Source organism: Tupaia chinensis, unplaced genomic scaffold, assembly GCF_000334495.1.
Source record: "Tupaia chinensis unplaced genomic scaffold, TupChi_1.0 Scaffold000459_1, whole genome shotgun sequence".
In the NCBI taxonomy this organism is placed as follows: domain Eukaryota; kingdom Metazoa; phylum Chordata; class Mammalia; order Scandentia; family Tupaiidae; genus Tupaia; species Tupaia belangeri.
In genome coordinates, this window is record NW_006159968.1 from 168062 (window position 1) to 220783 (window position 52722).

At 38.3% G+C, this 52722-nt stretch overlaps 1 non-coding gene across 1 annotated transcript; it reads left to right on the forward strand.

Moving 5' to 3' along the window:
- The first annotated feature begins 34401 nt into the window (after positions 1–34401).
- MIR30B (microRNA mir-30b) lies at positions 34402–34460 on the forward strand. The gene has a single exon (NR_129392.1). It is a non-coding gene; the product is annotated as a microRNA mir-30b (primary transcript).
- Positions 34461–52722: the final 18262 nt, after the last annotated feature.

The following is a 52722-nucleotide window of genomic DNA, read 5'->3' on the forward strand; positions in this document are numbered from 1 at the left end:
TGGGCCCCTATTTGGCGCTGGGTAAAAAGTGCGGGGACCCGGCCGGGGGCCCGCGGGGAGGCGTCAGGAAATGTTTGCCGGGCAGTTGGAAGAAACTCTGCCCTTGGGACGGGGCGCCTTGTCTTTGCCGGGGCCAGCGAAAGTGGCGGATCTCAGGGCCAAACTCGGGTGAAGCCAGGCTGGACCGGACGGAAAGGAGAGGGGCCGGTGGACTGTCTGGATGAGCGCGGGGAGGAGCAGATCCGCTGCGGTAGCCCCGGGCATGGTGGTGCGCGTTACCATGCCAGTGTTAATGTTTGTTGCTTCTGGTTATTTTAGGACTAAATGATAAAAAAAAAAAAGTTACTCGGGAGCGAGGGAACTGCTTCATTTGTCCTGAGTTCTTCCCTTGTGCATGCAGGAAATAGGTTAATCTTTCCCAACTGAATTTATGCTCGGTGGACTTTAAAAACAGTAAATACAAAACTCTAAAACCCCGAAACAAGATAATGTTTGTCCAACGCGTTTCAGGTGTCGTGCTTTCTGTTCTGTGGGAGAGAAATAGGAGGACACCGGAGTACTTTCAGTGCTCGGCAGTCATCTTTTCGTAATAAGATTTGAAGCCCATCAAAGTGGAGTTTAGTTATAACTGCCATGGTCAAGTAATCGCATTGACCCAGTGCCATCCACCAGTCTGCAGTTTCCCTGAAAGTTACTTAGACTATTAACAGCCCAGTGCTTTTGCCGATTTTTTCTTTTTCTTTTCCACTGTCGTAATGTATGCGTGTGTGCTACCTATTTACCAAACGTTACAATGAATTATCCCTCCTTAAACTACTCTCCAATAAATCACGTTGAAATTATCAGGGGCTAGTCGAGACATATTATCTTTTTTGTTTTCGGTTTGAAAGTTGGAAATTTGCAATATATGATTTCAAATTGATAGGTTTTTTTTTTTTGCGCGTATGTCTAGCATAAACAGGTTATGCGAAGTGGATAATGTGTTTTAAACTTTAAATCTCATCCACGAACACTTCCTGGTTGAGAAAGGTGCAGGATTGCGCTAGCTGAGGGGATAGAGGACTCTCTCTCTGGTCAAGGATAGGGAACGGTCTCTGAATTTGACGTTAACTGCTAGGCTCAGCATATCACAGAGTTGCTCCTTCCCTAATCGTTTCTGATGTGTGGGTGTTTTTTCTGTTGATTAGGGATCTTTGGTTATTTGTCATTTTTAAAAAGTTCTCTCAACCGAGAACCCTCACTTTGAAATTGAGTCCTTGTGGCATGTGGCCAGGGCACCTAAGGTTTTCAGTACAAGATGTAAGGGAAGATTAGTCAGTTTGGGGATCTCGTTTGCTCTTTCTGTGCAGGCGCTTTTGTATCTGCTTTGGTGCTTTTACATGTCCCTCTTACTGGCCATTGCTGGCAGTACCCTGCACTGTCCTGTACTGGGAAACTTAATTGTTACAACCTAAAAACATTATTTCCTGTAATATAGTAATGGACTTTAATGTTTTTTTTTTTTCCTTCAAACTCTTTTTTAAAGGTAACTGTAGAACTAGGCAAATCAGCGCTTACTCAGCATATACCCCCTCCTGTAAGTCCTGTTGACTGACCTTCATGGCATCTTGGAGGTCGTGTGTTTAGGCAGATAAACCATTCCTGAACAGTTAACTCCAAGTGATAAAGACACATGGGAAAGTGATTTCAGATACACATACCTTGATTTTTATTTTTATTTTTTTGTAGTCATTGCCTAAATCAAACGAATTTATTGACTTTCTTTTTGGAAATATATACATTTCTATTTTATATTAACAATCACTTAACTTGTTTTTCAGTTTTTCCAGTATGGCTTATATATTGTACCATAGACGAACAGCTGGGCAGCATTTTTAGAGCTTGCTTGAGGCGAAGCAGGGAGAGGGCCAGTAATGCTGGGATGAATATTTGGCTTATGAAAGCAGCTGTAGTCCACTTTAAGAAATATGATATTTAAAAGTTAAAGAAACAAAAGAAAGTTGTTGTTAGCCATGCAAGTAGTATATGAAACTTTACAAAGGAATTCACTAAAGGATGCCCAATCATTAATCCTTTTATATAATGTTTATCAAATGTGATTTGATTTGTGAAAGATCATTTGGCATCCAGTGGTTTAGGAACACATTTTTATTAGTCTGTTCCTTGCATTGTCCCTTTCCCAAAAGTATTTGGGGACGGAGTTAAATTCAGTATTGTCCCACTTATAAGCCACCTATTAATGTTGTAATTGAATGGAAGAATTGTCATCTGATTTATCCTATACCATTTAAGAAGTACATCAAAACCTAATTAAAATGCTTTTCACCATAGAGTAAAATTTTATGGCCAGGTTTGTTGGGAATCTCATCCAAGGTAGTTTCATTACTGAGATATCAAAAATACCTTGTTGTCAGACACTTACTAGGATGGTGGTTCTGCACCAGAGGCCAACAAGTGGTTATACCCAGACCTCAGCAAAATCAAAATAAATAGATTTACAATTTTCATATTAGTCTCAAGTTCACAAGTGGTAAAAACTGTTACCTTTAAGTTTTCTGTAGGTGCAAATTATTTTTTCAGAATTAAGGCTTAATTTTCCTAAGCTGTGATTTTATTTGGGTCACTTATGAAAAATATTATTTTGATAAAGATTACATACTCTTTAAACTGTCAAGGGAACCCCCCCCTTTTTGTGATTTGTGTTATTTTGTATGCAGTGCATTTATTTGTAATTGCAGGGTATACTTCAATATAGTATTTAGAAATTTAGTTCTGAAAACATTTTGCTTTGATTATGCTTTAAAAAAAAAAAGAATGAGTTAATATGAGTGGAACTTATAGTTTAGCTCAGACTTTATGTTAGGATAAAAACGAAGGGGAGGAAGTGGCCACAACCTTTATTAGGGAGAATTAATCGAGTTTAGTTTGCTTTATACTGTTCATGCCTGACTTTGGTTAAGAGTGGCAACCTCACTGCCCCCTAATTTTAGAGACGTTTTCTTTTTTTTTTTTTAAATTTTGCTATGGAACATGTGCACTAACTGGGAAGAGAGAGAGAATAGAAAGTCAGAAAGCAGCCCCTTGAGAGATGGCCACTCCATAGTTCCTTCTCCATTCTCCTCTCGAGATTTTGGGCACACATGCACATGTACCCTGCGTGTTTTTCAAGCTGATGGCTCTGAGAATCAGGTTGAGCAGTTGGCCATGTGGGATCCAGCTGCCTTAACTACCATGCCACCTAGCCCACAGAGCAATTTTATTCTTAGGGGATTTGAAGAATAGGAGATAAGCATTCAGACGTTTAAATGTTAAAAATATCTTCAGAGTGCTTTACAATATTTTATTTTGTTTTTTAACATTAGACAGAAAGCAATAAATTATTTTAATACTAAGTATGAGTGGAGAGCCCAACTTTGGTATACTGGGCAAAGTTTTATTTCTCAGCGCAATTGAATATTACAGAAATTGAGAGAACAGTTTGAATGATGCCATTGAAGTTTTTAGAATGGTGTTTAGTTTTTCAGCTGAACAAATAAGTAAAAATAAAGATTGTGGAAGAAGCGATTTTAATATAAATATTTTTAGTTTTTTAAAAATCCAAATGGATTGTCTCAAAGGATTGCTAACTTCAGAATGTGGTGAGGTAAAAAAGTACATCACATTGGGTTTATGATTAATGACGCAAAATTAAATTTTTGTTAATGCAAAAAAAGTACCTTCACTACTGCATTTAAAATATTTGTGCCAAGATATATGAGAATAGAGGTCATGATTAGAAATTTTAATTGGAAGTTAAGGATGATTTATGTTTTGAATTTCATTATTTAATTCAGTGTCACTTTTGAAATGTCACTTAATTTTTCTATTCCCAGTGTTCTTTTTTATAAAATAAAATCAATAGTGCAAAATACTTTATATAAGCTAGGAGTTTTAAATAATACCCACTGGAATTCTTAAGCATAAAATATTATGCTAGTATGTAGGTGTAAGTATTTCAGGATTTTAGGGAGTTTAAACCTTGTGTTTTTAAAAATAAACACTTGAGTTCAAGGTTTGAGTCCAGGTGATACTGTGAATTTTATTTTCCTCTTCCTCCTTATAAAGGTGTTTCTTTCTCTGTTACATGTTTATATTTTCAGACCCCACTCATGTTGGTATTAAGTGTTGGATCATCTTCTCTATAGCATCAATATAAAGTTCATTTGTAAAAACTGTCCTCTTTATTTTCTCTCAGCTGTTGCATCTGGGAGGCTGAATTTCAGTTAATGAATGTAGTTGAATCAGAAGTTATTCTAAATAGAAAAATTATTGCAATTTTCATAAACTTGGGAAATATAAATTTCTCTTAAGATAATTGATAAACATTTTTGTATCCCTGTGAGGACAATGAAGCACAATCTGTGTAATTTGATATTTCTCACTATTATTAGCATGTATTCTGAGTTAACTTTATTTGATACATTTTAAAAATGACTATAGTAGCTGTATAGTCTCCTTTTTTAAAACAAGACTAATTTGTGGAATATTTTTCAATGAGATCTAAAAACTTAACCCTTAAGTAGACAGATGAAAATTCTAACTCTGAAACCTTCCAGTGGAAGATATAGTTAAATGTATGGCATCAGTATTGTTTTGTTTTCATTTTACATACAGAATTTGTGTGGAACTATTCATACTGTTAAATATGTTTTTATTTTGATTTGTAAACAGAAGCTTCTATAAAAGGAAAAAGTCATTTTGTTCTTAATGGTTATGTGGTAGTCCTCAGAATTTTCATATTTGAAAGAAGTTAATAAAAAGTAATTTATTAAGCTGTTTGCCTAAAATGACTAATTTAGTTGGGACCTGTAATACAATTTAAGTTTTCTATAGTGAGGAGTTATTTTTATCCCAGACAAATATATAGGGGAATCGTTTGCTATTTTTGCAAATTTAGAGAATCTTGAGTATGCCCAGAAGTGATCTGCTGGGTGCTAAGTGTTAGAGTGAGTAAATAATATGGAAATAGTATTTTTCTTGTAATGACATTTATGTTGTTTCTGATGAAGGGATATTTCCTAAACATGCCTGTAAGTAAATATATTGTACTATTGGTCAAAGGATGTATTGAAGGATTTAAGTCCTGTGTTAATAATTGTCAGTAGTTGGGGGCTAGCAGGTGGTGTAGTGGTTAAGGTGCTGCACTCCCACATGGCCGACTGCAGTTCAAGTCCGGAACACTCAGTGGCTTGAAACTCAATTTGGGCACGTGTACATGTTTGCCCCAAATCCGGAGAGAATGGAGGAGAAAGCATTGTGGTTGGCCATCGCCTCTGAGGGATGGTTTCTCATTTTCTGTCCCTCTGTCTCTTTCTGCCCCTCCAGCAAGTGCATGTGCACTATAGCAAAAACAAACTCTCAAAAAAATAAATAAAATAATTGTGAATAGTTGGCCTTTAGCCACAGTACTATGAGTTAACTTTTAATGCATTATAGAATGGTCCAGGGTTTTTGTTATTTTCTAATGCTTTATATGATAGAGCAAAGAAATGATAACCATTTGAAATTGTTCATAATTCTTACCATGTGTTAAACGTTGTTTTGAGCAGTTGTTTCAAGTCCACTACTTACAAAGCAGGTGACATTAAAAACCTTGAGAGTGTTGAAGTGATTATGTTCCCCACAAATGTGAGTACTGGAGAGAGGGAGGTTAAGGAGGGAGGAATTAGAGTACATTTTATAAAGTGAATATAATTGTTTTGATCTAAAGCATGTTAAATTAATAATTGTGAACCTTTTCCCTGGGATTCTAACCTTGCTTTTTAATTACCCCTTCTTCCTGTAAAGAGTCTGGAAGTAATGAATTGCCAAGAGAGGTATATGTGTATCTTTAATTGGTTTTACCTGTTATTGCTGGGAACATACTAGATGCTATAGAAATGATAAGCAGTTTTCACAGTGATGATCATTTTTGTGATCACATTTAGGGTTTTTTTTTTTTTAAATTAAGTTTGCTTTGGGGCACATGCTCTACCTGGGAGAGACATAGAGAGAGATGGGAAGTGAATAATTACCCCCACCCCTCCTTCTCACCCTGGAAGGAATGGCCGTGCCACAATTCCCTCTCTCCATTCTCCTTTTGAGATTCTGGGCATGCACACACCACTGACATGCTTCTCAAGCTCCTGGGTCCGGGACTCAAACCATGCAGTAGACCACATGAGTAGAGTTCCAAATTTTAGAAAGTGGGGAAAGAGGTATTTAAGCCTGAGGTAGGGAAGGATTTTTAGATACGAAGTCATTTTTAAGAGAATGTTTACCATCCTTGAAAAAAGTTAATTTATACCAAATACAATCATATTCTATATCTTCAGCACTGTGCCAGTTTTGAATATTCTGTGACCATAAATATGCTAGTATGTGTTTCACCATGAATCTTGACTTTGAGATTAGAAAATGTGGTCACTTAAACTATAGTTTTAACTAAAGAATGAAAAAAACTGATAATCTTTTGTCTTTTTCTGCATTATAAATTTTAGTTTTGTATGTGACTTCTATAATTAATATAAAACTACTAGAATGAATTCTTAAACCTGAGAAGTTACAATCATGTCAGGAGAGACAGGAAGCAAATAGAAGATATCGTTTAGATGTATTAATTTTTCTTTCAAAACCAGTAATTTGAAACTGTTCCGCAAAGTTTAATGAAGGAAGTCAAGCAGGTTCATCCCAGTTTCAACCAGTGCCATTTTACTTTGATGAATTTTAAGTGTGGAAGTTGGCGTAAGATTTCATTTGGGAACCAGGGGTCTGTTGTAAGAATGTGATAGCCTCTGTCGTTGGTATATTTGATCTGACCACTCTTCTGTGTAAATCCTTGGAGTGGTTATTTTGTTTTTGTTTCGAGTGACTAATACAATTTTTCTTTAGTTCTACCTTCATTCCTTCTTTCTTATCCTTTCCCTCCCTTTTCATGTAAACCCTACATTCTAGTCCTAAATAAATTGCTCGATATGCCAGAGGAAAAATGTTCTTTTCACTTAGCCATGTGTTTGCCCATGGACCTGCCATTTTTCTCATTTGTGTTAGGTGAAACTCTGTTCCCATGGAACCTTGGCTATATTTCTATAAAAAGCACTTATATTGTTTTGTAACTATGGCCTCCCTTGAGAGCAGACACATCTAATAGGCCTTATATCCATACTGTTGGTTCATCTGAAAAGTCATAATGCATTTTTGCATTAAAAAAACAGAAAAATATGTCATGACTTTTCTGACAACCTACTACTTGGTATTCATTAAGTATTCAAATGTCTGTTGAATGATTGCGTTTAAATTTGAGAAGTAGTAGAATTACTTTAATGCACACTCGTGAATAAAACATCCCACTTCTAGTCTGTGCAAAGGAGTTTTAGAGCATCAGGCATTATGCTCAATATATCAAAGGCACCCGGTTGCACTTATCATAAAGTATAATAAAGCCAAAGATACATCATGTAGAAAAATCAGACTAGGTACCTAGAGGCTTACGTAATGGCTTAGGTTCAGTCATCTGATCCCAAAAGTTGATTGTGAAAGCATTTTAATAATAATACTGTATGGTTTTGGCTCCTGTGAAAATATTTCTTCAAATGTGATTGAAGCTGATAAATTGAAAAGAGCCTTCAATTGTCAGCCTTCAAATGGTTACAGCAGTAACCATCCACGAGGGTTGAGGAATGGACTCTGGAGCTGTCCTGCCCAAATTTGTGTATACTCCACTGCCCCAGTAGCTGTGTGATCTGCGGGCAAGTTAATTCTGTACCTCTTTTTTCTCGTCTGTAATATAAAGATAGTGTTTATATGACTGTGGTAAAGAGGATACATGAATTAATGTACATGCTTGTTCAGGGCGTAGAAGAGAGTCAGTGTACAAAAAATAATTAATACAGACTAGCTGTAAGTAATGAAAAGTGGTTTCTTATGAAATAAATATTTTCCATCTTTTAATTTGTATAATGCATGAGTATGTAATTTAAAAGTAATATGATACTTTTAGCTGGTTACTGTGTCTTACTGGCACCTGTTCTAGCACATCCAAAGTGCTATCTCTTTACTGACTCATTCTTTCAGACCCCAGAGGAATAGAAGCTGTTTCTGTTGAATGGATTGACAGGGGCTATTTGAAACTGAGGTTCTCCTGATTTCTGCAGCATAGCGTTGTGTTCCCACGACCTGTGCAATTCTTGATAGTACCCTCCAGAGAGGATGGAGACAAATAGGATGGAATCCAGTGACAAGTTCTTAAACAGGCCTTAACCTGTACCAATTACATCCTAAACTTTCATATTCCATAGTAGAAGATAAATGTTTGCCTTTTTTTCTTTCCTTTTTTTACATTTCCTTTCTTTTGGCTTGGAAGAATAGATTTTTTTTTTAAATCGGAATTTATATTTATTCCAGAAAGCCATATGCAAATTTCTTTTTGTAAATCAATGAACATATTTTTTAAGCTCATTTTTTTGCTGTCTGTCAAGTGAGAAAAGTAGATAAGGCTTTAGTAATTTGTGTCAGAAACTATGTACTATGAAGTCCAGTTAAATATGTACATTTAGGATACAAAGAAAAAGTTAAGGAAACAAGAAATTTGTGTTTTAAGGTATTCTATAAAGAGTGATTATTCATGTTTGGTTTTTTTATTCTTACAACAAACAATATTCAGTCTATCCTTAACTACTTTGACTTTTTTCATTCCAGTGCTTGTAATGTAACAATAAATAATGAAATGCTAGTTGGGTGACTTTCTAAAAAAATATTTCATTAAAGAACAAATACATTTTAGTATTTACTATGCTAGCTGTGAGTGGATTGAAGATGAGGGGCTGGATATAAATGCACACCAGGCATTTATTTTTGTTTACTACTTACTGAGGTGTTCAGAATATGCTGAGAATACTTGAGGATTGGGAAGCTCAGAATGGAACAGGAAAAGTGCTGGATTTTGAATAGTGTAAAGAAACAAAATAAGATATTAGTGAGGTATCTTTTTTTTTAAACTTTTATTTATTTATTTTAATTTTTTTGGGGGGGTGGGGGAGGAAGAAGTGCCCCTCCAGAAGGAGTGGTTGTACCACAGTCCCGTCTCCGTATCTCCATCCTGTTGGGATTTGGGACACACTGACATAGTTGCCCAGTGTGGTTTTCATGCCCCTGAAGCCAGGATTTGAACCACAAGGTCGATCTTGTGCCCTTGGGCTGCCTTAACCACCAGGCCACTGAGCCAGCCCAGTGAGGGATCATTTTGAAATGCCGGTGGCATGCTGTGTTAATAGTCTCCCATGGGAAATTTGAATGCTAATGTAAGTCTTGATCGATAGACTAGTTTTGTCTTGTAATTAGTACACTAATTCTTAATATCAGCACATTTTCCCCTCAACTGCCATTGTAGGACCTTTGAAAATATTTGTTTTACCTTCTCTGAAAATGATAGGAGTTATGTTGTATTACAAAAAACAGCTTCTAGAATAAATACTGTTTTGACCAAGTCTGTTTCTTCAGAACAAGCCAAGATGCTGTGTCTGTGTTCACTGCTGTCTAGCCTTAGAATTTCATTTCCCTTTGATGGTACACTTTTCTGTGTGTTAAACCAGACATCTTGTTTTATGTTCTTGTTCCATGTTGTTGTTGTTGCTATTATTTAATCAGAAAAGAGTAATTCTGTTTGGGCATTTTCAAAGGCCTCAAAAATGTTTTGTTGCAAAGACAAGTAAGTTTAGATTTATAGGACTCAGATCCAGTTCGGCCTCCTCAATAGTATTTCTAATCATGTTTTCCTCCACCTTTATTTGCTTTAGGAATTTTATGATTGTTAGAAATACCTTCTCATTGAGTTAAATCTATTTTCCTTCTAACTTGCACTTACTGGTGCTGGGCGATTTCGGGCTATGTGAAACTTAACTGTTCTTGTGCACAATAATGCTTAAAGTATTTGAATTATATGCCACTGAGTCTTCTTTTTTGTTTAGCTAAGGGGAAAAAAAGCCCTAATTTTCAGGCCAGCAGGTAGTGTGGAGGTTAAGGTACTGGATCTCACATGACCAACTCTTGTGGTTCGAGTCCCAACCCAGTGGCTTGGAAATCACACTGGGTGTGTGTGCATGCCCAAAATCCTGAGGAGAATGGAAGAGAAGAGATTGCAGCATGGCCTCCCCCTCGAGGGTTTATTTCTCACTTTTCCTCTCTCTCTCATCTCTCTCTTTCTCTGGGAGTAAGTGCCCTATGGCAAGAACTAAAAGGAAAAAGAAAACCTAATTTTCAATCCACATGCACATGACTTGGTTTACAAACCTTTCCCCACACGTCCCTACTCATGACAAAGAGTATTTATCGTATACCTCTTAAAGTACAGTGGCCAGAGCTGAGCCAGCTACTTCAGATGTGATCTGACTATTGCTGAGTATAATGAGCTATTATTTTGATACTGTACTTCTATTAATGCAACTTGAAATTTGCATTACATTTTTCTGGCAGCTACATTACCTTTTGATCATATTGAACTTATGGTCAACTAAAACTTTGTCTCTTTTTCATGTGAACTGCTTTAAACATAATCTTTTTATTGTTTAGTTGCCAGTTGATGCTTTGAAATAAATGCAGGATATTTTGTATTACATTGCTCTAAAAGTTTAAATGAATTTATCAAATTTCATTGCATTTGACTAGCAGTCTTATAATATCGATTAATACTTACATAAAGCTGCAGTTTTCATGGTGCTTTCACATCTGTTTTTATTTCATCTTTACAATAGCCACCTGATAGTCATAAGAAGCAGTTTTTCACTAAGTCACGAGTTGGCAGATATAATACAAGTTAAGTATCTCTCACTCAAAATGTCTAAGACTAGAAAAGTTTTGGTTTCAGTTACTTTTTGATTTTGGAATATTTGCAGAAACATATTAGGATATCTTAGAAATTAGATCCAAATCTAAACATGAAATTTATATGTTTTTCATGTACACCTTATCCACCTAGCCTGAAGGTAATTTTATATTGTATTTTTGTATTGCGGCATTTTAACTGTGACCCATCACATAAGGTCACTTAGGAGATTTTTCTACTTGCAGCAGCATATTGGTACTCAGAGCATTTCAAATTTGGAGCATTTGGGATTTGGGATTTCTGTGTTCAGGATGCTCAGTCTGTACTTCATCCCAAGTGTTGGGAGTCCCAGTCTCATACTCATCTCAGTCTGTTCGTTCATTGGTGTGCACGTGGTGTGCACGGGGTGTGCTCATTCCTGGGGGGTAGGTGCCATGTGGTGCTGGTGCGTCAGTGAGCAAGACATGCTGTGGTCTCCGTCCTTGTGTGTAAGACTTGGGGTGTAGAGAATGACTGCAGGCTGAACATTCCTAATCTGAAATCCACCCTGCACCAACATGACACCACAAGTGGGAAATTTCATAACTGACCTTCTATGAGAGGTCATGGTCACAACAATGCCATACAAAAATATTGCGCAAAATTACTTTCAGACCCTGTGCATAAGGCTACGTGTATGAAACATACATTAATTTTCCGTTTAGACTTGGTTCTCATCTTTGGGATATCTTACTATATATGTGATTTCCAAAATCAGAAAAACATTACAAATTTGAAACACTTCTGGTTCCAAGCATTTCCAATAAGGGATACTCAGCCTTGGCATTTTTTATGGGAGAGACAATTTACTATTATTGTTTAGAAATATTTGTTAAGACCTAGCCATTCTTGCTCACCAGTAGCACAGTGCTCTGCCGTGCTGGAAGCCATGTAGAAGATCGGGACTTGGGTTTCTAGGTCAACCTATACGTGTGGTGGGAGGGGGCACATGCATGCCTGAGATCCTGGCTCTCTCGGAGGAGGGCTTAGAAGGGGAGGGTCATGGCATGAGAGCCTCTTGATGGGGCTCGTTGCTCTCTTTGCCTTCCTCATTAAATAATTTTAAAATTTTTGCTATAGAGTGTGTGTGCTTGCTGGAGACAGAGACAGAGAGAGCAGGAAAGTGAGAAATCACCCATCAGGGAGTAATTGCACTGCAATCCCTTCTCCATTATCCTGTTGGGATTTGGGACATGCACACACACACACACACACACACACACACAGCCAGTGTGATTTTCAAGTCGTCGGTTTTGGGACTCAAACTGTGCACTTGGCCATGTGGAATCCAGCTGCCTTGACCACCACGCCACCTGCTGGCCCCTAAATGAATAAATAGTTACCTCTCTACCAAGATCTGCTCTGTAGTAGGATGATTCTTTGTACTCTGTTGACATCTGGTTTTACCACTTGGCTTTCCTTGACCCATAAAATGTTACAGAAAGTGATGTGTCTCACACTTTAGCAGACAGTTTTCATCTTGTGGCTTTGCCAGGTGGCCTTCGCCTCTGTCGTGGAACCAGCATATCTTAGCGAGGACTAACTCTAGGATGGTGGAATAGAGCTGACACTGTTACTGTTCATGATAGACAAGTAATGCAGGTGAGAGAGAAACACTTGTGTTGTAAGGCACCGTGCTCTTGGAGTCATTTGTTACCGTAGCATGATACAGCCGGTGATACTGACATCATTCGAGGCGCTGTCTGAAAGTAAATAAGACTGAGTCGGTGTCCTGAGTCAAGTAACTTGTAGTCTTGGTGGATGCAGTAAATTTCTACAGGTTATTGGGAGTTGAGGTAAGAGGAGAGTATGTTATGAAAAGATCTTCGAAGTTTAGGATCTTTCCTGACCTTCATCTCACCTCTAGGCTGAATCATTTAGTGTTTTTAATCCTATGTCTGTGATCCAGCTAGTCACTGTCACAACCTCTTATCATTCACAATTTGATAAGCATGTCTTCTCTGACTTCATTCAAGTCCTCTTTTTTTTTTTTTTTTGGAGAGGTTTTCACTATAGGGCGCATGTGCTCGCCAGACAGATAGAGACATAGAGACAGAAAGCGAGAAATCCACCTGCCCCAGGGGTATGGTCACACCATAATCCCTTCTCCTCCATTCTCCCATTCAAGTCCTCTTTTAAAAACAAATGTTTAAGATAATAGACTTGTACAAAATAGTTACTAGAAGTTTTTCTTTATAAATCTAATCATCATGCACTAGAAAAGCTAAGAATTTGCCCAGTTGAATTTTTTCACCAGCATACCAGAAAAATTTTATGAGATCCTAGATTCTATGTGAATTTTATTTGTCAGCATTCTAGTTCTTTTTTGTATCAGTGTGTGTACCTCAGTTTGCATGAGATGTTAGAGACAAAGCCTCAGCTGGCATTCTGCAAGGGGCCTGTTTCCTTACCCTGTGAAGCTAGGGAATATATGGCTAAGGATCAGTGAGTTTTGAAATCTTGGAAATAATTATATATAAAATTTTCCGTAAGTACACATTGTTCAGTTCCTTAGGTTTCATCAAATTGTCGAAGGGAAGCACAGTTCCTCTGGAAGCTCCTTAGAGTGAGGCTAGAACTAGGAAAGGTTCCTGGGGAGCACCAGTATTGAAGGGACAGGTAGAGCAGGAGCAAAGGCATAGTTAGGAAGACCTGGGAACCAGGAGCAGCTGTAATGGTCAGGGAAGCCAGTTCCTTATGAATAGGGATTTTTTTGTTTGTAAATCTGACATTTCTCATGGCACTTTTTTTTTTTTTTAATGATTGCCAGAGGGTATATGTGCTTGTGAGAGAGAGGGAGAAGTCACTCCCCAATGGGGCAGAGTCATGCCACAATCCCTTCTCTTTCTTTGGCTTGTTGAGATTTGGACATGGACACATACATGCCAGGTATGCTTTTCAAGCCACTGGGTCTGGGACTTGAACCTGATTGGCCATGTGGGATTGTGCTTAACTGTTGTGCTATGGGACCAGCTCTCATTTTGCATTTGTTTGCATGTCTTAGAGTCTAGGTTCTTTTATAAATCAGACTTCTTTCATCCAGTCAAATAATTTTTAGATTAACGCATGTTGTAGGATATATTAGTAATTTTTCTTTTTTATTAATAAGTAATGTTTTGTGGATAAACCACAGTTTATGTATCCATTCACATCTTGATAGACATTTGGTTATTTCTAGTTCTTGGCTCATAGATGTAAAATTTATAAATATCCTTGTACATGTCTTTGTATGGACATAATGCTTTTCATTTCTCTTTGGTTTGTTTGTAGGAATGGAATGACTAAATCTCGTGGTAGGTGTATGTTTAGCTTTTTAAATCACCCAACTGTTTTCCAAAGTGGTTGTATTGTTTTACATTTCCACCAACATTATGCTAACACTTGGTATAGTCAGTCTTTTTATTTTTTAAAATTATTTATTTTATTTATTTATTTATTTATTTATTTACTTTAATTTGACCAGAGAGAGACAAAAGGTGAGAGTAAGAGAGAGAGGAAGTGAGAAAGCAAGCCACCAGATTCAGGACTCAACCACCTGTTGGTCCCAGTCAATCTTTTTAATTACTGCCATTCTAATGGTGTATAGTGATGTCTCATTTTGTTTTTAAAGTTCGTTTTTGGTGAGAGTGAGAGTGGGGGAGAATTACAAGCACCTCAACAGGATCTCACACTGTGACCCCCTCCAGCCTTTCCCAGTCAGCCAGGGTCATGGGCAGGCACGTACACCTAGTATGCATAGGTCACACTGGGAACCAAATCCTTGTCTTCCGTACAGCTTCCAGCATTGCAGAATGCTGCCTGCACCACTGTGAGTGGATCTCATTTGATTTAATTTGCATGTCCCTAATGACTAGTGATGTTTAGCATCTTTTTGTTTACTTATTTGCCATCTCTTTGTTTTTTATAAAATGTCTATTAAACTTTTATCCTTCTTTTTTGAGATTTTTTTATAGAGTATGTGCACTTGCCAGAGAAACAGAGAGACAGAGAGACAAAGCAAGAAATCACCCCCCAGAGGGGATGGCCATGCCACAATCCCTTCTCCTCCATTCGCTTCAGGATTTGGGGCGTACATGCACATGCACCCAGCGTGAGTTTTAAGCTGTGGGGGTTGGGACTCAGACTGCAGTTGACTACGTGGGAGTCCAGCGATGTCACCATTACACCATCTGCTGATCCCACTCTTACCCATTTTTAAAACTTTGGTTGGTTGGTTGGTTTCTTATTATTGGGTTTTGACGATTCTTCATATATTTTGGATAAAAGTTCTTTATCAGATATTTATTATTTGCAAATATTTTCTTTTTTTTCAGTCTGGTTCATTTCTTCATTTTTTAGCAATATCTTTCAAAGAGCAGAGGCTTTAATTTTGATGATGTCTAATATATCATTTTCTTCTCTTATGGATTAAAATTTATACATTTTTGTCTAATCGAAGGTCACAAAGGTTTTTTTCTGTGTTTTCTTTCAAAAATCCTGTAGTTTTAGGTTAATGAATTATTTTTTATTAATTTACTGATTATTTTGAGTTAAATTTTATATACAGAACATTTACTTCCATATGGATATTGTTAAACACCATTTGTCATTTGTTGTAAAATCCTTTTTCCATTGAATTGCTTTTGCACCCTTGTCAAAAATTATCTGTAGTACTATTTTTGGACTCTTTCTTTGAGGTATTTTTCAGGTTTGACAACAGTACTATACTGTTTTGACTAGTTAAGCTTTATAACATGTGATAAAATAATTTAATGGTAGTCTTCTAATTATTTTTTCAAAATTGTTCTGGCTAGTCTAGGTCCTTTGTTATTTCCCTATTAATTTTAGAGTAAGTTTACTAATTTTTTTTAAAGCTTCTTAGGGCCATCTGGTGGCATGGTGGTTGAATTGGTTAGATCTGCCATGCCTACTGTGCAGTTCAAGTCCCAGACCTGGTGGCTTAAAAAACACACTGGATACATGTACATTGTTGCCCAGAATCCAGAGAGGAGAATGGAGGAAAAGGAATTATGGCATGGCCATCTCCCTTGGGGGTGATTTCTCATCTTTTCTCTTATATGCCTCTGCCTCTCTCTGGTGAGCACACACATGCTAAACTCAATGAAGTTACATAGGAAAGATAAAGAGTCTGCTGAGACTTTGATTGGGGTTCCATTGACATGAGGCCCACTCACATTGTGGAGGGTGGCTTCTTTGTTTAATGTCAGCTGACTGTAAACATTAATCATTGAATCACATCTATGAATTGCCTTCACAGCAGTGTCTCATCTAGTGTTTGACTGCATAGCTAGGCACCTTAACTAGCCAAGGTGACACAGTCAATTAACTATCATACTATTTCTTACTTTTGATGTTGTAAATTATATGTGTTTTTAAATACAATTTCCTCTTTTTATTTTTTTGGAGTATTTTTTGCGATAGGGTGCTTGTGCTCACTGGAGAGAGACCGATGAAAAGAGAGAGAATGCGTAATCACTCCTCAGGGAGAATGGCCACACTGCAGTCCTTTCTTCTCCTCCTAGAATTTTGGACATTCATGCTCACACGCCCAACATGATTTTCAAGCCGCTAGTTCCGGGAATCAAACCGTGGTTGGCCTTGTGGGAGTCTGGCACCTTAACCAGCATGTCACCTGCTGGCCCATTAAATCCAATTTCTAATTGTTTATTGCTAGTCTACTCTTACATTTTGAACTTTAGCCTTTTTTTCAGTATGAAACAGATCAGTGACAGTCTTCATCTTAAATTAGACCATCCTCCATCTTTTTAGACATATCCTTTAAAAGGTTTTGTTTGGGTTTGGTTTTGCCATAGGCTACATGAGCTTACTAGGAGAGAGAGAGAAATCACACCCCTCCCCAGGAGAGATAGCCACGCTACAGTTTCTTCTCCTCCATTCTCCTCTTGGAACTTTGGGCACACATGTACATGTGCCTGGTGTTATTTTCAAGCCTTCAGGTCCAGGACTGAAACTGTGGTTGGCCACGTGGAAATCCAGTGCCTTAACCACCACTCCACCTGCTGGCCTCCAAAATGCAATTTTTTTTTTTTTGAAGAAGTGCCCTAATGTTACTTAACCTCTCTTACTGTTTATTGCAATCATGATATAAATGTCAATTTCATTTTTTGGGAGAAAGTTTTTTGCTATAGAGCACATGCACTCACCAGAAAGACAGAGACAGAGAGATAGAAAGTAAGAAATCACCCCCCACAGGGGATGGCCACGCCGCAATCCCTTCTCCTCCATTCTCCTCTCTGGATCTTGGGCACGCATGCACACATGCCTGGCGTGAGTTTAAGCCACTGGGTCCAGGACTCGAACCATGGTGGACTACATGGGAGTCCAGTGACATAGCGATTACACCATCTGCTGGTCCCTGGCAATTTCATTTTAAGAATTTTACTCCATTTGAGCCTTCTTTTCCATTGCTGTTTTCATCATGGATTATAATGATTCATAAATACTATTTTAGAGGTCAAAAATGTAGATTAATTTAGAGTATAGAGCCCAGATAATTGACAGAATGGATTTGCTGTAACCCAGTGAGGAAATACAGAAAGTTTGGCAGAAAAGCTATTAAATTTATATTTTAAGTTTTCTCTTTATGCTGTGGTTTCAAGTCACATAACTTTTTTTCTTTTTTTTTTGGAGAGGTTTTTGCTATAGGGCGCGCGCGCTCACCAGACAGACGGAGAGAGACAGAGAGACAGAAAGCAGGAAATCACCCCCCAAGGGGGGATGGCCACACCGCAATCCCTTCTCCTCCATTCTCCTCTCAGGATCTTGGGCACGCGTGCACACGCGCCTGGCGTGAGTTTAAGCCACCGGGTCCAGGACTCGCACCGCAGTCGACTATGAAGGAAGTCCAGCGACATAGCCATTACGCTAACTGCTGGTCCCAAGTCACATAACTGTTTTGAGCCTCAGTTCCTCATCTATAAAATGGAATAGTACCCATTTTATAGAGCCCTCCTCTTTAAGTTAAATGAGATACTTGTATAAAGAGCTTGGAATAATTCTGTTAAAATAAATGGAACTCCCATTGCTAGTATTATTTCATTCAACAAGTGTTAAACACTTTCTTTGTGCTAGATACTATTCCATACTCTGAAATTACAGGAATGAAAAGAGTAGGCTACATTAACTTCTCTCCTTACTTATTATGACAAAAAAAAAAAAAAAAAAAGCAGACAATAAACCGTAAAGGAATAAACCAACAACTCAGTAACTTCAGGTTGTGGTAAGCAGGATGCAGGAGCTCAGGGAGGTGTGATAACATATACCCACTTCAGAATAGGTAATCGGGGAAGACCTCTTTGAAGAAGTGACATTGGAATAGCAACCCCAGAGGTATTTGAAGGAACCAGGCATATAGACATTGATGTAAAAGTTTATCTGGCAGAGAGCAAAACTTATCTAGCCTTGCCTCTGGCTAGGATGGAAAAAAATATTGGCAAATTGGATGAATTGAGAGACATGTAAAGATGCTGGTAGAGAAGAGAAGGAGGGCCAGCTACTGTAGGCCTTGAAAGCCACAATAAGGAGCCTGGATTTTATTCTAAGTAGAGAGGGAAGCCATTGGAGGGCTTTAAAAAGGAAGCAATGTGATCATTAGATGGAAATATTGCCATGCCCTTTGGAAACAGGAACCTAGCTGTGAGGTTTGGTTTATGGTTTAAGAAGTATTAAACAACTTACTTTCACCTACTATGAAAGTTCCAGGTGGGTTCTACCAAAGCCAAGTCTGGGTTATCTAAAGCAAATATTATTTTATATCTTTTAAATTTTAATAAGACTTGTTACACACTTGCATATGTTGTCAAATAGTGTTTTATGGATTTTTTTTTTCCTTTTATAAGTCCATGTGGAAGTTAACTAGCATAACTAGCATAGCAGTGAAGAGTTCAGCTTTGGTTTCAGTTGTGGGCAAAATTATTGAAGAAATAGAGACATTCAGTAAATACTAACAAATGTTTATTAAAAGAATATGATTCCATTATAGAATAATGAAATTACTGTGCTGAATAGACCTTAAGATTGATCTTCATTTCTTACTTAAATAGAAGAGGAAGCTTAGATCTGAAGATGTTAAGTGGTTCACAGTTTACAAACATTATATAATGTTTCTGTGAACATATACTAAACATAAACATAAAACACCATTTTTTTTACCTCCTAAGTTGTGAGATAAAAGGTTCTTCTGGAAAAATATGGAACCAGGGAAGAGAAAGTAACATCAAGTTTGCTTTATATCTGTTATGCTGTTGCTCATTTATTTTACTCAAGTGTTACTTATATTTACTCTTGGACTAAAGATATTAGGATGAGGCAGACAGCCCCCTTCCTTAGTGTGTAAACACGCCTGTAAATAAACTTGCCATATAAGTTCAGTGTCATGATAAAGGCAAGCTTGGGACCAGCAGTTAGCGTAATGGCTATGTCGCTGGACTCCCACATAGTCGAGTGCGGTTCGCGTCCCAGACCTGGTGACTTAAAACACACCGGGCGCGTGTGCATGCGTGCCCAAGATCCCGAGAGGAGAATGGAGGAGAAGGGATTGTGGCGTGGCCATCCCTCCTGATTTCTCGCTTTCTGTCTCTCTGTCTCTCTCTGCAGTCTAGCGAGCACACATGCCCTATAGCAAAAACCTCTAAAGAAAAAAATGATAAAGGTAAGCTTCATGTGTTTGGGGAGTATGCGTAGACATGTTTGTTAAGAGACTAAGTTTGAAGTCTTTCCCTGTGGATTTGGTTGTGCTAGGCTCCTGATTTCAGTTTAGTGTGCATTGTATAATCTCGGCTGTTTGACCTTTCCTGTTTGTTGTTGAGCTTAACATAAACCAGTTTGAAAGCAATATCCGGACCTTTTGGCCATACCTGATCAGTAAGACCTTGACAGCCACCATGATGGCAACCTGTCTTATTTCAGGTAGAGGCCAGTTAAAGAATAGTTGATCTTGAAGAGTGTATTCTTCCTCCCAGGGGATGCAGATTTTATCAATTCTTGATTTTGGAAAAATTCGGAAGTGAAATAGGAACAGTGACCTTTCATTTGTTAATTTTGACTTGTTTCACTGTTTTTTATTTTGGGGCTGTGGTCATTCCTAAGAACTAGCACATGAAGTTTAAGATGTTCTGAATTTTAAAATAAGGCACCAAAAATGCATTCAGGGAACAGGTAGATAAAGTAGTACTTCTATAATTAGGAGAAATGATAGTTTTCTTTTAAGCCTTTTTTGTCAACAGCTTATAATTTTCTGTAAAACCCAAACATTATCTCTTGGGCCTGTGTGTTTTATTCTTGCTCTTGATTCAGTGTTACAAAGTTTGATTTAAAAAGAAAGATATTAACTTTCATCTCCCACACAAAGAATGTTCCCTTTTTTTGGGTAAGACTCCTTTTCATTCCCTTGTTTGCTTTGGTTTAAAGGATATCTTTGTCTACAGAGGAATATCTTCAGACACACACACACACACACACTGTGTGTATAAAATCAAAACCTGCAAATCTGGCGTACATTGTCAAGAATCTGAGGTGCTTCTTGATTTCTCTATTATATTTGCACTAAGCATTAGATGACAATCAGTTTGATAATCTAGGTAGATCTGGCATTATCCACTCTTGGGTCACATGAGGATCAAACTACCCATTTCTATTAAGCCATCTCCTGGGATTTATGGAAAAGAGAGTTAGTCTAAGAAGTTGAAAAAAAAATACATGTATGAACTTCCCTTATTTGTGAAAGACAAAAGTTAGTATCTTTCCTTTTTATTCAAACTTTATTATACAGAATCAAGAGCAGGAGTAAAACATACCTGCCCAAGAGACAATGTTTGGATTTTATAGACAATTATAAGCTCTTGAAAGAAAAAAGCTCAAAAGGAAAGAAAATTGGACTCATTAATAACTTAAGATATTATAAAACCCCCATGTGTGTGAGTAACTCTTTTCCCGCTTTATTTTGTACACATTGAGGCACTGTACTATGGATGTATTTTCTATGATAGAAAGAATAAGTCATCCAAAGTGAATGATTTTAGCTGGTATAAAAAACATCTCCAGTTGTACTAAACATAAAGCTGTCTGCTCTCTGAATGTCTTTGCAATAATTAATCATCCTTCTCAGTTAACAGTGCAGGTAGAGTGTGTGCAGGTCCGGAGCCAGGCTGCTGGTTATAGCCCATCCACCAGGTGCTATGTAAGTCCGGGCACGCTGCTTTCTGTTTCACATTCCTTATTTACAAAAAGAACATAATACTAGTACCTCCCTAATAGTGCTGTTATGGGGATTACATGAATTAATATATGTAAAGCACTTAGAATACTACCTCAGACATGGTAAACACTTGTAGCAGTGTTAACATATTGTAGATGCATATCTATAGTGCGTTTTAAGTGGCTGGTTTTACTAGTGGAGTTTTCATAGAGAATTTAACATTTAAACTGGGCCTTGAAGAATAGACAGGATTTATAAACGTGAAATATTAATATAGAGAGTTGAAAACAGCTGGGGAGTTATTGAGAAGTTAAAAAATAAAACACCTTTCTCCTTTTCTACCTACTGCATACAAGCTATGTGCTTGCCACTGAACTCAGCATTTAAAGAACATTGCGTTACCTTGTTCAATTCGCGCAATAACCCTACCAGATAGGGTATTTTAAATGGCGTTTTACAGGCGGGAAAATAGCCATTGTAGTCACATTCCCCAAACTCCAGAATTCGTGTTTCACCTAGTTCTGTCAGACTACAAAGCCTAGGTCCTTAGCATCTAATACTGCCTTAGGAGTAGACTATCAGAAGATCATTCAAAAAGTTACTTAAAAGGATGAATGCACCAGGGTAGAGTTCAGAAACACTAATAGAATTATACCAATAAGGATGCCCTTGTAAGAAAATGTTTGCTGGTCATTTCAAAGGTTCAAGGGACAACCTGTCATGTCTATGTCTGTCTGGTCTGGATATGTTTGCCCTGTGTTTCTATTGGTATAACAGTATTTACTTTTTTTTTTTTTCTGAGCTGGTAATAACAATTTTTGGTTATTGAAGATTTTATTTTGTTTCATACTAGAAATTATGCAAATTTGCCCAGTGATATCCTGATCGACACCTTGGATTTCAGCGTTTCCATTCTTGTTGCCAAATTGACTGGGAATTTGAGCACCCCTTTTGGTTTCCTGCATCTGCTATCTACAGTTCTGCTTCCAAGTCTTCAGCATTTTTGTTTGTGAAGTTGGTTTGGAACATAACTAGGAGCACCTTAATTCTGTTACTGTTTATTCCTTCTACTTTGTAGCCACTTGTCACACTTTCTTTTCAAACTTTTAGGGAATTGATAATTCCATATTCATACCTTTTCATAAAAAAATAAATTGTACCTCACTCGTCTTATACAGTCTTTAATTAATTTGTTTTTGTCCCCATATACTGCTTCCTTCCGTTAGTTAGCTAGACAGTTGTTTTCCCCCTCTGTCTTTTTAGTGCCTTTTCCTTACTATTTAAAACTCCCCTTTCCATAAGCCCATAACTCGGGTGCTAGCCTTGTTTCAGACTTTGGAAAACTAGAATCAGACTTAAGTGAACTAAAATACTGGTAACGAGGATCTTTCTCTGGAACTGATAAACTTTCCTCTGCTTTAAAAAGGAAGAACATTACGTGAAAACAGATGTTAGGGATTTAGTAAAAAATAAAAAGCAAAAATATTCAGGATTTGTGAAAGAACATTTAACACCTGCTATATGCTTAAATTATGAACAGTTTTGCCTTAAGTAAATCTCATTCCTGTATCTTCCTTTAAAAATCATTATGAAACAGGCTTTCGAGCTCTGGTCTTTTATAATTATCTTATCTCGTCATCTTTCCTCCTCAACTTGTTCCCTCTCAGATCATCATCAATATTAGCAGTCTGATCTTTCATAAACAGGGATTACGTTTGTTCTGTGCTATAGGATAACTATATTTAACTATTATGTATTTCACAATAGCTAAAAGAAGAATTTGAATGTTTCCAACACAAAGTAATGGCAGATGTGTGAGATGATGGATGTGCTAATTGTCCAGATTTGATCTTTACACATTGTATTCATGGGCTGAAAATCACACTGCGCTATGTCAGTGTATACACTTACCATGGTCAATTGAAAAGAAAAGAAAGAAATCCTTACTTGTTCTTCATTGCCCCTAGTGTTACCAACCTGTGTCATCCAACCTGTGTCGATCTGTAGGCATGCGAAACCCATAAGAAGAGGTATCTTTACTTTATCCACCACACTGTATCCTCAGACCTAGGTCAGGGCCCGAAATACTTATTCCGTTAATACTCCAGACTAGGGCTTCGCAGAGTGTACCACAAGGGTCCCAGGGGTGTGGAGAGGTATCGATTCACCCCTTTCTCCTTTGGAATGGCTAGATGGGGCTTGACTTGTTGTCCAGGGTGCCATGGGGAGCACTGGAGTTAAGGTCCTGGCGTAGCGATGACCTTGACTGTGCTGAACCCCAGTGAGAAGCCGCTCTGCACCCTGATGTCTGCTTCAACCTGCTGTGCACCACGCACATGTGGGTGAGGCAAACCCTGTGCCAGGTAGCTCAGTGCTCTGGGTGCCTAAGGCGCTCTAGTCAGAGTTGAGAGAAGGGGACATTAGAGGCCAGGCAGAGCGTTTCGACTGCTGTAAAGGCAGAAGTCTCAACTGTGTCTTCACGTCCATTGGATGCATTTGTGGCTTAATTTCCATTTAGTAGCATTAAAATTGACTATTGCTAACAGTCTAACATTGTATGTTCTGCAAATTATTTTTAAATAACTTGATCTTGAAGTGAACTTGATGTGAAAATGTAAACCTACTAATGTTATCCCCAGAATGTTTTATGTTACTTACAAGACTTTTTTAGATATTTAATTGTAACTAATGTAACTGAATAACTAAAAGAAATGGTTTTTCCCTTGATTAAATAAAGTATAAGTTTAATTAAAATAAATTTACACAGTAGTATATTCTTAAAATACTATTTAAATATGAACTTGATGTGAAAATGTAAACCTACTAATGTTATCCCCAGAATGTTTTATGTTACTTACAAGACTTTTTTAGATATTTAATTGTAACTAATGTAACTGAATAACTAAAAGAAATGGTTTTTCCCTTGATTAAATAAAGTATAAGTTTAATTAAAATAAATTTACACAGTAGTATATTCTTAAAATACTATTTAAATAAATTTGCTTTGCCATTCTTGGGATTTGGGGCATGCATGCATATGTGCCTGGCATGTTTTTCAAGCCACTGGATCTGGGACTCAAACCACACAGTCAGTCAATTGGGATCCAGCTATCTTAACCACCTCATCACCAACGGGTCCCTAAATTGATATTTTTAATAGCAGTACATTTAAAATTTATTAAAAGAATTTATTTTTTTGAACTCTGGATTATGTTATAAAATGAAAAACATGGGACCAGCAGTTAGCATAATGGCTATGTCGCTGGATTCCCATGTAGCCAACCGTGGTGGTCAAGTCCTGGACCCGGCGGCTTAAACTCACCGGCCACGTGTGCGTGTGTGCCCAAGATCCCAAGAGGAGAATGGAGGAGAAGGGACTGCGGTGTGGCCATCCTCCCTCAGGGGTGATTTCTTGCTTTCTGTCTCCCTATCTCTCTCTGTCTTTCTGGCGAGCGCACACACCATATAGCAAAAAACCTCTCCAAAAAAAAAGATTAAAACCAATTTTTTCTTTTATAACTTCAAATTTTTAAGGTTTTCATGACTGAAAAGCAATGTAAAAAGGAGGTAGTGTTTCTGACATGATGGTCATACTGTCATCTCTGTAGACCTGTGATAAGCCCTGTTCTGTCTTGTTTTACCTGGTGTAGTTAACACCATGTCAGATACAGCTCTGTAGAACTCTGTTCTGTTCACACACTACATCCCTAAGGGGTGTCAGGCCATTCAGATGCAGACTGTTGCTTTCAGAGGAAAAGGTTTTTGTTTTGTTTTTGCCAGAGGGCATGTGCACTTGCTGGGGGGTGCGGGGGAGAAAGTGAGAAAGCACCCCTTCCCTCCCTCCCAGCCACGGGGAATGGTCAGGCTGCAATCCATTCTCCTCCATTTCTCCCTCTTATCAGGGTTTTGGGCATGCACAGATGCTCTGTGTATTTTATTTAATCTTCATAGCCACCTGTGAGAGTTTTTCCCTTCCATGTTACAGAGTTTTCTTATTTCACTGATTTGGACTAGGTTACCCCAGGTCACACAACTAGTACGAGCGTGGAAGAACAAGGTTTGAAGAAACAGTTGTAACCTCTCCCAGGGTTCCTCACATACAACCAGCCTTGATGAACAGTATGCTAGCAGGAGAGTCATTTATCTATCTTGTTTGTGGGAGAAGATTATTTTACAAGTATGGCGTGGCATAGTTTTTCTCGTGGCCTGGTAGTTAAGGCGGTGGACTCCCACATGACCAACTGCAGTTTGAGTCTCAGATCCAATGGTTTGGGATTCACGCTGGGCATGTAGGTACGTACCCAAAGTCCCAGGAGGAGGATGGAGGAGAAGGGATTGCGGGTGGCCATTCCTCCTGGGGATGTGTCTCACTTTCTCTCTCTCTGTCTCTCCTGCGAGTGCATGTGTCCTGTGGCAAAACTCTTAAAAAGCAAAACAAAACAACTTGAAAATGATGGGCCAACTCTGTGGCCTGACAGTGAAGGCAGCTAGATCATACATGGCTGACCGCGCAGTTCAAGCCCGGACCCCGTGGCTTGAGAAACATGCAGGCATGTATGCCCAAAATTCTGAAAGGAAAAGATGGAGGAGAAGGATTACAGTGTGCCGACTCCCCATGGCAAGTGCTTTCTCTTCTTGTTCTCATTCTCTGGCAAGCACACAAGCCCTCTTAAAAACAACAAAACCAAACAAAAAAATGAAAGACAAACTTATAAATGGATTACTTACAGCTAAATAGATATAAATGGATGCCTTCTGGAAATTCAGATTTCTCTGAAATTAGCTAAGAAGCCTGTCAGAACACGGCATCGTTTGATGTCATACACAGCAGGTTCTCTGTGTCACTAGGGTTCCCAGTTAAGGTTTCTTAAATCGTTTTTAAATTGTCAATATTTTCACAAATGTGGATTTTGATCATTTAATATCTGAGTTGCATTATAGTGACATATAAGGTGTGGTCTCTGGGATTATAGGAAAGCTAAATGTTACACTTTGGTTTTCAGTATATATAAATCATGGAAACCACTTTCGAATCTATACTGGGTATTGGTTTTATTTTGGGCGTATCGGTTTTGTGTTGGGTTTTATTAGTGTTTACGTAAGTCTCTAAAATGGTTTGCAATCCCTGCCTACTCTACTTGAAGGAGGAGACTGTGCCCTACCTAGTGCTGTGGGCATTTATCCTAATTTAAGTGGTCCTGACAGTCAGTTTGCTCTGTGTTTTGTTGGTGAATAGTTTTGCTGTATTCATGGCCTTGGATTTTCAGGGGACAGGATTTCAAGAAACTATCAGTAGGGATCAGCAGATGGTGTAATGGTTAAATTATTGGACTCCCATATAGTCAACTGAGGTTCTAGTCCTGGGCCCGGAGACTTACAACTCAGGCTGTGTGCACAGCCCAAAGTCCTGAGAGGAAACCTAGGGGATCATTTCTCAGTTTCTGTCTCTCCTGGTGAGCACAGGCACCCTATAGCAAAACTCCCTCTTAAAAAAATTAGTAAAATGGTGCTGACTACCATTACTGAGACTGGGACTATCCGTTTTTATTTTGGTCAGAGAATTTGGAGGGGAAAAAGTTTTGATTGCCCTAGAGTTTAATACAAAGTTGATTGTTTTGCCCAGAATACTCCCACACTGTCTTCCCCTTCTACATGTGTCCTACATAAATTCCTGGGGTGTGTTTCTGCGCGCATGCCAGGGAAACCCGAATCCGTTCCCAGTCCCTTAAAATAAGTTCTAAGAATAAGAGGAGAAACTGTATTTAAACACTTCGAAACTTTGTTACAAATGGCAGTTATATTAATGAGTAAGTGATAAATATGCCTCAGGGAACAGGAAGCATTGTCTTTTCATCTTTGTACCCTAAGCACTGCTACTTAATAAATTTTTCAAAGGAATCAAGTGTATCGAATTAGATATTATTGTGGGTTTTTTGTTTGTTTGTTTGTTGTTGTTTTGCCTCCCTCCCCCTTGCTGTTTTTGTTTCTCTGAGATGGAGGAGTATATAGAGAATGACAATTTATTATTGAATGACTTGAAAACAAGAATATAGTGTCTCTGGGGTTATCTGCTTCTGTTTTTGTTTTTCTGTTTAACGTGAGTGGAATGCTCCATTACTGGTTTCCCACAGGTTAGTGAATTCTAGCCATCTACCAAGGTTTTTTTTTTTTTTTTTCTCTCTCTGTTGGTATTACTCCTTGCACATCCCCTCCCTGCCCTTCCGTATTTCAAAGTTACAAGTCAAATTACGGCATAGCATTTCTGAGAGATTCCCTGGGTACCACTGAACTTCAACAAAGTAACAGGTTTTTTTAGAGGATGCAAAACCTAGGCCAATTCAGAATTTTAGTTGACTTAGAGTTTATTTTAGTGTGTTTGTTTATCTTATTAAGTTAGAGAATGTTATTTCCTGTTAACTGTTTTCTAATGTGTTCTAGTGAAATTTCATAAGCTCAGTAAAACTCTTAAAGCAATATTGTTGTGTCTTGTCTTCCTTAGAAGCGTCTCAGAGGAAGGGGTGGATTGAGGTGTCCACTTGTCTCGAGCACTGTACGTGAGAGACGTGTGCTGGGCGGGATCCGTCCTGTGGCCTGGCGTGCACTGGCTGTGGATACTCATGCGTGCTCTGGGTGCTGGGTTTCATAGACATTTCAGTTCATGCATAGGGGAGGACTCCAGTCAGCAGGTCAGTCAGTGGTGGCCGTTTCTGTCTGGATGGCAGACTGTTTATATGTGTGCCTGTGTATTTTACCCATTTTCACAAACACATATTAACTGAAAAGAAAGTATTATGCTAATTGTCCGAAGGGTAACTTAATCATGTGATGTGCGACAAAAGTCAGAATCATAAAGCATGCCAAAATGGTAAATGTTTAGCCTCATCTGCCTCATTATGCTTGACCTTCTGACTATGTGTTCGATTCTGATTGACTAAATAAAATTAAAGATCATTGTAAGATAGACATTGTATGTTATTTGTTTTGTTTTTGTTTTGTTTTGTTTTGTTTTGAGAGACATTTTTCCTATAGAGCACATGTGCTCACTGGAGACAAAGAGAAAGTGAGAAATCACTTGCCAGGGACAATGACCATGCTGCAGTCCCTTCCCCTCCGTTCTCCTCTTGTGATTTTGGGCATACACATACATACAGGTACCTGAACTGGGTTTCAAGCATCTATGCCCAGGACTCAAACTACAGTCGATCGTGTGGGAGTCCAGTGACTTAACCTACATTGTATATCCTAATGGAAGTTTGTATCTGGATTATATTTTGTACTTAGAGTAGGTATAATAGGTTTTCTTATGATATACACCTTTTTGTTCAACTTCTGTACGTTGAATTTTCATCTGTCTTCAAGATTACATTAATGTATATGGCATCTAACAAAATTCCCACATAACCCTGAAGAAAAGATTCTATGTATTATGTGTGTGAGTATAGTGGCTCTGATAAAATTTGGTTTTGATCAATCTTTAAAAAAATTAAGCTGAGAACAGAGAAAGCGACTGTTTGAAGGAGAGGATTGTAATAACGGGCTCACTGCAACTTAATGTGCAGTCTGCTCACTAGTCAAGTATGGCCTACCTGTCATGAAATAACTATTTCCTCATTTAAATTCAAGAAGTTACCATTGTAAGACAGGTTGAATAGCCTTTGTTAAAAGTAGCCACTGCATTTTTTTAAAGTATTTGTCTCCAAACACAGTGAAGGTCATCTTGTATCCAAAGAGACAACATGCATTTTCCTCATTACTTCCTACATTATTCTTATAGTGAGTAGAGTTATTTACAGTATTTAAATAGCAAAAAAGTATTTCAGAAAGCTTTAAAGATTATTGGGACCAGCAGTTAGCGTAATGGCTATGTCGCTGGACTCCCACATAGTTGACCGCAGTTTGCATCCTGGACCCGGTGGCTTAAACTCATGCCGGGCGTCTGTGCGTGTGTGCCCAAGATCCTGAGAGGAGAATGGAGAAGAAGGGATTGCAGCGTGGCCATACCCCCTGGGTGGGGGGTGATTTCTCGCTTTCTGTCTGTCTCTCTGTCTCTGTCTGGTGAGCACACATGCCCTATAGCAAAAACCTCTAAAAACAAACAAACAAAAAAGATTATTATAGGGTAAATATCAGCAGCTGAAATCCTTTACTCCATAGTTTCTCAAAAAATTAGTAGCATTTCAGATTGTGTATATTGGGTTTTCTAATAGTTATCCTGTACAGTTTGTGGGTACACGTGCATGCTCATTTATGTATGTTCAGTTCTTGGAAATTACTGTGACTTAATTATAGACTTATTATTGTATAGTTTTGTTTTATTTTAAGGTGGTTATTTTGCATGTTTTGGACTAAAGCAAATCTTGATTTCAGTGGAGGGTAAGTTATATATTTCACCTAGTCTTCACTCTTTTAAAGAAAATTGTGCAGGAAACAAAATGGTTTCAATGTAATATATAAACAAGGCCAAGGTCATGTGTTTGTTCCTCTTATTAGCCACTCTGCTCCTTTCCATGAACTGCACCTCCCTAACCTGAATCAGGGGACAGGGAAACACTATTAGAGTCTTACTCTGTGGGACTCCTCTGCAGGTAAAACCCACTGTATCCATTGTCCTCTAAGTCAGGGCACTTGCATTAATAGGCCACTTCTAATCATAATATCAGAGCAGTAGGCATATATTGGGAGTGTTTGGGTCACATTGAGATATGTGGGCATGCTAATCATCAAAGTTGTCATTTTGTAGTTTGTTATTGCGAAACTTTGAGAGAGAAAAACTAGTGCATGCACTAGAAAAATGTATCCTGATGTAGGATAACAGGGTAATATCATTAATGTTGCATATTTGCCAAGATAAATGTGTAACACTTGTTGTCTTTTAAAACTTAAATATTTAGGAGAAACAGCTTTTGGTAAACCACTTATTCTCTTGTTAATTAATTAGTACAGTGTTAACTTTATCATTTTTTTCAAGATGTCACAGCTATTATTGACCTCTAGAAATTCTACAAATCATTGGCTAAAGATGGTGACTGGAGCATTTGTGCCCATTTCTCCTGCTAACTCGCCGTTGAGAAAGTCTGTTGTTGTAAACATCCCCGACTGGAAGCTGTAAAACACAGCTAAGCTTTCAGTCAGATGTTTGCTGCCACCGGCTCTTCACAGACATCATCTTTGTGTAATTATATCTGCGGAGCAGAGGGGGCTGTCAAGTGTGTAGCGAAACGTCGGGCATCTCTGGCTTCCTTCACTTACTGCTCTGTCTGGCAGCACGTGTCCTGCCAGAGTTTGACGTAGGCTGCCGTCCTGGCCACGGGATGTGCCCTCCGAGCTTCCTGGACTTAACGTGCGCTGCTGCTGCTGGGCGGGAGAGAATTTCGTTTTTGAAAAGCCCCTCCCTGCTCGCCTGTGGTTTCTTCCTTGGTTTTGCTTTGTTGGTGACCTTTTATTCTTTATTGACCTTTCCAAGTAGGCTGGAGTTGAACTTCCCTCTAGTTCAGGAAGCTGATTTTCTCCTTCATAAATTTTGTAGATCTGAAGGATACATTTAGTACCGCCACTCAGAGACACAACCTAAGAGATTTCGGTCTTCATGTCGTTGAGATGTGTGTAAGCCTTTTCTCCCTCTGCTCCCTGCCCACTTCCTGTTCTCACCCTGAATGATGTCACATCTCCTAATCAGAGCACTCCTCTGAAAAACTGCCAGGCCTGAAACCACTAAGCCTGTTGACGTTTGCTGACGGTTACGTACGTCCTCGTGTACAAAGTGTGTTTTGTAAGTATTTTCAGGTTACTGTTTGACTTTTTCTATTAGCATGTATCTGGCTTGTGAGCAAGTGCACTGCGTCTCATTTCTGTGCTTTCCCACAGCTTTTCCCGAATAACCCAGGACTTGTCTCACAGATGGCATCAGTGTAGACTAAATGACCATCTATTATTTGATGATAGGTATTTTTATGAGTTTTAAAATTTTGTTTTATTATTTCAATTTGCCTTTAAATACTTGAAGGCATTTCTATTTTATTGTCATTTTTCTCCTTAAGAAAGCATTGGGTTTTTTTTTTATCATTTATTACTATTAAATTGCTCAACATCAACTGTTTTAGGTTCAGTACATTGTTTAAAAGATAATGTTCTTGGTAATCTAATTTTTACGTGCTTATCTTCTTTAGACTACAGGCTTTCTGAGGGCAGACATATTACCTTTATAATTCTGGGTTTTTCTGCCATAAACATCAAGTAAAGCATCTTGCATGTATAGCATTCTAATTATTGTATTTTTATTTATTGCAGCAGTAGCTACATTCCCTTTTTTTAGCCATATGAGCAAATGACAGTTTTGATCATAATGTATTGGTCCAGATATATCTGTGCAGAGTATTTATTTTTAAATGTTCCTTTGTTAGAGTGGTAGTCCACATGATATATTTGGAGGAAGAGGACTAGTTGCTTCAGATCCGAGCAGGTTTGCCACTTGTGAGTATAACTCTTAACAATTGATAGTTAGCATGCGTTAAGCATATCTTCTCATGAACTTTTTTTTCCCCCCAAGAAAGAGATTTTTGCTACAGGGTGCATGTGTTCAACAGGGAGACAGAAAGTGAGAAATCACCCACCCCACTGGGAGCGGGGAATGACCATGCCAGAATCCCTTCTTCATTCTCCTTTTGGGATTTTGGGAATGCACACACATGTCCCGGCCTGAATTTCAAGTGATAGATCTGGTACTTGAACCGTGGTCAACCTTGTGGCAGTCCAGTGCCTTAACCCTGTGCCACCTACTGATTTCTTCCCATGAGCTCTTAATAAAGCAGATTTAGTGCATAGTCTCTGACCCTCCAATTCATAGCATATTGCAAGCCATAGATTCCAAATAGCCATGAATGGGTAGAGCCATTATAGAGAGCCCAAGAGGTCTTCCTTGCCAAAGGTAGAGTGCAAGGTGCCTTCTGGAATAGGATTCTCTTGTTTGACCATGGGCATTTTTTATTACCTTTGAAAAGGTTTATATATAGCTTTACTCTTCAGTGAGATATATAGAAACTGCGTAACTTAATAATTTGCACAGCTGAACTTGAAAGGTTTCTCAGAAACATAGGGTAAATGTAAGGTAAAAGAGAAGTGTGCGTAAAGCTATTGCCCTGTGCCCGGCAGTCCTGTTATCCCTGATGCTGCAGGATTAATGGTACAATCTGAGTTATGTAACATTTCCTCTGTTTTTCTGCTCTAATGAGGTGAATCAAAGACCATGTCAGCCTTAATTCTGGATGCCCTTGCTTCATTGTACTTCATCGTGACCTGTAGTCATCTGCAGGTGCCTTTATGTTTTAATTCTGGAGAATCACAAACTTCTCACTGGCCTGCAAGGTTGACAATTGATTACTTTGAGCAGATGCCATACACGTTAGTCATCAATATTTGCCAATAAACTTTTAACAGCTGTTACCCCGGCTTTTGACTTAGTAATTTAGGGGGAAAGTGTGTGGTTTTTATGGATGGGGTTTAGAATGCTCAGAAATTCTTTATTGTGTAAGATTTGTTTTTATCCAACTGACATTGAATGTAAGACATTTTCACTTATTAAACACCATTCTGCAAGTGACAGTATTCTTAGTATATGCTTTGGGATTGTTTTTAAGTGTTACTTTTTTAAGCAAACAACTATAAAGCTGTATCGTCAAGGTAGTTCAAATTAGATGCTTTTTTTTCTAACCAGTTTTGGTTAGAAAAATGGTTATAAAAGTAGACGGTTTGCTCAATCCCTTCGGTTTAGAGTCCCAGGCTTGGGGAGACCCAGCTGTGGGCTGTGAACCTTGAACCCTGTTGCACGTAGCATGTCCCAGCTCTCATTCCTTCCACTCCTCCCGTTACTGCTTCATTGTTGGATCAGTGTGTCCGTATTTGCTGTGTGTGCGCAGGAGTTTTGTTGTTTTGTTTTAAGTTTGAGTATCAGTCTAAGCTTAATTACTTTCTAAATTATGCCATTTCAGATAGCATCTGCCAGTTTCCCCAGTCTAGTTAATTAGGAGTGGACATGTGATATATGCTGTGACGTGGCCTTTTTCTTATCTGTAACATATCACAGCCCTCCTAATAACTTGACTCTTCCTGTTGTCTTTGCTTTGACTTCTAGCATGTTTGGTGAAACAGTTCATCTACAGGCTTTCAAATATTAGCATTGCATCGAAATTACTTGGAGGGCTTATTAATTAAACACAGGCTGCTAGGCCCCGCTGGAGTAGTTTCTGATTCAGTCAGTTTGGGGTGGGAGTCAAGAAGATGCTTCTCCCCTAGCTGTTGCTGCAGTTAGGGTCCCGACTTTCATAACCATGGAGCCCATTTTACATTCTTTCTCCTGTTAGGTATTATGCCCAGTTAGTGACTCAAGTAAAACATAAAATTCCCAGCTTAAAAACTTGCATAATCCAACAGTTTGATTATAAAAAGGTTTGTTAGAAATTTACAAGCTGCTGGGTCCAGGACTCAAACCATGGTTGGCCCTGTGGGAATCCAGCATCTCAACCACTACACCAAGTGCTAGTTTCAAGTTTCTACCTTCTTAATGCCTTCAGATAGCAGCCAATTTTCCATACATGACTTTTGGGAAGGACACAGTCAAACCATAGCAGGCCGCTTTTAGTGCTTAGTAAGGGTATGTGTGGTAATTTTTAAATCAAGGAGTGCAGAACAAGGGAGAGGGATTTCTTTGAGGTAGTTTAACAGCACAGGAGAAGGGGTGGAACAAGATCAGAGTGTAGAAAGACATGGCTGGGGGGGAACAGATCTGAATTATGAGTATGGGAGAAGTACCAAAGACAGGAAGGGGCAAAAACGAAGAGAGGGGACTGAGATTTTCACAGGTGTTATTATCAGCTTTGTCTTTTCTCCAAAATGGGCATCATCTTAATGAAGAATGGGTGGTTGATGCATTTTATTGGCCATCAAAATGGGTCCCTGTACATACAAATTCAGTTGTTGCATGGGAAGAACATGGGAAAGTAAAAGGCTGTAAGATGAGCTGCATTTAGACTTGGAGCTACAGGGTGTCTGCAGTTGCTGCACAGTCCCTCTGTGAAAAGAGTATCACTTTGTTCTTTGCTTAGATTTTATACTTTGTTTCAGTTTTATACTTTGAATCAATAGTTTACTTGAATGCCTGTGCCTGTTATTTTTTCAAAAGATTATACAAGTTGTCTTTTTAGATAGGAAAAAATTGTATCAAATATGCCTTAATGTACTGTTGATTGTCAGGTAAAGGACCAATATACACAGGGTAAAGTTTTGAAAGTCCTGCTCTAAACTGAGTTTCAGTTCATGTAAACATCCTACACTCAGCTGTAATGCATGGATTGGCTGGGAGGTGGATGTTTACCTCAGCTGACTTGGAATATCAACCCACTAGCTTATTGGTAAACGACTTGGCAAGAATACTTTATAGAAGCTTGATTTTTTAAAAAGGTAATTATTCTAAATTACCATCATACTTTTCAATTCTGTTATGTTATCTAACATGACGTTGTTCTGGGTATCAGGAGAAAAGAATGTCCTCTTGCGGTGGCTGGGGCCGTGTCTGCGGGCATCGCAGTGGGCTTCAGCAAGCGTGGGGTTTAGCATCAGGGAGTTGTTACTGTGTGGACTCCACCAGTGAACTTGCTGCTGGATCTGGAGCAAGTGAAGACACTGTTTGGCATCTCACTGGTTTTCCCGTCTGCAAAATTGGTGTGTTGGTTATATAGATTAACATACATGATGAAGACAGAGTGGCTCATGAGTACAGTTCCTGTCACATTAAGTACTCAGAAAGTGCTATTATTACCTCACCATATTGTAGGTGTTAATAAATAATTGCTATCAGGCCAGCAGGTGGTATGGTGGTTAGTGTGCCAGACGCCTACCTGTCTGACTGTAGTTCGAGCGCTAGACCCGGTGGCTTGAAAATCAACCAGGTGCACGTGTGTGCATGCCAAAAATCCCAAGAGAAGAATGGAGGAGAAGGCATTATGATATGGCCATCCTGCCCCTCCCCCCAGGGGGGGAATTTCTTTCCCTCTCTATGTCTCTGTCTCTCTCCTCTCTGCTTCTTTCCAGCAAGTGCATGTGCCCTGTGTCAAACCCCAAGTAAAGAAATAGTTGCTATAATGTTTAAAGTAGACATAACTTATTTGTATTTTAGCAATACAGAAGATGCCAACTTTCTGGTTTAATGAGAATGGTTTGACTCTTTGGTATCACCACAGTTTGGTACTGAAGGGTTTTGATGCCATGCTTCTGGTGCTCATAACCTGATTTTGTTACTTTCTAGCCTTGTTACTTTGTGAGAAGTTCCTAATCTCCTTGTTTCTTCAGTCTGCTAAAATGCAATTGTAATAGTACCTACATGTTAGGATTGTTGCACCTAAATGAGTTAATATACCAGTTAAAGTATTTAGAATGATTCTTGGTATATTGAAAAGGTAGCTTTGGGACCAGCAGTTAGCGTAATGGCTATGTCGCTGGACTCCCACGTAATCGACCGTGGTTCGCGTCCGCGACCCGGTGGCTTAAAACTCACGCTGGACGCGTGTGTGTGCGTGCCCAAGATCCCGAGAGGAGAATGGAGGAGAAGGGATTGCAGCGTGGCCATCCCCGCTGAGGGGTGATTTCTCACTTTCTATCTCTCTGTCTCTGTCTGTCTGGCGAGCTCATGTGCCCTACAGCAAAAACCTCTCAAAAAAAAAAAGAAAAAAGAAATACATGAGGGTTCTCTGAAAAGTCATGACATGTTTTTCTGTGTAAAAATGTATCATGACTTTGCAAGTAACCTAATATTAATACTTTTTTCTTTAAAAAATTATTTAATTTTATTTATTATTATTTTTAATTTGTTATAGGGCATGTGCACTCACCAGAAAGACAGAGAGAGAGAAAAAGAGGGAAAGTGAGGAAGCAAGCCTGCAAATCTGGGACTTGAATTGCAGTTGGCCATATGGGAGTCCAACACTTTAACCACCATGCTATCTGCTGACGCTGGTAGCTATTATTATTTTAAAAATGTGTGTCAGGGACCAGCAGGTGGTGTGGTAATTAAGGTGCTGGACACTCCCACATGGCTGACCATGGTTCAGGTCCTGAACCTGGTGGCTTGCTTCCTCACTTTCCCTCTCTCTCTCTGCATGTGTCTCTCTAGTCAAATTAAAATAAATGAATAAAATTTAAAAAATAAAAAAAAAAGTGTGTCATTGTTATTTTGTTCCAGAGTATGACATTGCTATACATTTCTAAGTAATTTAAAGATAAGCTAATATCTGATAATAAGTTCTAGATATGTATTAATTGATCTAAATATGTCCATATTTATGCCTTTGTTAAAATAGTTCACTTAAAATTAATGTTCTACATCTTTGTTTTCCTTTTTTTCTATATCTGTGAAATCAGCTTTACTTTTCATTTTTTGGTGACACATCCTAATTTTATATAGGTAAAAAGCAAAATAAAAAGCTACCAAATGAAAAATTACTTGAGAAGTGCATATTATTCCAACAGCTTGGCAAGTTTCTTTAAGTTCTTATTTATACCTATATCTAGAATTAGAATTCATGTTTATCCATTTTCTATGGAAAATATCTACACGTTATGAGAAATTCACAATAAAAATGTGAAGACATGGAAACTTGTTCTTGAAGGTGAGTACTGTTTTAAATGATATCTTATTTGTTCAATAAACTACTTTTTTATTTTTTTCTCCTTTTTCAATTGCCAGAGGTTACATGCCTTCTCTAGGGAGAGACAGACAGAGAAGGAGAGGGAGAAAATACCTCCTAACATGGTATGTTCACGCTTCAGTCTGTCCTCCATTTCTCTAACCCATCAGGGTTTTAGGCGTGTGAACACATATGCCCAGTGTGTTTCTCAAGCCGTTGGAGCCAGGTTTTGAACTACAGCCGGCCATGTGGAATCCATGTCCCTGAGCCAGTAGACTTTAGGCTGGACCCTATTATGTTCTTTATTATTTAAAGGGAGCTGTTCTATTATGTAGTTGTGTGCAAAACTTACTTTTAGTGAGTTAAAATGCTTAAATTATTTTACAATTTATAATGCTTCAAGAAAAATATTGTAGTACAATTTGTGGAAGCATATAATCTAAAAGTAGCTTTATGAAATGTGTTTTTCAAGTTTTCATAAACTGTACTTAGTAGGAATGAAAGAAATTTTTCTCATAAACGTGTGCTTTTCAGTTTTAAATGTTACAGAATATGGGTAAATGTTGAAATACCCCCCCATTTACCATATTGCAGTTTGTTATTTCATTGTATTACCAGAGAACTAGACGGTAGCCCAGCAGTAATGCAACTAGATAACCTCTTTTCATTGCGAATAGCTTCATATTGAAGTTTATAAACTAGAAATACTCTTGTTTCAAATTCTAGGTTAAAATAAAAAGATGTTATACTTTTTAATTCTTCACAAAGCTGTCGGTATATTATAAAATTAGAAATTTCACAGTTAGAATTTTTGTGTGTGCATTTTTGTATGTTTTCAAAAATTTTTTTCACCAAAATAAACTTATGTCAACTTGTATCTGAACGAGATCTAGTTTGAGGTACTAGAAGGAGAAGGCATCAGTTTGGAAAGAGCAACATGAAATTGAAGCAAGAACAAACATCAGTTTATGGTGAAGCTTGGGTGGAAGAATGAAATGCTTTGTGAAAAGTTTATGGGGACATGGGACTGGCAGGTGGCATGGTGGTTAAGGTGTTGGACTCCTATATGGACAACTCTGGTTCAAGTCCTTGACCTGGCAGCTTGCTTTCTCTCTGTCATCTCTCTCTGGTGAAATTTGAAAATAAATAAATAAATAAATTAATTAATTAATTAATTATTAAAAATAATTTATGGGGACAGTGACCTCAAAGAAGTTAGGAGTTTACAAATGGGTTTCTGATTTAAAGAAGGGATAGGACTCCTTCATTATCATGTAAATTAAAGTTGTAGTCATCTGCCAGGGGTAGGATAAAGCCTTAAAGAGAGGAAACACTACAGACAAAAACAAATGCAATGTCAAAGATGATTTCTACACACAGATAATGATGCTTTGCATAAAATACTTACAAATACATCAACCCAAATTGTTTTCTATTCCACATTACTTTTTAAAATATATACAGTAATGGTCAAATTAATGACTGTGTTTAGTGTATATTTTGAAAAATTCTCATTTAGAGCCAGTTTATACATTAATTATTGGTATTAGCTTGAGTAATAGTTTCTTTCATTTGTTGAATTTGTCACTTAAAGCAATATTTTAAAACACTGGTCAAATATTTTGCTTGTCACTGTGAAAACAGGTCTGTAATAGAGTTAATAAATTTCCTACTGTCCTCTAAAAAACTTAAATAAAAAAAAGGATAGGAGGGCCAGCTGGTGGCGTGGTGGTTAAGGTGGCTGAATCCCATGTGACAGGCTACATGACTTGTTTCTGGACCTGGCAGCTTGAAAAACATGCTGAGCACTTGTATGTGTGTGCCCCAATTCCTCAGACAATGGAGGAGAAGGGATTGCAGTGTGGCCATCCCCCTAAGGGAGTGCTTTCTCACTCTGTGTCTCTGTCTCTTTATCTCTTGCAAGCACATGCACCCTATAGCAAATTTTTAAAAAGGGGGGGATGGGATGAGAGAATGTTGAAGCCACCACAAGAGTACATCATCCACCTTACTTTCAGAGGAAAAAATGAATCTTGTGTATGGCCTAATTGAAGAGGACTTATGATTAACAGCAGGAACGGTAGCCAGTATCATAGAACTCAGAGGGTTCAGCTTACACAATTCTGACTGAAAAATTAAAGTTGAGAATTTTCTGCTTGGTGAGTCCCAAACTGTTGTGCCAAGATCAGCTGCAGACAAGAGCAGGACTTTGAATGGAAATTTTAAACAAGTGAGATCAAGATCAAGTGTTTGATCTTCAAAGAGTTGTAACGGGAGCTCTCACCATGGCTCTACAGTAGGATCCTGAAGACAAAGCACAATCAAAGCAATGACTACTAAGAGGAAGACCAAAGACGTGGCAGTGGTCCAGTCAGAGCAAGAGTGGGCCACTCAGGAGCAAAGGTCAAGGCTGCAGTTTTGGGGGATGCTTCAGACATTTTGCTTACCTTTCTGGAGGGCCAAAGAACTTCACCGAGTTCTCTGCTGTGATGACAGTCCTGCTCATTCTTCAGATAAAGCAATTTGTGAGAGTTTCAGTGGGAAGTCATTGGATATCCAGCTTACAGTCCCAGTTTGGCTCCTCCTGACTTTTTGTTCCCTAATCTTAAAAATATGCTTAAGGGGCACCCATTTTTATTCAGTTAATAGTAAATGAATGAATGAATAAGAAGCCTGCAGTGGACATGGCTAGGTTTCTAGGACTGTCATCTTATGAACGTGCTAAATGGCTGGTTTCATCACTTAGAAAAGGGTCTTGAACTTGATGGACTTTGTGTTAAGAAGTAAAGTCTGTATTTTTTCTTTGTATCTGTTTTAATTCCGTTTTTTTTTTTCCATCAACTTTTTAAAGTTCCTTGTATATTTCACAACATAAATATACACTTGGAAATTAGATAACCCTCCAGTTTAATCTAGGCTCTCTACTTGTCATATGTGGGCCTTGAACAAGGTGCTCATCTTTTCTGGACCGTTCTTTATATAAAAAGATAATTATATCAGGTTTTTCTGAAAATTAGTTAAGAGAACCATGTGAAGAACCTACACAGTGCTGGCAACAAAGTTTTTTTTGGTAAATAACGGCTTCTATTTATTTTGCTTCTAAACTCCTATGAACTCTGACAGTGTCTACTCCCAAATTCTGTAATGTTTATCCTGGTCGACCTTAGAAATCATGCACCTTGATTTTTTTTTTTTAAGGTAAAATATGTTTTTAAAACTACACGCATCATGAGGGAGGCCAGCATATGGTTACATTGCTGGACTCCCACATGGCCGACTACAGTTCGAGTCTTGTACCCAGGGGCTTGAAACTCATGCCAGGCGTGTGTTTTGTACATGCCCAAGACCTCAGGAGGAGGACGCAATGTGGTGTGGCCTTCCCCCGTTGGAGGTGATTTCTTGTTTTCCCTCTCACTATCTTTCTGTTTTCTCACCCCAGTGAGCACACATGCCCTAAGGCAAAACCTCTTCAAAACAAAACAAAAACAAACTACATGCATCATAAGAATGGTAGTATTTATTACTGCTCTAAGAGAGTCAACTTTTTATTTTCGAACAAGTACCCAAACTTGCAGATTCTACTGAACAGACTAGATAGTCTGTACTTTCTAGGTATATGTAAGATAATGAGTAAGAATGCCTCAGGCAGCTCAGGCAAGGCAGATGGACGGCTTCTAAGGACTGACATCAGGAAAGACTAATCAGAATGCCTGCCACCATTGTGTGGGCCAGGCCGCGCAGGAATGTTAGCAGTCAGAAAATAGATTATGAAGGCTTAGAGAGAGAGGCACTTGGTAGACCAGAACAGATTGCATTAGTGAAGTCTTGTCTACAACTGTTGGGTACCTTGGGATTTCTATTCATGCATTGTATTTATTTCTATATATAAGAGGTAATGTATGTAAGGAGCAGTGTTTGTAAACATTGGCAGACTTGTTTAACCTGTTTCCCAATCATTTCACATTATTGCTTCTACAATATTGATATTTACAGTAAATACCTTGTTTTAAATATTAGCCAACCCTATTAAGTCATGTTTCCTCATGCTGCAGTCATCTAATGACTTCATCCTTTGGTAAGTTGGCTTATGACTTGAGAATACCTCTCAGTGTGAATCGATTGTTTGAAGGAGTTAAAGGCAAAATCAGGAAGAGAATGACAGTTTCAGGGAAAAGTGATCATACGGCAAGCATACAGGCCCTCAGTAGAATAGCTGAGATATCTCTATCTTTGCTATGTGACCTTCGGTGCATTTCTTAAGCATTATGACCTCGTATTCTTTGTAGGTGAATGAGAATGTCATAACCTCATAGGTTCTGTTTCCACTGTGACCATCAATTGATAGTTTTTGTGTGTGCATGTATAGCACATTATTTAGCAGAGTGAGTTCCAGGTTAAATCACCTAGACTTGTTGATAATAAGTATTTGATCAGATAATTTATATTTATCCCTTAGCATAGGTCCAGGTACATACTAAGCTCCCAGGGGATCTCTCATTCTTCAACATTCAAATGTTAAGTCTTAATAGGATCTTGATCTTGAACCTCTTAGATAAAATTGCCATACATGTATCTGGTACTCACTAGTGCCAAATTGTTACCACTAATGCTAATTTTATCGCCAGTATATGTGCCTGGTTTTCTTCTTAGATTATGAGCTCCTCAAAGACAGAGATTGGTTTATTCATCTTTATAAAGGGGGGCTAGGGGTGATTTCTCACTTTCCCTCTCTCTGTCGCTCTCTGACTAGTACACACACCCTGTAGCAAAAACTAAAAAAAAAAAAGTGTTGCTCTTGGAATCAAGAGTTTACATTATAGCTCTGTTATTTTCTAGTTGTGTAACAGTAATCAAGCTTTATAACACTCATAAAATACTAGGGCTGTGTCTGGAAAATAGAGACTTTCATTTCTTGAATGAAATTTGTGTGAGTTCTACATCCTTTAAATTTGAGAAAAGCCAACTTATTTTGTCACATGTACAATTGTTTACTGCTATATGATACTGTTGGTTATATAGTGAAAAACAGAACCAAAATGTTAAATGACCAAGTAATTGTACTCCCATTTTGCGAATGTTGCAGGGAAGAATAACAGGCTAAAGGTATTACCTGACAATTAAGTTGCAATATTAAAGGCTACCATTTCTGGGCACAAGAAGGTAAGTCGGTACTTCCAATTATTCTCCTACAGTTAAATTGGTAACTTCAGACATGAACTAAAAACATTGGAGGAAATGTAGAGAAAATTGTCAATATTACTAATGCAAATAAAATAGATTATTTTAAGTACCTTTTACTCTAGTGGTTATGGCACATGAACCTCCATTACCTATGAGGGTTCTGTCTAAATCATTTCTCAATTACCATACTTAGTTTTTTTGTTTATTTTTTCTAAGAGAAGGTCTTGTCATGTTGCAGTTCTCTCACCTCAGCCTGCCTAGTAGCTGGGACTGTAGGTTTGTGCCACCATGCCTGGCTGCTAGGGTGGACTGGGACTCAAACGCTCCCATATGGCCTCAGCCTGCCGAGTAGCAGCATCACCCAGTGCACACCACTGCACTGAGGTCCCAGTGACCAAGTTTTAAAGTAACCTCTTAAAGTTCCCCACTTCTCATTTCTCCTCCCCCTATTCTTACTGACTTTATGTCTTTTTGCTAAATAAACATTTTCTTCCAACTCTGTTTTGTGTTTTCCTCATTTGATATGCTTTTCAAAGTACTGTATATATTATTTACAGCTTGAGCTACTGTGTAAAAGGAACAGTAGCTTGAACAAAATACGGTTTGTTTATTTTTAACTCTCATGTAGAATTCCCACATTGACTTTGGGCATTGGCACCATTACATCCTTCAGAAAGTAACTTCACTTCAGATTGCAGGAAGGGAAAGGGGAAGCCAGAGGTCTTACTGTTTCTAGCCCAAAGAAACTCCCAGCTGTGTCTCATTTGCCACAGCTATTTCACTTGACTACTAACTGCAAAGGTTGCTGAGAAGCATAGTTCTCCTGCTGGAAACATTATCTGCATGAAGAAGAAAAGTCAAAATTTGATGTGGGTCCATTTTAGTTTGTTAGTGTTGCTAATAACAAATAACATGAGTCTGGATAATTTATAAGAACAGAGGTTTATTTAGCTCACAATTTTGGACAGCCAAGTGTTGCATATGGTTAGTGCCTTGCTGGTGGATCACATGGTAAGACAGAGCAGGGACGCATGTGTCTGTGTCTGGTCTTTCTCTTCCTCATAAACCTACCAGGGACAGTCCTGGGGGCCCCATCTGATAACCTCATCCTATCCCAGTCACCTCCCCGTGGCCTCTCCTTTCAACATCATAGTCATATTAAATCCATATCCTTTCAACAACAAAGGCTCACCAGATTTCAATACATGAATTCTAAAGGGACACATTCATAGTACAGCAAAAATAAATGAAGAACAATAGAAATGGTAACATATGGGTAAGTTAGAATGAATATTGACTGTTTTAAACCCTTATGAACTATACAATAACAACAGATAGGAGCTGGGTAAATGGAGTTCATGCTCTCAGGTTTTAGCATTGGATAAGTGGTAAACTTAACACTAATTAGGCTGTGAAGTCAAGGGTACATGTTACAATCTCTTAAGCACTAAAAGAATAATAGAATTCAGTAACTATTAAACAGATGTGACAATTTAATAGAAGTAAAAAATAAAAGAAGCAAAAGTAGAAAAGGGAACATGAAACAGATGGGTAAAAGTTAAAATTGTGAAATACAAACTCAGACACTTTAAATGACTTGAAGTTGAAAAATTACCAGGCTGAAAACTGCTCTACTATACCACTTACAAGAGACACATTTCAGATGTAAGGGTATGCACAGGTTAAAAATAATTGCATTAGGAAAGATACATCAAGTAAACAATCAAATGAAAACTATGACTAGTATCAGGCAAAGCAATTTAAAGCAAGAAGTATTACTAGAAATTAAAAGGGACATTTTAAAAGAACTCACCCAGACCACAGAAGGACTCTCGATCTCTATGTGCCAAAAACAAATTTAAAATATTTTATAAAGCGAGACCAGCAGATGGCATAGCAGTATGTCACTGGACTCTCACATAGCAGACCACAGTTTGAGTCTCAGACCCTGTGTTTTCAGAATCACACTGGGTGCATGTCTGCTGAAGATCCCAGGGGAGAACTGAGAAGGGATTTCAGGATGGCCATCCGTTTTGGGGAATGATTTCTTGTTTTCTATCTCTGTCCAGTGAGCACACTCACCCTATAGCAAAAATCTATTTAAAAAAAAATTATAAAGCAGGGCTAGCAGATGCCATGGAGTTTAAGGCTCTGGATATCACATGGCTGATTCTGTGGTTTCAGTCACAAACCCTGTGGATTGAAAAGCATGCTAAGTGTGAGTGTGCCTGCATGCCCCAAATCCTAGGATGAGAATGGAGAAGGAACTGTGGCATGGCTGTACCCACTGGGGACTGATTTCTCTCTTCTCTCTGGTATGCACATATGCCCTATGGCAAGAAACTATATGCGTGTGTGTGTATAGAGAGAGCACGCAAAAGAGCAAAATAATAACAGAAGAATTAAATCTTTAACTATAGTTGGATATTTATTTGGCTTTTCCAGTAGCTCTTGGCATATCTAGGACCACAGGCCGCTCAACAACAACAGCAAAAAAAAACAATGCAGACAGTCTTAATGTTAGTTGTTAAAACTTCAGCCAATTTACATATATTGAACACTCAATCAAAAAAATTCACATTTTCTTCAAGTGTAAATTATTTACCAAAGCTACCCTATGTGGAGTCATAAACCAATAAATTCAAAATATCAAAAGCATTTATCCTGTATTTTCTTAGGCAGTGAAAATAACTAGACCTATGACAAAGAGATTAGAGAAACTTCCAACTATTTAGAAATTATATAATAGAGTTCTAAATAGTCTCTGAATCAAAGAGTAGATCAAAACAAATCTTTAAATATTTTGAAGTAAATAATAACAAAGATCTAACACCAGAACTTGTGAGTTGCAGCTAAAACAGTGCATGGAGGAAAATTTATAGTCTTACACACACATACTGGAAAAGAAGCAAGGCTGAAAATCAGTAACACAAGCTTTTTTCAAGAAACTAGAGAAAAAGAACTAGGAAATAATTTTTAAAAACTTGAGATTAATTATAGTAGAGACAGCTAACAAAACTAAAAGGTCAGTTGTCTCTACTGTTTACATTTGAGATCTTAGTAAGTAATGCCTGAAATAAGCATTAGGCTTAGGAGAAAATTATTTTTTATGTATTTTTTATTATTCATACATTAAATAGCTATACATCATTGAGATTATGAAGAGACTTTACCCTGCACGATATACACTTCAGTCCAGCCCAGTTGAGACCACCATACACATCCTTGTCAACAGATAATAAACCTTATCTGTGTCCCACAAGTATCTTCTCCATTTTCCCCACAAATTTTCTATGCTCTTCCCCTCTCACACTCTCCACTTTGTCTCTGGTGTCCATTACAATTTTTTTAAAGAGTTGTTTGTTTGTTTTTAATTATTTTCATTTGACCAGAGAGGGGGGAAGAAAGAGCGAGAAAGCAAGCTACCAGGTCTGGGACTTGAACCGTGGTTGGCCATGTGGGAATCCAGCACCCTTAACCACCATGCCACCTGCTGGCCCCTCCATTATAATTTTTGAATTCTTTTATGTTCTCCAGTCTTTCACTCTCTACCATAGAGTACAGACAGTCGGTATATGTTAAGTGGAGACATGCAATGTCTCTCTTTCATAGTCTGACTTGCTTTACTCAGCAACAGATCTTCCATATTCATCCACTTTCTATCAAATTGCAGGGCCTTGTTTTTTATGGCTGAATAGTATTCCATGGAATATATGTGCCACCATTTTTCAATCCATTCATCTGTTTGTGAACATTTGGGTTGGTTCCATGCCTTAGCAATCGTGAATAAGGCTGCAATGAATATAGATATGCAAGTGTTTTTCTGACTGAGTGCTCTCCTGTCCTTTGGGTAGATACCCAGGAGTAGAATTGCTGGATTACATGGTAGTTCTATTTGAAGGTCTTTGAGGAACCTCCATATCATTCTTCATAGTGGCTGGACCAATTTACATTCCCACCAAAGTGTAGGAGTGTTCCCCTTTCACCACCTCCCCTCCGGCACTTGCCATTATTTGTTTTTTTAATCTTCGCCTTTCTGGCTGGGATTAGGTGGTATCTCATTGTGGTTTTGATCTGCATCTCCCTTACAATGAGGGATGCTGAGCATTTTTTATATACTTTTTGGCTGTTCATATGTCTTCCTTAGAGAGTTGTTTATTCAGCTTACTTTCCAACGTTTTAATTGAGTTAATTGAGTTAATCATTTTCTTCCTGTGTATTCTGGTTATCAGTCCCTTATCGGAGGCACAGTTAACAAAAATTCTCTCCCATTCTGAGGATTGTCGATTTACACTAGTTACAGTGTTTTTTGCTGTGCAGAAACTCCTTAGAACTATTTATAGACAACTGGTTGTGTGCATAGAAAATTCAAAAGAATCTATAAAATATGTAATGAATTTCACACGGTAATTGAATACAGTTACTATATAAAAATTAACTTGTATTTCTATATATTGGAAACAAGTAGAAATTGAAATAAGCATGTTATATATTTTTTATTTTTTTAGTTTCTGCTATAGTGCATGTGACCTCCCCAGAAAAAAACAGAGACAGGAAAAGTGAGAAAGCACCCCCCAGGAAGGATAGCCAATCTACAATCTCCTCTCCAGTCTCCTCTGGAGATTTTGGGCATGCACACATCTGGAGTGATTTTCAAGCCACAGAGCTGGCCATGTGGAATCCAGCTACCTTACGCTTCATGCCACCTGCTGATCTCATTTTCAAGCCACAGAGTTGGCTATGTGGGATCCAGCTGCCTTAACCTTCATGTCACCTGCTGATCCCATTTTCACTAGCATAAAATTGCAAGAGAGGTTTCTTTTTTCTTTTTTTTTTGGAGAGGTTTTCACTATAGGGCGCATGTGCTCGCCAGATAGAGACAAAGAGACAGAAAGCGAGAAATCACCTCCCGGGGGGATGGTCACGCTGCAATCCCTTCTCTTCCATTTTCCTCTCGGGATCTTGGGCATGCACGCACACGTGCCCGGCATGAGTTTTAAGCCACCAGGTCCGGGACACGAACCGTGGTCGACTACGTGGTAGTCAAGCAACATAGCCATTTACACTAACTGCTGGTCCTCAAGAGAGTTTTTAAAAATCATAATATTGAAAAGTTTTAAAAGATAGAAAATATATGGATATACTGTGTTCATGACTTGGAAGGTGGTTTTGTAAATTGATCTGTAACTTTGATAATGGTATTAGCAAAATCCTAACCGTGGAAGAATTAAACTGATAGAAATGTAAAGGACCAAGACTATCCAAGGACAACTTGAACAACAAACTGAAAAACATCTGACAGGAAGACCTGTGACTGTAAAACTATAGTTGTAGTCAAGACTATAATGTTGGTTAACATAAGTATAAAGATAGCTCATGGGGAAAAAAGAGTACGAATTTTGGCACAAAAGTTAAAATTCAAGCATTAGTTTTTCATAACATGCATTTTCCATTAATTTCTTTTCAAAAACCCCTCGTAGACCAGTGTAACAGAATGGAAAGTCTGGCTCAGAGCCATACATTTAGGTGACCTAATTTATGATGAAGAAATACATTGAAGTATTTCAATTGGTAGCTACATTGTAAGAAAATTATCTAGACCCTTTCCTGTGTACTACATATACAGGAAAAAAATTCCCTGTGGAGTATTGTCTAAATATGACACAGTAATGAAACAATACCCTTATGAGTTGGGGTAGCCATTTAAATAAAATAAAGCTTAAAGGAAACTTTAAAACTAGTTCTTTGCTGATAGAACCAGAGATTATCAATCTCCTGGCAAGACTGATCAGTAAAAAAAGATTCTTTGATATCAGGAAAGGAATAAGATATGAAAAAGGATATAATTAAAATTTATTAAATTACAGAGCAATTGTGAATGTGTGTAAATTTTAAATTAAAAAAAAATTTTTTGGAGAGGTTTTTGCTATAGGGCACGTGCACTAGCCAGAAAGACAGAGAGAGACAGAAAACAAGAAATCATCCCCCAGGGGGGATGACCACACCGCAGTCCCTTCTCCATTCTCTTGGGATCTTGGGCACGCACACACACGCACCTGGCGTGATTTTAAGCTACCGGATCTGGGACTCAAACTGTGCTCGACTATGTGGGAGTCCAGCGACATAGCCATTACGCTAACTGCTGGTCCCAAATTAAAAATTTTTTTAAAATATTTATTTGTTGTAATTTTTGGGCCACTGGGTCCAGAACTTGAACTGCAGTTGGCCCTATGGGACTCTAGCACCTTAGTCACCTCACCACCTGCTGGCCCTAGAAATATTAACGTTTTTAAAATGTATTACCAAATACATATTATAAATAAATATGAAAACGTCTTTTAAAAATCTACAAATAACGCTGTGTGTGTAGGGTGCCAGATCCACATGGCTGACTGCTAAATTCTGCACCCCGTAGCTTGAAAAATGTCCAGGCATATGTGAATGTGTGCCTCATATTCTGACAGGATGGAGAAATGTAGTTAAAAAGGATTGCAGTGTGACTATACCCTGTTTGGGGATTTGTTTTCTCTCTCTCATGCTCTCTGGCAATTAAAAAAGTTTTTAAATCTACATGTAGGCCCAGCTGTGGCAGCACAGGCAGTAGCCTACTGATCCCAAGTGCTGGAAGCCACATGGCTGTTCGTAGGTTTAGATCCTGAGTTGACTTGAAACGTGGAACGAGCATACCAGGATCCTGACTAGCTGCAGTGCCGGGGTAATAGAGCATAACGTGATGCTATTGAGGGTCTCTCTGTCTTTCATGCTTTCCCATGAATGAAATAAACATTCTTTACAAATTAAATACTCCAAGCAACACATTCGTGATTTTAAAAGTCAAACTAATAAAACATTCTCTTAATTGATAGGAACTTCCTTAATTCAGTAAGTGATAACTTACCCAAAACCCATGTTTAACATCAGAAATGAGTGGTTAAGCTTTAGAAATTCCCTTAACGTCAGCATTAGGACAAGAGTAGCCGTCAGACACCTGTTCCATGGTGCACTGGGTGTCTTGGACATGGCAGTAAGGCTAGAGGATAAAACAGCATAAGGATTGGGAAGGAAGAAATGATTATTGTTGGCAACAAGACAGCTCTTTATTTAAGTTTGGTGGAAACTGCAAAGTAACAGTTGTGAGAGTTGAGATTTTGGGATATAAGACCAATATGCAAAAATCAGTAGTGTTCCTTACTCCTGAAACAGTTTATTTGAAAGTATAATTAAAAATTTAATCCACAACTAAAACTATAAGGGATATAATACATTCAGCAAAAACGTGCAATAATTTCATGAAAGTAGACCAAGATAAATTGAGCAATTATCTCATGTTCCGGAAAAAAGCATTGCATTACAGCAGCCCTTCTCAATTTATAAACCATTGAAGTCCCATTCAAATTATCAACAGTTTTCATGACATGAATAAACCAAACAAGATTTTATGTGGACAAACAAGGCAGTTTTTTGTTTTTTGTTTTCAAAGGAAGATAAGGTTAGAGAAAGGGACCTATCATGAAAAACAATGGGTCTTACTATAAAACTAATGATAAAACTACCTTAGTGGCACGAGGATAAATGGAGATCGTAAGATAAACAGATCTGTGAGAATCTGGTGTGTGACAGGGAATGGGGGAATGAATGCCTTTTCAGTAAATGGCACTAGGACAATTCCATGACCTGTGGGGAAAAACAGTGCATACCTTTTCCAGAGAAATTCAATGGATTAAAGACATAAATGGGGGGAGAGGGATGCCATCTTAAGTATTGTAGATGGAAGTACAGGAAAGTTTGCCCTGATGTAAGGGAGCAGTTGAATGGAATGTAAAAAAAAAGTATAAATCGTAAGATTGAATCTGACCATATCGAATTTAGAAACAATGTAATAAAAGACAAAAGGTCAGCCATACATATTTACCTTTTCAATATGTCTACCAGTAACTAACAAAGAAAGTGAAATATCTAAATGATTAATGAAAGGGCTGGGGAAGAGTAGCAGATGACAGAGAACCAAAGCATCAATTAACACAAACATTTTTTTGTGCACTAGTAGAGAAAATGCAAATCGGTACAATCGGAACCATTTCATACTGAATAAAACCAAGGATTTGCAAAGTGCTGAGAAAGTCACTTTAGGAAAGTTGAATTACATGTTGCTTATAACAGCACATCACCATATCCAGAACTAAAGTTCTATATCATATTTAAGTTTAGAAATTGTCAGAACCCTTGAAGATTTTAGGCATTTGTAGCTGGGATACGGAAAATGGAACTGTTTTTTTCTAAAATCTAAAAAAATCACGTTTTTTTTTTAATTGTAAAAGAGTTCTAACTCTAGATAGAAAAAACTCCAATACTGGTTTTAAATCTGGCTACACGTGAAGATACTAACAGTAAATGCAATTAGTGTACTATCGCAGTCTCCTCCATAGGTCACGTTTCACTTTCAAAATCATCTAAGACAGACAGTTTTCTAACTTTGACATTCATGCAAGGTTTATAGTTCAGATTAGGAGAAACTACATGAGGATATTTTTAGAGTTCCTTTCCCTTTATGTGAAATAACAGAAACCATAACACAGCAACATGTTCCTTCTAATATAGTATTTATGATACTCTAATTTCTTGAGGTTTTCTTCAGTACATTAGTATCTAACAAAGACTTTATATGTAGTTTGCTAGGTTGTAAGTTTAGTTTACAAACATCTTTTTTTTTTTTAAGAATTATTTCAACATTTATTTAATTTTACCAGAGAGGGATGGGGTTGGGGAGAGAGGGAGAAAGTGGTAAAGCAAGTCGCCAGGTCTGGTACAAGAACTGGTCAGCCATGTGGAAGTCCAGCGCCCTTAGCAACCATGCCACTTGCCAGCCTCTAGTTTACAAACTTGCTAAGAAAGGCTGAGGGGCCAGCAGGTAACATGAGAGTTAAGGTGCTGGACTCCACATGGGTTACTGTGGTTGAGTCATGGGTCCTGCAGCTTGAAAATCATGCTGGGCATGTGTGTGCATGCGCAGAGTCCTAGAGGAGAAGGGAGAAGGGATCGATGCATGGTAATCTCCCCTTGTGGATGATTTCTCACTCTCTGTGTGTCTCTTGTGCATGCGCAGAGTCCTAGAGAGAAGGGAGAAGGGATCGATGCATGGTAATCTCCCCTTGTGGATGATTTCTCACTCTCTGTGTGTCTCTCCAGCAAGCACACTATAGCAAAGACCCAAAAGAAAGAGTGGCTGAGATTTTACAACTCTACATCTAGACCATTTGGGGGTTCTACTGATTGGCTTTATAGATTGCTTTCTTTTAATGAGAATCACGCATTTTACATATTTGTGGTTTCTTATTTTTATTTCTGAAACAAGGTACCTTTGTTGTCCCAAGAATATATTGTGTATGTAAACAATCTAAAATGCACAAAATGCCTCTTAGAGCAGTGGTTGAAGTAGCAGGGGAGACCGCTGGTTTACGCTAACCTTTGTTATCCTCATCTCTGTCCACTGGCCTGAACAAACTCTCTAATCTAGCCATTCTTAACTATGTTTAGTTTCCCAAAGCATCCTGAGGCTTTGACTCTGCTGTTCTCCCATTGCAGATTTTCCACCATCCTTCTGTCACTTTATTTTGATGGCATTAATTGCTTTTGATAGGCCCTTTCCCTGGAAACTAGCCCTGATAACTTGGTGCTTCCTGTGCATTCATTTAATTTCTCTGTTGTACAAATTACTGCACGATAATAGCTTATTTATCTGAGTCTCCCATGCTGTAATTGTATTCTTGCTGGAGCACATTTATGATACCCTGTTATTTACAATAATGTTTGATGGGTAGATGGACAGACAGTTGGAAGGAATTTACCCGAAGACCAAGTAAATGAAGTGTCCCAGTACTATGAAGGGGAATAGAAGAAGTTGATGAGAAAACATTCTGACCAGCTTGCTTTGGAGGTGCCTGTGGGTGGAGAGTGGACCTGGCCATGCTTCCCAGAATGCAGCCATCTCTGAGATCACCCTGGGGAGCCCTCTGCGTGAGTCATAGGCCTGCTCCCCATAGATGCTGCCATGTATTTATAGCTAATAAGAGTGGCTTTTCACTGGTTAAACAGCAAAGGAAAAATGGTTGCATGATGGCAAGACAAAAGACTAATGGAAATTGTTTTAATAATTCATTTTTAAAAGGTTTACAAATGACAACTCAGCTGGGAAGTTATAGAAACATTTAAGCTGAAATTTCAGTCAAAGGATGCGGCTGTTTAGATTGTTCTTGTGGGGCTGAATGGGGGCAGTTTGAAAGCTAGCAGTAAGAAGACTAGTGATACTTGTTTTGATTGCCTTTTTAATTTTTTTTAAACAGCAAACTGTAGGAAGTGTTTTACGTTTCAGTGCTATAAGATGGTGAGAATCAGTGAAACATGAAATGGAGTGAATTGGAAGCTATACTTAAATACATATTTTATTATGTAACACTATTTTCAAAATCACTCTTAGAAAATAATTAAACTTACTTTTTTAAAAAGTCCAGTTGACAGGAACCAGCAGTTAGCGTAATGGCTATGTCGCTGGACTCCCACGTAGTCGACAGCAGTTTGCGTCCCGGACCTGGTGGCTTAAAATTCACGCCGGGCGCGTGTGTGTGCATGCCCAAGATCCCAAGAGGAGAATGGAAGAGAAGGGATTGCGGCGTGACCATCCCCCCTGGGGGGTGATTTCTCGCTTTCTGTCTTCCTGTCTCTCTGTCTGGCGAGCACACGTGCCCTATAGCGAAAGCCTCTCCAAAAAAAAAAAAAAA